This window comes from Dipodomys merriami, unplaced genomic scaffold (genome assembly GCF_024711535.1).
Source record: "Dipodomys merriami isolate MVZ:Mamm:240054 unplaced genomic scaffold, mDipMer1.0.p SCAF_66, whole genome shotgun sequence".
Taxonomy (NCBI): Eukaryota; Metazoa; Chordata; class Mammalia; order Rodentia; family Heteromyidae; genus Dipodomys; species Dipodomys merriami.
This window is the reverse complement of record NW_027206246.1, coordinates 537941-610029: the sequence shown is the minus strand read 5'-3', so window position 1 is coordinate 610029 and position 72089 is coordinate 537941.

Sequence of the window (72089 nt, the reverse complement as noted above, 5' to 3'; positions counted from 1 at the left end):
TAACCCTAACCCTCACGCTAATCCTAACCCTCAGCCTCATGCTCAGCCTAACACTAAGTCAAACTCTAATCGAACCCTAAACCTCACCCTAACCCTAACCCAAACACTAATCCTAACCCTAAGCCTCACTCTCAGCCTCACCCTAAACCTAAACCTAACTCTAACCCTCACCCTAACCATAACCCTCACCCTAACCCTAAACCGAACCCTTACCCTAAACCTAACCCTAATATTGACCCTAACCCTCACTTTAAACCTAACTCTAACCTTAACCCTAACACTCACCCAAAACATAACCCTAACCCTGACACTCCCCCTCTCCCTAACCCTCAAACTAAAGCCTCACTCTCAGCCTCACCCTAAACCTAAACCTAACTCTAACCCTCACCCTAACCATAACCCTCACCCTAACCCTAAACCTATCCCTTACCCTAAACCTAACCCTAACATTGACCCTAACCCTCACGCTAAACCTAACCCTAACCTTAACCCAAACCCTCACCCAAACCCTAACCCTAACACTAACACTCCCCCTCCCTCTAACCCTCAAACTAAACCTCACACTCACCCTAACCCTAACTCTAACTCTCACCCTAACCCTAACCCTCACCCTCACCCTAATTCTAAACCTCACCCTAACCCTCAACCTAACTCTTACTCCAACAGTAACCCTAAACCTAACCCTAAACTTTACCCTCACTCTAACGCTAACCCTCACAACAATCCTAACCTTCACCCGAACCCTAAATATACCCCTCACCCAAACCCTCACCCTAACACTAAAAGAAACGTAACCATCACCCTAACCCTAACCTTAACCCTCATCCTCACTCTAAGGCTCCCTGTCAATCTAACCCTCAAATTTACCCTAACCCTCACCAACAACCCAACCCTCACGCTCACCCAAACCCTCACCCTATCCATAACACTAAACCTAACCCACACCCTCAATTAGACCCTCACCATAACCCTAAACCTAACCCTCATCCTAACCCTAACCCAGACCCTAACCCTATCCCTAACCCTCACCCTCACACTCACCCTAACACTAACCCTAAAACTAAGTCTAATCCTAACCCTCAACCTCACCTTAAACCTCACCCTCACCCTCAAACATGCCCAAACACTCACCCTCACCCTAGCCCTGACCCTAATCCTAAATCTAACCCTAACACTCACCCAAAACCTAACAATAACAGTAACCCTAAACCTAACCCTCAAACTCATCGTCACCCTAATACACACCCTAACCCTAACCCTCACCCACACCCTAACCCTCACCCTCACTCTCACCCGAACCCTAACCCTAAACCTAGCCCTCATCCTAACACTCAACCTAAACCTAACCCTAACCCTAACTCTTAAGCTAACCCTAAACCTCACCCTCATGCTCAGCCTAACCCTAACCCAAAACCACAACCCTAAGCCTCACCCTCAACCTCACCCTAACCCAAACACTAATCCTAACCCTAAGCCTCACCCTCAGCCTCACCCTAACCCTAAACCTAACTCTAACCCTCACACTAACCCTTACCCTCACCCTCAACCTAACCATGACCCTCACCCTAACCCTAAACCTTACCCTAAACCTAACCCTAACATTAAATCTAAACCTCACCCTAAACTAACCCTAACCCTAACACTCCCCCTCACCCTAACCCTCAACCTAATCCTTACCCTTATCCTCACCCTAACCCTCACAATAAACCTAACCCTCACCCTAATCCTAACACTAACCCTCACCCTCACCCTCACGCTCACCCTCAGCCCAACCCTAACCCTCATCCTTACCCTCACCCTAACCCTAACCCTAACCCTAAACCTCCCCCTCCCCCTAACCCTCAACCTAAACCTTACCCTCATCCTCACCCTAACCATCACCCTAACCCTAACACTAAACCACACACTCACCCTCACCCTAACTCTAACCCTCAACCTAAAGGTAAAACTCACCCTAACCCTAACCCTATCTCTCACCCTTGCCCTAACTCTAAACTTCACCCTAACCCTCAACCTCACCCTAACCCTCACCCTCACCCTCAAACTCACCCAAACCCTCACCCTCACCCTAGCCCTGACCCTAATCCTAAATCTGACCCTAACACTCACCCAAAACCTAACAATAACAGTAACCCTAAACCTAACCCACAAACTCATCGTCACCCTAATACACACCCTAACACTAACCCTCACCCACACCATAACCCTCACCATCACCCTCACCCGAACCCTAAACCCCATGCTCACACTAAACATCACCTAACCTTAACCTGCACAGTAACTCTAGCTCTAACCCTCACACTTTCGCTAACCCTCACCCTCACCCTAACCATAAGCCTAAGCCTAAGCTTAACACTAAACCTAAACCTAACACTCACATTCACTCTACCCCTAACCCTATCAGTAAACCCCAACCTCACACTCACCCTAAACCCAACCCTAACATTAACCCTCATCCTCACCCTAACACTCACCCTCAACCTAACCCTATCCCTAACCCTCACCCTCATCCTAACACTCACACGTTCCCTTACCCTCACGGTAACCCTAATCATAACCCTAACCCTAACCTTCACAATAACACTAAGGCTCACACTAACCCTAACCCTACCCCTCACCCTAACCCTCAACCTAAACCTAACACTAACCCTAACCCTCACCCTAACCCTAACCCGCACCCTAACCCTCACCCTCACCCTCAACCTCACCGTCACCCTAACCCTAAACCTAGCCCTCATCCTAACAATCAACCTAAACCTAACCCTAACCCTAACTCTTAAGCTAACCCTAAACCTCACCCTCATGCTCAGCCTAACCCTAACCCAAAACCACAACCCTAAGCCTCACCCTCAACCTCACCCTAACCCAAACACTAATCCTAACCCTAAGCCTCACCCTCAGCTTCACCCTAACCCTAAACCTAACCGCAACCCTCACACTAACCCTTACCCTCACCCTCAACCTAACCATGACCCTCACCCAAACCCTAAACCTTACCCTAAACCTAACCTTAACATTAAACCTAAACCTCACCCTGAACTAACCCTAAACCTAACCCTCCCCCTCACCCTAACCCTCAACCTAATCCTTACCCTTATCCTCACCCTAACCCTCACAATAAACCTAAACCTCACCCTAATCCTAACACTAAACCTCAGCCTCACCCTCACCCTCACCCTCAGCCCAACCCTAACCCTCATCCTTACCCTCACCCTAACACTAACCCTAACACTAAACCTCCCCCTCCTCCTAACCCTCAACCTAAACCATACCCTCATCCTCAACCGAACACTCACCCTAACCCTAACACTAACCCTCACACTCACCCTCACCCTAACTCTAACTCTCAACATAACCGTAAACCTCATCCTAACCCTAACCCTATCTCTCACCCTCGCGGTATCTCTAAACTTCACCCTAACCCTCAACCTAACCCTAACTCTAACACTAACCCTAAAACTAACCCTAAACCTCACCCTAACCCTTACCCACACTCTAACCCTAACACTAACCCTCACACTAATCCTAACCTTCACACTAACCCTGACTATACCCCTCACCCTACCACTCACCCTAACATAAATATGAACCCTTACCATCACCATAATTCTAACCTTAACCCTTGCCCTCACTCTAACCCTCCCCTTCAATCTAAGCCTCACCTTTACCTTAACCCTCACCCACAACCCAACCCTCACCCTCCCCCAAAACCTCACCTTATCCCTAACCCTAACCCTAAACCTAACCTTCACCCTCACCCTCATCCTCATAATCACCCTAATCCTCACCCTCACCCTAGCCCTCAGCCTAAACCTAACCCTATCATTAAACCTCACCCTCACCCTAACCCTAACCCTAAACCTACCCCTCACACTAACCATAACCTTCAAACTAAACCTAACCCTACCCCTCACACTACCCCTCATCCTAAACCTAAACCTAACACTCACCCTCAACCACACCCTCACCCTAACCCTCACCCTCACCCTCACCCTTAGCCTAACACTAACCCTCATCCTAACCTTTACCCTGATCCTTCCCTAATCCTAAACCTAACCCTCACCCTAAACCTCACCCTCACGCGAACCCTAACCCTACCCCTCAGCCTAACCCTCACACTAACGCTAAGCCTCACCATCACTCTAACCCTCACCCTAACCCTTACCCTCACTCTAAGCCTAAAACCAACCCTAACCCTAAACCTCACACTAACCCTCACCCTACCCTAACCATAACAATAACACTAACCCTCACCCTACCCCAAACCCTAACCCTAACCCTCACCCTAAACATCACCCTCACCCAAACCCTATCCATAACCCAAACCCTCACCCTACCCCTAACCTTGACCCTAAGCCTAACCCTAACCCTAACACTAATCCTAAACCAAACCCTACACTGCCCCTAACCCTAACCCTAACCCTAACCCTAACCCTAAGACTTACCCTAACCCTAACACTCACGCTCACACTAACCCTCATGGTCACCCTAACCCTCAACCAACCCTAACCCTCACTGACACCCTAACCCTCACCCTCACTCTCACACTCACCCTAACCCTCACCCTCACCCTAGCCCTCAGCCTAACCCTAACTCTAACCCTAACTCTCACCCTAACCCTAACCATATCCCTAACCCTCACACTAAGCCTAACCCTCAAACTAATCCTAACCCTACCCATCACCCTAACCCTCATCCTAAAACTAACCCTAACACTCACCCTCACCCTAACCCTAACCGTAATCCTCACCCTAACCCTAAACCTCACCCTCACCCTCACCCTCAAATTAACCCTAACCCTACCCCTTAACCTAAACCTCATCCTAAACCTAACCCTAACCGTAACATTCACACAAATCCTAAACCTAACCTTAAACCTCAACCTCAGGCTCACCTTCAGACTAACACTAACCCTCAACCTAAACCTCAATCTACCTTAACCCACACCGACACCCTAACCCTCACCCTCACCCTCACCCACAACCTAACCCTCACACTCACCCTAGCCCCCAGCCTAACCCAAACCCTTACCCTAACACTAAACCTAACCCTCACCTTAACCCTCACACTCACCCTAATCCTAACCATAACCCAAACCCTCACCCTAACACTCAACGAAACCCTAACCCTAATACTAAACCTAACCCTCACCCTAACACTAACGTTAAGCCTAACCCTCACCCTCACCCTACCCTAACTATAACCCTAACCTTAACCCTCACCCTACCCCTCACCCTAACCCTAACCCTAATCTTAACCCTCACCCTCATCCTAACCCTCACCATTAAACTTACCCTCACGGTAACCCTAACCCTAACCCTAACCCTAACACTAACCCTAAACCTAACCCTTAACCCTCACCCTCACCCTAACACTAACGCTAACCCTTACAGTAAACCTAAAGATCAAACTCACCGTCAACCTAACACTCACCATCACCCTAACACTCACACACACACTAAACCTCACCCTCACCCGAACAGTCACCCTTACCTTAAAACTCAGCCTCACACGAAAGATCACACTAACCCTAACCCGCACCCTAACACTTAACCCTAACCCTCATCCTAACCCTAACTCTCACCCTTACCCTAACCCTAAGCCTAAGCCTAACCCTAACACTAATCCTAAACCTAACACTCACCCTCACCATAACCCTAAACCTATCCCTAAAACTCACCCTCACACTCACCCTAACCCTAACCCTAACCCTCACACTCACCCTACCCTAAACAAAACCCTAATCCTAACCCTCACCCTACCCCTCACCGTAAAACTTAACCTAAACCTAACCCTCACCCTTACCCAAACCCTAAACCTAACCCTAAACCTCAACCTACAACTAACCCTCACCGTGACCCTAATCATAAACCTCATGCTCACCCTAACACTGAGCCTCACCCTAACCCTACACCTAAACCTCACCATTATCCTAACCCTCACCCTTACCCTTACCCACACGGTAACCCTATCCCTAACCCTAACCCAAACACTAAACCTCACACTAACACTAAGGATCACACTAAACCTAATGCTATCTCTCATCCTTACCATCAACCTAACCCACACCCTCACCCTCACCCTCACCTTAACCCTAAACCAAGCCCTCACCCTAACCCTCAACCTAAACCTTACCGTAACCCTAACCCTCACGCTAAACCTAACCCTCACCCTCACCCTCAGCGTAATCCTAACCCAAACCCTAATCCTAACCCTAAGCCTCAATCTCAACATCAGCCTAACCCAAACACTAAACCTAAACCTAAGCCTAACCCTCACCCTCACACTAACCATAACCCTAACCCTAACCCTCACCCTCACCCTAACCCTTACCCTAAACCTAACCCTAACATTAACCCTAATCCTCAACCTAAACCTAACCCTAAATTTAACCCTAACCCTAATCCTTCCCCACACACTAACCCTCAACCTAATTCTTACCCTCATACTCACCCTAACCCTCACAATAAACCTAAACCTCACCATAACCCTAACACTAACCCTTACCCTCACCCTCACGCTCACCCTCAGCCTAACCCTAACACTCACCCTAACCCTCACCCTAAATCAACCCTAACCCTACCCCTCCCCCTCTCCCTAACCCTCAAACTAAAACTTCGCATCATCCTCATCCGAACCCTCACTCTAACCCTAAGCCTCACCCTCACCCTAACGCTAACCCTCACCCTAACCCTCACCCTCACGCGAACCTTAACCCTACCCCTCCGCCTAAAGGTCACACTAACTTTAACCCTCACCCTAACTCTTACCCTCATCCTAAGCCTAAACATAACCCTAACCCTAAACCTCACACTAACCCTAACACTCACCCTAACCCTAAACCTAACACTAAGCTTAAACCTCACCATAACCCTCACCCTAACCTAACCATAACCCTAACACTAACCGTCACCCTACCCATAAACCTAACCCTAACACTCACCATAATCATCACCCTATCCATAAAGCAAACACTCACCCTACCCCTCACCCTCACCCTAAGCCTAACCCTAACCCTAAAACTAATCCTAAACCAAACCCTCCCCCTCCCCCTAATCCTAAACATAATCCTCAAGCTAACCGTAAACCTAACCCTCACCCTCACACTAAACCTCACCATCACCCAAATCTTCACCCTACCCTAACCCTCACTGACACCCTAAACCTCACCCTGACCCTCACCCTCACCCTCACTCTAGCCGTTAGCCTAACCCTAAGCCTCACCTAACCCTAACCCTAACCCTAACACTCACCCACACTCTAACCCTCACCATCACCTTAACCCTCAATGTACCCTAACCCTCACTGAAAAACTAACCCTCACCCACACCCTATCCCTCACACTCACCCTAGCCCTCAGCCTAACCCAAAGCCTAACCCTACCACTCAACAAAACACTAACCCAAACACTAACACTAACCCTCACCCTAACACTAACCTTAAGCCTAACCCTACCCTCACCCTTCCCTAACCATAAACCTAACCCTAACCCTGACCCTACCCCTAACCCTAACCCTTACACTTACCCTCACGGTAACCCTATCCCTAATCCTAACATTAATACTAAACCTAACCCTAACCCTCACCCTCACCCTATCACTCACCTTAACCCTTACAGTAAACCTAAATCTCAAACTCACCGTCACCCTAACACTCACCCTAAACCTGACCCTCACACGCACCCTAACCCTCACCCTCACCCGAACACCTACCCTCACCCTAAACTTCACCCTCACACTAAACATCACCCTTACCCTATCCCGCACCCTAACCCTAACCCTAACCCTCATCCTAACCCTAAACCTCATCCTCACCCTAACCCTAAGCCTAAGCCTAACCCTAACACTAACCCTAAACCAAACACTCACCCTTACCCTAACCTTAAACCTATCCCCAAAACACATCCTCACACTCACCCTAATCATAATCCTAACCCTCACCCTCACCCTACCATAACCAAAACCCTAACCCTAAACCTCACCCTACCCCTCACCCTAACCCTTAACCTAACCCTCACCTTCACCCTAACCCTCACCCTAAACTAAATCCTAACCCTGACCCTAACCGTCACCCTCATCGTCACCCTAACACTGACCCTCACTCTAACCCTATCCCGAAATCTCAGCCTCATCTTAACCCTTATCCTTACGCTTACCCACACGTTAACCCTAACCTTAACCCTAAACCAACACTCACACTAATACTAAGGCTCACACTAAACCTAACCCTACCCCTCACCTTACCCTCAACCTAAACCTAACCCTAAAACTAACCCTAACCCGCACCCGCACCCTCAACCTAAACCTAAGCCTAGCCATCACCATAACCCTCAACCTAAACCTAACCCTAACCCTAACACTCACGCTAACCCTAACCCTAAACCTAACACTCAGCCTCATCCTAAACCTCACCCTAACCCAAACCCTAATCCTAACCCTAAGCCTCACCTAACCCTCACCCTAACCCTAAACCTAAGCCTAACCTTCACCCTAACCCTAACCGTAACCATAAACCTAAACGTAACCCGACCCTAACCCTAACATTAACCCTAACCCTAACCCTTACCCTAAACCTAACCCTAACACTAACCCTCACCCTCACACTAATGCGCACCCTTAGCCTAACCCTAACCCTCACCCTAATCCTTACCCTAAACCTAACCCTAACCCTAACCCTCACCCTCACCCTAAACTTCAACCTAAACCTTACCCTCATCCTCACCCTAAACCTCACCCTAACACTAACACTAACCCTCACCCTCACCCTAACCCTAACTCAAACTCTCAACCTTACCCTAACCATCACCCTAACACTAACCCTAAACCTCACCCTCACCCTAAATCTAAACCTCACCCTAAACCTCAACCTAAATTTAACCATAACTTTAACCCTAATCCTCACCCTCAACCTCACGCTCAACTTAACCCTAACCCTAACCCTCACGCTAACCCTAACCCTGACCCTAATCCTAACCCTAATGCACACCCTAAACCTCACCCTCACCCTAGCCCTCACCCTGATCTTAACTCTAACCTTAACCCTTACCCTAAACCTAACACTCAACCTAACCCTCAGCCTCATCCTAACCCTCACCCTAAACCTTACCCTCTTCCTAACCCTAACCCTCACCCTAATCCTAAAACTACCCCTCACCTTAAGCCTCATCCTAACCCTAAGCCTAACCCTAACACTAACCCTAACCCTAACACTGACCCTGACCCTCAGCCTAACCCTAACCCTAACACTAATTCTAACCCAATTAATAAACCTCACACTCACTCTAATTCAAACCTTAACCCTAATCTTAACTATACCCCTCACCCTAACCCACACCCTAACCCTAAACCTAACCCTAAACCTCACCCTCAGCCTCACCCTCAGCCTAAACCTAACCCTCACCCTAAAACTTACCCTCACCCTACCCTAACCCTAACCCTAAGCCTAACTCTCACCCAAACGCTAACACTAACACTAACCAAAAACCTAACACTAACTCTCACCCTCACCCTAACACTCACCCTAATCCTTACCCTAAACCTAACCATCAAATTCACTGTCACCCTAACACTCACCCTAACCCTAACCCTCACACACACTCTAACGCTCACCCTCACCCTAACCCTCACTCTCAAACTAAACATCACCCTACCCCTAACCCGCACCCTAACCCAAACCCTAACCCTCACCCTAATCCTTACCCTAACCCTAACCCTTAACCTAACCCTTACACTCACCGTAACCCTTACCCTCACACTCACACTCACCCTCACCTTAACCCTCTAACTACCCTTCAACCTAATCCTTAACCTAAACCTAACCCTAACCCTATTTCTCACGCTAACCCTAACCTTCACCCTCTCCCTCAGCCTAACCCTAACCTAAGCCCTAATCTTAACCCTCAGCGTCACACTCACCCTAACTCTAACCCCAACCCTAACACTCTACTTCACCCTCACCCTAACGCTAAACCTAACCGTAAACATCACCCTAACCCCAACCCTCACACTAAACGTCAGCCTCACCCTAACCCTCACCCTAACCATTACCCTCACCCTAACCCTAACACTCACACTAACACTAACCTTCACCCTAACCCTAACTCTACCCCTCACCTTAACCCTCACCCTAACCCTAAGCCTAACCCTAACAATCACCCTAACCCTTACCCGAACCTTAACACTCACCTTCAACCTCAGCCTATCCCTAACCCTAACCCTAATCCTATCCCTATTCCTCACCCTCTCCTTCACCCTAATTCTAACCCTAACCCTAACCCTCACCCTCACCATAAACCTAACTCTACCTCTCACCCTAACACTCACCCTCACCCTAACCCTAACCCTCACACTCACCCTAACTCTAAACCTCACCATAACCATCAACCTAAACCTAACTCTAACCCTAACCCTTAACCTCACCCTAAACCTCACCCTAACCCTTACCCTCACTCTAACCCAAACCCTCACACTAATCCTAAACCTCTCCTGAACCCTAACAATACACCTCACCTTAACCCTCACCCTAACACTAATACGAACCCTAGCCATCACACTAACCCTATCCTTAAACCTTGCCATCACTCTAACCCTCCCCATCAACCTAACCCTCACTGTACCCAACCCTCACCCACAATCCGACCCTGACCCTCACCCAACCCTCACCATATCCCTAAACCTAAACCTAACCCTCAAACTGACACTCATGCTAACCTTAAAATTCAAGGTCACCCTAACCTTATTGTAACCCTTACCCTCACCCTAGCCCTATCCCTAACCATAACCCTCACACTAAACCTAACCCTCAACCTAACCCTAAACCTACACCTCACAAAAACCCTAACCGTAACCCTAATCTGCACCCTCAACTTAACCATTAACCTCACCCTAAACCTCACAATCACCCTAACCCTAACACTAACCCTAACCTAAACTTTAAACATAACCCTAACCCTAAACATCACCCTCATCCTAACCCTCACCCTAACAATTACCCTCACCCTAAACCTAAACCTAACCCTAACCCTCACCCTCACCCTGACCTTACCCTCACCCTAACCCTAACCCTAACCCTAAAACCTACTCCTCACCTTAACCCACATCCTAACCCTAACCGTAACCCTAATCGTCAACCCAACCTAACCCTAACCCTAACCATAACCCTAACCCTCACCCTCACCCTAACCCTAGCGTCCCCCGACCCCTCACCCTACGCTAACCCTCACCGACAGCCTAACCCTCACCCTCCCCTCACCCTCAGCCTAACCTTAACCCTAACCCTAGCCCTCAACCTAAACCTAACCATAACCCTAACCCTAACCCTCACACTAACCCTATCCCTCACCGTAACCCTCATCCTAAACCTAACCCTAAACCTCTCCCTCACCCTCACCCTCACCCTAACCCTCACCCTCACACTAAAAATCATCCTAACCCTAACCCACTCCCTAACCCCAACCCTAACCCTCACCCTAACCCTAACCCTCACCCTCAACCTAACGCTAAGCCTAACCCTAACCCTAACACTAATCCTAAACCTAACACTCACCCTCACCATAACACTAAACCAATTAGTAAACGTCACCCTCACACTCACCCTAACCCTAACCCTAACCCTCACCCTCACCCTAACCCTAATCAAAACCCTACCCCTTCACCCTAATGCTAAACCTAACCCTAACCCTCACCCTAACCCTAAGCCTTACCCTAACCCTAACCTTCAACCTCATCCTCACCCTAACACTCACCCTCACCCTAACCTTATCCCTAACCCTCACCCTCATCCTAACCCTCACACTTACCCTTACCCTCACGGTAACCCTAAATCTTAACCTAACCCTAAACCTAACCCTCAAAATAACACTAAGGGTAACACTAACCCTAAGCAAATCCCTCACCCTAACCCTCAACCTAAACCTAACCCTAACCCTAAACCCCACCCTAACCCTTACCCTCACCCTAACTCTCACCCTCACCATCACCCTCACCCTCAACCTAACCATAAACCTACCCCTCACAGTACAACTCAACCTAAACCTAACTCTAAACCTATCCCTCACGCTAACCCTAACCCTCACCCTCACCCTCAGTCTCGGCGTCAGCCTAACCCAAAACCTAATACGAAACCTAAGCCTAACCCTCACCCTAACCCTAACGCCAACCCTAACCCTCACCCTCACCTTCAGCCTCAGCTTCAGCCTAACCCTAACTCAAACCCTAATCCGAACCCTAAGCCTCAGCCTAACACTAACCCTAAACCTAACCCTCACTCTAAACTTAACCCTCACTTTAAATCTAACCGTAACCCTCACACTAACTAACCCTTGCCCTAAACCTAACCCTTACACTAAACCTAACCCTAATATAAACCCTAACCCACACCCTAAATCTCACCATAAACTTAACCCAAAACCTCACCTAATCCTCACCCTCATCCTCACCCTAACGCTCATAATTAACCTAACCCTCTTTCTAACCCTAACACTAACCCTCACCCTCACCCTCAAGCTCACCCTCTGCCCAACCATAACCCTCACCCTCACTCTATCCCTAACTCTAACTCTCACCCTAACCCTAACCCTCACCCTAAACCTAACCCTCACCCTCACCCTCACCCTCACCCTAACTCTAAACCTCACCCTAAACCTCAACCTAACCCTAACTCTAACCCTAACCCTAATCCTCACCCTAAACCTCACCCTAACCCTCACCCTCACCCTAAGCCTAACCCTAACCCTAACACTAATCCAAAACCTAAACCTCACCCTCACAATAACCCTAAACCTAACGCTCACCCTAACCCTAACCCTAATCATCACCATCACCCTAACCCTCACAGTCACCCTAACCCTCAACCTCACCCTCACCCTCACCCTAACCGTAACCCTTACCCTACCCTCAGCCTAATCCTAACCCTAACCCTAACCCTCACTCTAACCCTAAGCCTAACCCTAACCCTCACACTAACCCTAACTCTCACACTAACCCAAACACTACCCCTCAAACTAACCTTCATTCTAAACCTAACCCTAACCCTCACCCTCACCCTAACCCTAGCCCTAACCTTCACCATAACCACTCACTCTCACCCTCAACCTAACCCTAACCCTATCCCTCACCCTAAATTTCATCCTAACCCTAACCCTAACCTTAACGCTCACACTAATCCTAAACCTTACACTAAACCATACCCTCACCCTCACCCTCAGCCTAACACTAACTCTCACCCTATCACTCACCCTACCCTAACCCTCACCGACACCCTAAACCTCACCCTCACCGTCACCCTAAACCTCATATTCACCCTAGCCCTTAGCCTAACCCAAGCCCTAACCCTAACCAAACACTAAACCTCACCCTAACCCTCACCCTCATGTAACCCTACCCCTAACCCAAACACTCAACCTAACATTCAAACAAACCCTAACCCTAACACTAACCCTAACACTCACTATAACACTAACCTTAAGCCTAAACCTACCCCTTATCCTACCCTTAAAATAACCCTAAACCTAACCCTAACCCTGTCCCTCACCCTAACCCTAATCCTAATCCTAACCCTAACCCTCAACCTCCTCCTAAACCTCACGGCTACACTTACCCTCACGGTTAACCCTAACCCTAACCCTATCACTCACACTAACCCTAAACCTCACACTATCCCTAACCCTACACCTCACCCTACCCCTCATCCTAAACCTAACACTAACCCTAACACTCACCCTAACCCGAAGCCTAACCCTCACCCTAACCCTAACCCTCACCCTCACCCTCACCCTAACCCTAATACTAAACCTCGCCCTAACGCTCATCCTAACGCTAACTGTAACCCTTACACTCACCCTAACCCTAACCCTCACCCTAACCCTCACCTTCAACCTCACCCTCACCCTAACCCTCAAACTAGCCCTCAACTTAAACCTGAACCTAATCCTAACCCTAACCCTAACCCTCACGCTAACCCTAAACCTCACCCTCACCCTCAACCTAAACATAACTCAAACCCTAATCCTAACACTAAGCCTCAACATAACCCTAACCCTCACCCTAAACCTAACTGTAACCCTCACCTTAAGCGTAACCCTTACCCTAACCCTAACCCATAACCTAAACCTAACCCTACCATTAATTCTAACCCTCACCCTAAACCTAACCCTAAACTTAACCCTAACCCCCACCCTAACCCTCACCCTAACCCTAACCCAACACCTTAACCTCCCCCTCACCCTAACCCTCAATCTAATCCTTATCCTCATCCTCACCCTAACCCTCACCCTAACCCTAACACTAACTCTCACCCTCACCCTAACCCTAATTCTAACTCTCACACAACCCTAACCTCACCCTAACCCTAACCCTCATCCTCAGCCTCACCCTAACTCTAAACCTCACGTTAAACCTCAACCTAACCCTAACTCTAACCCTAACCTTAAACCTCACCCTAAACCTCACCCTAAACCATACCCTCACTCTAACCCTAACCCTAACCCTAACCCTCACACTAATCCTAATCCTCACATTAACCCTAACTATACATCTCACCCTCAACCTCACCCTATCAGTAATACGAACCTTAACCATCACCCTAACACTTACCTTAACCCTCGCCCTCACTCTAACCCTCCCAGTCAACCTAAACCTCACCTTTACCCAAACCCTCCCACAGCACCCAACCCTCACCCTCACTCAATCCGCACCCTATCCCTAAACCTAACCCTAACCCTCACCCTAACACTCATGCTAACCCTAAACCTTACTCTCACCCTACCCTCATCCTAACCCTTACACTCAACCTAACCCTATCCCTAACCATAACCCTCACACTAAACCTAAGCCTCACCCTTACCGTAACCCTACCGCTCACACTAACCCTAACCGTAACCCTAATTCCGCACCATCAACCTAACCCTTACCCTCACCCCAAATCTCAACCTCACACTAACCATAACCTTAAACTTAAACATCACCCTAACCCTAACCCTCACCCTCATCCTAACGCTCACCCTAGCAATTACCCTCACCCTAACCCTAAACCTAACCCTAACCCTCACCCTCACCCTAACCCTTAACCTCACCCTAACCCTAACACTAACCATAACCTTAACCCTCAACCTCACCCTAACCCTCACCTCCCCCTAACCCTCACCCTACCCTAACACTCACCGACACCCTAACCCTCACCATCACCATCACCCTCACCCTAACCCTCATCCTAAACCTAGCCCTTAGCCTAACCCTTACCCTAACCCTAAACCTCACCCTAACCCTAACCCTAATCCTCGCCCTCACTCTAACCCTCCCAGTCAACCTAAACCTCACCTTTACCCAAACCCTCCCACAACACCCAACCCTCACCCTCACTCAATCCGCACCCTATCCCTAAACCTAACCCTAACCCTCACCCTAACACTCATGCTAACCCTAAACCTTACTCTCACCCTACCCTCATCCTAACCCTTACCCTCAACCTAACCCTATCCCTAACCTTAACCCTCACACTAAACCTAACCCTCACCCTTACCGTAACCCTACCGCTCAAACTAACCCTAACCGTAACCCTAATTCCGCACCATCAACCTAACCCTTACCCTCACCCTAAATCTCACCCTCACCCTAACCCTAAACTTAACCTTAAACATCACCCTAACCCTAACCCTCACCCTCATCCTAACCCTCACCCTAGCAATTACCCTCACCCTAACCCTAACCCTAACCCTAACCCTCACCCTCACCCTAACCCTTAACCTCACCCTAACCCTAACACTAACCATAACCTTAACCCTCACCCTCACCCTAACCCTCACCTCCCCCTAACCCTCACCCTACCCTAACTCTCACCGACACCCTAACCCTCACCATCACCATCACCCTCACCCTAACCCTCACTCTCATCCTAGCCCTTAGCCTAACCCTTACCCTAACCCTAAACCTCACACTAAACCTAACCATAACCCTCACACTAACCCTAACCCTCACACTCAACCTAAGCTACCCCTTGACATACCCCTCATCCTAAACCTAACCCTAACCCTCACCATCACACTAAACCTAACCCTCACCCTCACCCTAAACCTAAACCTCACCCTCATCCTCAGTCTCTACCTAACCCTAAACCTACCCCACACTCTAACCCTCATGCTAAAGCTAACCCTAACCCTATCACTCACACTAATGCTTAACCTAACCCTAAACCTCAACCTCACCCTACCCTCAGTTTAACCCTAAAACTAACCCTAACCCTCACCCTAACCCTAAGCCTAACCCTAACCCTAAACATAATCCTAAACCTAACCCTCAACCTCACCCTCACCATCAACGTCACCCTAACACTAAAGCTACCCTTCACCCTAACCTTCAACCTAAACCTAAGCATAAACCTAACCCTCACGCTAAACCTAACCCTCACCCTCACCCTCACCCTAAACCTAACCCAAACCCTAATCCTACCCTAACCTCACCATCACCCTAACCCTAATCCCAACCCTCAACCTCACCTTCACAAAACCCTAAACCTAACCTTAACCCTCACCCTAAACCTAACCGTAACCCTCATCTTAACCCTAACCCTAACCCTAACCCTTACCCTAAACCTAACCCTAACATTAACCCTAACCCTGACCCTAAAAGTAACCCTAAATGTAACCCTAAACCTCACCCTACCGTCACGCTATCCCTAACCCTAACCCTAACCCTCTCCGTCACCCTAAGCCTCAACCTAACCCTTACCCTCATCCTCACCCTAACACTCACAATAAACCTAACCCTCACCCTAAACCTAACACTAACCCTCACCCTCAACCTCATGCTCACCCTCAACCTAACCCAACCCTAACACTAATCCAAAAACTAACCCTCACCCTCAACGTAACCCTGACCCGAATCCTAACCCTCACCCTCACACTCACCCTGACTCTCACCTTAAAACTCAGCCTCAGCTTCAATCTCATCCTAACCCTAACCCTAACCCTCACCCTAATCATAACTCTGACCAAAACCCTAACCCTGACCCACAATCTAACAGTCACCCTCACCCTAACCCTCACTGTCAACTTGCCCTCTGGCTAACGTTAACACTAACCCTAACCCTCTCACCCTCACCCTCAGCCTAACCCTAACACTAGGCCTAATCCTAACCCTATTCCTCCCCCTCCCCCTCACCCTAATTCTAACCCTAACCCTAACCCTAACCCTCACCCTCACCTTCACGATAAACCTCTTCCTAACCCTAACCTTCACCCATACCCTAAACCTAAGCCTCACCCTCAACCTCAGTCTAACCTTAACCATCACCCTAGTCCACACCCCAAACCTAAACCTAAACCTAACACTAATCCTCACCCTCAACCTAACACTTAACCTCACCCTAACATTCACCCTGACCCTAACCCTAACCGAAGCCCTAAACATAACCTTAAACATCAGCCTAACCCTCACCCTAACCATCACCCTCACCGTCATCCTAACCCTCACGCTAACAATTACCCTCAACCTAACCCTAAACCTAACTCTAACCCTCATACTAACCCTTAACGTCACCCTAACCCTAACCCTACCCATCACCCTAACACTCATCCTAACCCTAACCGTAACCCTAATCCTCACCCTGAACCTAACACTAACCCTCCTAACACTAACCCTCACTCTCACCCTAACCCTCACTGTCACCCTAACCCTCACCCTCACCCTCACCCTCGCCCTCACCCTTACCCTATACCTACTCCTCACCTTACCCCTCAACCTAAACCTAACCCTAAACCTATCCCTCACGCTACCCCTAACCCTCACACTCGGCCTCAGCCTAAATCTAACCCAAACCCTAATCCTAAACCTAACCCAAACCCTAATCCTAACCCTAAGCCTAACCCTTACCCTCACCTTAACCCTCACCCTCACCATCAACCTCACCCTCAACCTAACCATAAACCTACCCCTCACCCTACAATTCAACCTAAACCTAACCCTAAACCTATCCCTCACGCTAACCGTAACCCTCACCCTCACCCTCAGCCTCAGCCTCAGCGAAACCCATACCCTAATCCTAAAACTAAGCCTAATCCTCACCCTAACCCTAACCCCAACCCTAACCCTCACCCTCACCCTCAGCCTCAGCCTAACCCTAACTCAAACCCTAATCCTACTCTAAGCCTCAGCCTCAACATCACCCTAACTCAAACCCTAATCTTAACCCTAAGCCTCACCGTAACCCTCAACCTAAACCTAAACCTAAACCTAACACTCACCCTAAATCTAACCGAAACCCTCACCCTAATTCTAACCCTTGCCCTAAACCTAACACTTACCCTAAATCTAACCCTAATGTTAACCCTAAACCTCACCCTAAATCTAACCCGAAATTAACCCTAACCCTCAACTAATCCTTACCCTCATCGTCACACTAACCCTCACAATAAACCTAACCCTCTCTAACCCTAACACTAACCCTCACCCTCACCCTCAAGCTCACCCTCAGCCTAACCATAACCCTCACCCTAAACCTCAACCTAACCCTAACACTAACCCTCAACCTCACCCTAACTCTAAACCTCACCCTAAACCTCAACCTAACCCTAACTCTAACGCTAACCCTAATCCTCACCCTAAATCTCACCCTAACCCTCACCCTCACCCTAACCCTGACCCTAAACCAAACCCTCACCCTACCCCTCCGCCTCACCCTAAGCCTAACCCTAACCCTAATCCTAAACATCACCCTAACACTCAATGTCACCCTAACCCTCACCCTCACCCTTACCCTCACCCTAACCGTCACCCTCACCTTAACCTCAGCATAACCCTACAACTAACCCCAACCCTTACCCTAATCCTAAGCCTAACCCTAACCCTCACACTAACCCTAACACTCACACTAACCCTAACCCTACCCCTCACACTAACCCTCATCCTAAACCTAACCCTAAAACTAACCCTCAACCTAACCTTAACCCTAAACCTCACCATAATCCTAAACATCACCCTCACCCTCACCCTCAACCTAACCCTAAACCTACCCCTCACCCTAAACCTCATCCTAACCCTAACCCTATCCCTAACGCTCACACTAATCCTAAACCTAACCCTAAACCTCACCCTCACCCTCACCCTCAGCCTAACACTAACCCTCACCCTAACCTTCACCCTACCCTAACCCTAACCGACACCCTAAACCTCACCCTCACCCTCACCCTCACCCTAAACCTCACCCTCATCTTAGCCCTCAGCCCAACCCAAACCCTAACCCTAACCTAACACTAACCGTCACCCTAACCCTCACCCTTTCCTTACCCTACCCCTAAACCAAACCCTCACCCAAACACTGAAACAAACTCTAACCCTAACATTCACCCTAAAACTACCCTTAAGCCTAACCCTAACCCTCATCCTACCCTTACAATAACCCTAAACCTAACCCTCACCCTAACCCTAACCCTAACCCTAACTCTCAGCCTCATCCTAACCCTCACGGTTACACTTACCCTCACGGTAACCTTAACCCTAACCCTATCACTCACAATAACCCTCACACTATCCCTAATACGACACCAAACCCTAACCCTCATCCTAAACCTAACACTAACACTAACAGTCACCCTAACCCTTAGCCTAAACCTCACCTTAACCCTAACCCTCACCCTCACCCTCACCATAACCCTAATCTTACACCTCACCCTAACCCTCAACCTAAAGCTAACCCTAACCCTAACCCTCACCGTAAACATAACCCTCACCATAACCCTCACCCTCACCCTCACCCTCAACCTAAAATTAGCCCTCACCTAACCGTCAACCTAAACCTAACCCTGAGCCTAACCCTCATGCTAACTCAAATGCTCACCCTCACCCTCAGCCTAACCCTAACTCAAACACTACTCCTAACCTAAGGCTCACCCTCAACCTCACCCTAACCCAAACCCTAATCCTAAACCTAAGCCTAACCCTCACCCTCACCCTAACCCTAAACATAACCCTAACCCTCACCGAAAACATAACACTCCCCCTAAACCTAACCCTCCCCCTAAACCTAACCGTAACCCTCACCCTAATCCTAACACTTACCCTAATCCTAACCCTTACCCTAAACCTAACATTAACCCTAACACTCACAATTAACCTAACCCTAAACTTAACACTAACCCTCAACCTAAACCTCACCATAAACCTAACCCAACCTTAAACCTCTCCCTCACCCTAACCCTCAACCTAATCCTTACCCTCATCCTCACGCTAACCCTCACAATAAACCTAACCCTCACCCTAACCCTAACACTAACCCTCAGCCTCACCCTCATGCTCACCCTCAGCCTATCCGTAACCGTCACCCTAACACTCACCCCAAACCTAAACCTAAACCTAACCCTTACCCTCACCCTAATCCTCAACCTAAACCTTACCCTCATCCTCAACCTAACCCTCACCCTAAACCTAACCCTAACCCTCACCCTCACCCTAACTCTAAACCTCAACCTAACCCTCAGCCTATTCCTAACTCTAACCCTAACCCTAAACCTCACCATAAACCTCACCCTAAATCTTACCCTCTCTCTAACCCTAACCCTAAACCTAACCCTCACAATAATCCTAACCCTCACCCTAACCCTAACTATACCCCTCACCCTCACCCTCACCCTAACACTAATACAAAACCTAACCATCACCCTAAAACTTACCTTAACCCTCGCCCTCACTCTAACCCTCCCCGTCAACCTAACCCTCACCTTTACCCTAACCCTCACCAACTACCAAACCCTAACCCTAACCCAAACCTCACGCTATCCCTAAACCTAACCCTAACACTCACCATAACACACATGATAACCCTAAAACTTAATCTCACCCTACCCTTATCCAAACCCTTACCCTCACCCTAACCCTATCCCTAACCATAACCCTCACAGTAAACCTAACCCTTACCCTAACCCTAACCCTAACCCTCACACTAACCCTAACCGTAACCCTAATCCGCAACTTCAAACTAACCCATACCCTCACCCTAACCCTCTCCCTCACCCTAACAATAAACTAAACCTTAAACATCACCCTAACACCAACCCTCACTCTCATCCTAACCCTCACCCTAAAAATTACCCTCACCCTTACCCTAACCGTAACCCTAACGCTTACCTTCACCCTAACATTTACCCTTAACCTAACCCTACCCCTAACCCTAAACTTACCCCTAAACCTCACCCTCACCCTAACCCTCACTGTTGCCCTTACCCTCACCCTCCCCTAACTCTCACCGACACCCTAAACCTCAACCTTACCCTCACAATCACCCTAATCCTCACCCTCACAATAACCCTCAGCCGAACCCTAACCCTAAACCAAACCCTCACCCTAACCCTAACCCTAAGACTCACACTAACCCTAAACCTCACACTAAACCTAACCCTACCGCTCACCATAACCCACATCCTATACCTAACACTAATTCTCACCCTCACCCTAACCCTAACAATAACCCTCACCCTAACCCTAAACCTCGCCCTCACCCTCACCATCAACCTAACCCTAAGCCTACCTCTCAGCTTAACCCTTATCCTAACCCTAACAGAAACCGGAACACTCACACTAATCCTAAACCTAACTCTAATCCTCACCCTCAACCTCACACTCATCGTAACACTAACCCTCACCCTAACCCTTACCCTCAATCTTCCTAACCCTAACCCTTACCCTCACCTTAACACTCACCAAAACCCTAACCCTAACACTAACCCTAACCCTCACCATATCCCTAACCCTAACCCTAACCCAAACCCTCACCCTACCCCTCACCCTCACACTAAGCCTAACCCTAACACTAACACTAATCCTAAAGCTAAAGCTCACCCTCACCCTATCCCTAAACCTAACCCTCACCCTAAGCCTAACCCTAACCCTAAACATCACCCTAACCCTAACCCTCACCCTCATCCTAACCCTCACCCTCATCCAAACCCTCACCCTAACCCTTACCCTCACCCTTTTTCTAACCCTAAACCTAACCCCCACCCTAACCTTAACCATACCACTCAACCTCAACCTAATCCTAATCATAACCCTAAAAGTAATCCTCACCCTAACCCTAACACTAACACTAACCCTCACCCTAATCCTAACCATCATTTTCAGGGTAACCCTCACACTAACCCTAACCCTCACCCTAACACTAACCCTACCCCTCACGCTAACCCTCATCCTATCCCTAAACCTAACCATAACCCTAACCCTAAACCTAACCCTTACCTAAGGAAAATCCTCACCCTCAGCTTCACCCTAACCCTAACCCTCAACAAAACCCTAACATTTACCCTCACCCTAACCCACGCCCAAACCATAATCCTCTCCCAAACCCTAAACCTAACCCTTACAAAACTCAACCTCTCACCCTCACCCTCACCTAACCCTAACCATACCCTTCAGACTAACCCTCACACTAACCCTAACCCTCACCCTTACCCTGACCCTAATCCTAAAACTAAACCTTACCCTAACCCTCACACTAACTTTAACCCTCACCCTAAACCTTACCCTCACCCTAACACTAGCCCTAAACCTAAACCTAACCCTAAACGTCAACACTAACCCTAACACTCAACCTAACCCTAACCCTAACACGAACCTTAAACCTCACCCTAACCTTCACCCTATCCTAATCATAAAACTAACACTAAACCTCACCCTACCCAACACCCTAACCCTAACCCTCACACTAACCCTCAACCTCACACTAATCCTAACCCTAACCCAAACCCTCACCCTTCCGCTCACCCTCACCCTAAGCCTAACCCTATCCCTAACACTAATCCTAAACCTAACCCTCACCCTAACCCTAAATCTAACTCTCACGCTAACCCTAACCCTCACTGTACCATAACCCTCAACGACACCCTAACCCTCACCCTCACCATCATCCTCACCCTAACCCTCAGCCTCACCCTACCCTCAGCCTATCACTAACCCTAACCCTAAACGTCACCCTTAGCCTAATCCTAACTCTAACCCTCACAATAACCATAAACCTCACACTAAACCTAACCCTAACCCTCACCCTAACCCTCATCCTAAACCTAACCCTAACCCTCACCCTCACATTAAACCTAAACCTACCCCTCACCCTAAACCTCATCCTAACCCTAAACCTAACCCTAACACTCACACTAATCCTAAACCTAAGCCTAAACCTCACCCTCACCCTCACCCTCACCCTTACCCTATACCTAATCCTACACCTCACCATAACCCTCATCCTAAAACTCACCCTAACCCTTACACTCAACTTAACCCTAAACATAACTCTAACCCTCACCCTCACCCTCACCTTCAGACTAAACCTAACCCTAACCCTAAACTTTACCCTCACCCTACCATAAACCTCACCCTAACCCTAACACTCACACAAACCCTAACCCTAACACTAAAGCTAAACATAACCATAACCCTCATGCTCACCCTAACACTCACCCTAACCCTCACCCGAACCCTCACCCGAACCCTCACCCTCACCCGAACCCTCACCCTCACCCTAAACCTCAACCTAAAACTAAACATCACCGTAAACCTAACCCCCACCCTAACCCTAACCCTAACCCTCACCCTAACCCTAAGCCTATCCCTAAAACACCCTCACACTCACCCTAAACCTCAACCTCACCCTAACCCTAAACCTAACCCTAACACACACCCTAACCCTAACCCTCAACCTAACACTAATCCTAACCCTCATCCTAACCCTAACACTCATCCTCATCCTAACCCTCATCCTTATCCTTAGCCTCACGGTAAACCTAACCCTACCCCTCACCCTAACCCTCAACCTAAACCTAACCCTAACCCTAACCCTCACCCTAACCCTAACCCTCACCCTAACACTCAAGCTCACCCTCACGCTAACCCTAAACCTAGCCCTCACCCTAACCATCAACGTAAACTTAACCCTAACCCTAACCTTCACGCTAACCATAAACCTCACCCTCACCCTCAGCCTAACCCTAACTCAAACCCTAATCCTAACTCTAAGCCTCACCCTCACCCACACCTTAACTCAAACGCTAATCTTGACCCTAGCCTCACCCTCACCCTCACCCAAAACCCAAACCTAAATCTAGCCCTCACCCTAAACCCAACACTCACCCTAACACTAACCCTTACCCTAAACCTAAAACTTATCCTAAAACTAACACTAATATTAACCCTAACCTTCACCCTAATTCTAACCCTAAACTTAACCCTAACCCTGGCCTAATCCTTACCCTCATCAAAACCCTAATCCTCACAATAAACATAACCCTAACCCTAACCCTAACCCTAACCCTCCCCCTCCCCCTAACTTCAACATAAACCTTACCCTCATCCTCACCCTAACCCTTACCCTAACACTAACACTAACCCTCACCCTCACCCTATCCCTAAATCTAACTCTCACCCTAACCCTAACACTCACCCTCACCGTAACCCTAACCCTCACCCTAACCCTAAACCTCACCCTAATCCTCACCCCAACCCTTACCCTCACTCTAACCCTAACCTTAACCCTCACACTAATCCTAACCCTCACACTAACCCTAAATATACCACTCACCCTCACCCTCACACTAACACTAATACGAACCCTAACCATCACCCTAACATGTACCTTAACCCTCGCCCTCACTCTAACCCTCCCCGTCAACCTAACCCTCACCCTTACCCAAACCTTCACCCACAACCCAACCCTCTCCCTCATCCAACCCTCAACCTATCCCTAAACCTAACCCTATCCCTAACTCTAACACTAATGCTAACCCTAAACCTGACTCTCACCCTACCCTCATCCAAACCCTTACCCTCACCCTAACCCAGTCGCTAACCATAACCCACAAACTAAACCTAACCCTCAGACTAAGCCTAACGCTACCCCTCACACTAACCCTAATTGTAACCCTAATCTGCACCCTCAACTTAAACCTTACCCTCACCCTAACCCTCACCGTCACCGTCACCCTAACCCTAACCATAACCATAACCTTAAACATCACCCTAAACCTAAACCTCACACTCATCCTAACCCTCACCTTAACGCTAACCGTAACCCTAACCCTCACCTTCACCCTAACCCTAACCCTAAACCTACCCCTAACCCTAACCCTCATCCTAATCCTAACAGTAACCCTAATCCTCAACCTGACTCTAACCCTAATCCTAACCATAACCCTAACCCTCACTCTCACCCTAAACCTAACCGTCGCCTTTAACCTCACCCTACCCTAAACCTCACCAACACCGTAACCATCACCCTCACCCTCACAGTCACCCTAACCCTCACCCTCACCCTAGCCCTCAGCCTAATACTAACCATAACACTAACCCTCACCCTAACCCTAAGCCTATCCCTAAAACAACCTCACACTCACCCTAACCCTAACCCTCACCCTCACCCTACCCTAACCAAAACCCTAACCGTAACCCTCACCCTACCCCTCACCATAACACTTAACCTAACCCTAACCCTCACACTCACCCTAACCCTAAACCTAACCCTAACCCTCACACTAACCTTAAACCTCACCCTAACCCTAACCATAAACCTCATCCTCTCCCTAACACTCACCCTCACCCTAACCCTATCCCTAACCCTCAGCCTCATCCTAACCCTCACGCTTTCCCTTACCCTCATGGAAAACCTAACCCTAACCCTAGCCCTAACCCTCACTCTAACACGAAGGCTCACACTAACCCTAACCTTACCGCTCACCGAAAACCTAAACCTAAACCTAACCCTAACCCTAACCCTCACCCTCACCCTCACCCTCACCCTCACCCTAACACTAAACCTAGCCCCCACCCTAAACCTCAACCTAAAACGAACCCTAACCCTAACCCTAATGCTAACCCTAAGGCTCACCCTCACTCTCAGCCTAACCCTAACTAAAACCCTAATCCTCACCCTAAGCCTCACCCTCACCCAAACCCTAACCCCAAACCTAACCCTAAACCTTACCCTAAACCTAACCCACATCCTAAACCTAACAGTAACATTTACCCTAACCCTAACCCTTACACTAAACCTAACTCTAACATTAACCCTAACCCTCACCCTCACCCTAACCCTTTCCCTAAACCTAATCCTAACAATAACCCTAACCCACACCCTAACCCTAACCCTAACACTAAACCTCCCCCTCACCCTAATCCTCAACCTAATCCTTTCCCTCATCCTCAACCTAAACCTCACAATAAACCTATCCCTCACCCTAACCCTAACACTAACCCTCACCCTCACCCTCAGGCTCACCCTCAGCCTAACCCTAAACCTCATCCTAACACTAACCCTAAACCTAACCGTAACCCTAAACCTCCCCCCATCCTAACCCTCAACCTAAACCTTACGATCATCCTCACCTAACCCTCACCCTAACCCTAACCCTAACCTCACCCTCAGCCTAACCCTAACTCTAACTCTCACCCTAACCCTAACCCTCACTCTAACCCTATCCCTAACCCTCACACTCACCCTAACTCTAAACCTCACCCTAACACTCAACCTAACCCTAACTCTAACCCTAACCCTAAATCTCAACATAAACCTCATCCTAACCCTTAACCTCACTCCAACGCTAACCCTAACCCTAACCCTCACACTAATCCTAACCCTCACCCTAACCCTAATCTTAACCTTAAACATCACCCTAACCCTCGCCCTAACCTTCATCCTAAACCTAACACTATTCCTAACACTCACCCTAACCCTAAGCCTAATCCTCACCCTAACCATAAAACTCACCCTCACACTCACCCTAAACCTAATCCTACACCTCACCCTAACCCTCATCCTAAACCTAAACCTCACCCTTACACTCACCTTAACCCTAAACCTAAACCCTCATCCTCAGCCTCATTCTCAGCCTAACCCTAACACTCACCCTAAACTTTACCCTCACCCTACCCGAACCCTAACCCTATCCCTAACCCTAACACTCACCCAAACCCTAACCCTAACAAAAACCCTAAACCTAACACTAAACCTCTCCCTTAACCTAACACTCACCCTAAACCTAGCCCTCACCCACACCCTAACCCGAACCGGAACCTGAAACCTTGCCTCACGCTAAAATTCACCCTCACACTAAACATCACCCTAACCCTAACCCTAACCCTCACGCTAACCCTAATCCTCACACTCATGCTAACCCTAAGCCTAAGCCTAACCCTAACACCAATCCTAAACCTGACACTCACCCTCACCCTAAACCTATCCCTAAAACACCCTCACACTCACCCTAACCCTAAACTAACCCTCACCATCACCCTACCCTAACCAAAACCCTAACCCTAACCCTCACCCTACCCCTCACCCTAACACTTAACCTAACCAAAACTTTCACACACACCATAACAGTAAACCTAACCCTAAACCTCACCCTAACACTAACACTCACCCTAACCCTAACCCTAACCCTCATCCTCACCCTAACACTCACCCTCACCCTAACGAAATCCCTAACCCTCAACCTCATCCTAACCATCACCCTTATTCTTACCCTCACGGTAACCCTAAACCTAACCATAACACTCACACTAACATTAACACTCACACTAATCCTAACCCTACCATCACACTAACCCTAAACCGAAACCTAACAATTACCCTAAACCTAACCCTAACATTAACCCTAACTCTCACCCTATAGCTAACCCTAAATTTAACTGTAAACCTAACCCTCACTTTAACCCTCACCCTAACCCTAAACTTCCCACTCATCCTAACCCTGAACGTAATACTTACGGTCATCCTCACCCTAACCCTCACAATATACCTAACCCTCACCCTAACCCTAACACTAACCCTCAGCCTCACCTTCACGCTAACCCTCAGACTAACCCTAACCCTCACACTAAACCCCAATCTAACCTTAACCCTAACCCTAAACCTCCCCCTCACCCTAACCCTCAACCTAAACCTTACCCTCATCCTCACACTAACCCTAACACTAACCCCTACTCTAAACCTAACCCGAACTCTAACTCTCACGCTAAGCCTAACCCTCACCCTAACACTAATCCTAACCCTCACCCTCAGCCTAACTCTAAACCTCACCCTAACCCTCAACCTAACCCTAACTCTAACCCTAACCCTAAACCTCACCCTAAACCTCAACCTAACCCTTACCCTCACTCTAAAACTAACCCTAACCCTATCCCTCACACTAATTCTAACCCTCACCCTAACCCTAACTATACCCCTCACCCTCAACCTAACACTAATATGAACCCTAACCATCAATGTAAACTTTACCTTAAACCTCGCCCTCATTCTAACCTTCCCCGTCGAAATAACCCTCACCTATAACCTAACCCTCAACCACAACCCAACACTCACCCTCACCCAAACCCTAACCCTATCCCTAACCCAAACCCTAACCCTTAGCCTCACCCTCAACCTCACCCTCACCCTAACTGTAACAATAACCCTCACCTTAACCCTAACCCAGACCGTGAACCTAACCCTAAACCTCACCCTCACAGTCACACTAACCATAACCCTAACCCTTACCCTCACACTCAACCTCACCCTAACCATAACCATAACCCACACCCTAACCCTAACCCAGACCCTAAACCTAACCCTAACACTCACCCTCACCCTCACCCTAACCCTGATCCTAAGGCTAACACTCACCCTAATCCAAACCCTAACGCTCACCCTAACCCTAAATCTCACCCAAAACCTAACCCTCCCCTCACCCTAACCCTTACCCTAAACATAAACCTAACATTAACCGTAACTCTCAGCCTAAACCTAACCCTTAAATTAACCCTAACCCTAACCCTAACCCTAACCCTAACCACAAACCTAACCCTCACCCTCACCCTAATCCTCAACCTAACCCTTACCCTCATCCTCAACCTAACCCTACCCTGAAACCTAACCCTCACCCTAACACTAACAGTAACCCTCCCCCTCCCCCTCACGCTCACCCTCAGCCTAACCCTAACCCTAATCCAAACACTAACCCTCACCCCCACCCTCAACCTAACCATAACCCGAACCCTAACCCTCACCCTCACACTCACACTCACCCTCACCTTAAAATTCAGCCTCAGCCTGAACCTCACCCTAACCCTAAACCTAACCTTAACCCTCACCCTATCCGAAACCTTGACCCTAACCTTGACCCTAACACACACCCTAAACCTCAGCCTCACCCTGACCCTCACACTAACTCTCACCCTCACCCTAGCCCTCACCCTAATCCTAACTCTAACCCTAACCCTAACCCTCACCCTAAACCTAAACCTATCAGTAAACCTCACCCTCACACTCACACTAACCCTAACCCTAACACTCACCCTCACCCTAACCCTAAACAAAACCCAACCCTAAACCTCACCTTAACCCTTAACCTAAGCCAAAACCTCAACCTCAACCTAACTCTAAATCTAACCCTAATCCACACCCTAATCAAAACCCTCACCCTCACCCTAACCCTAACCCTCATCCTCACCCTAACACTCACCCTCACACAAACCTTATCCCTAACCTTCACCCTCATCCTAACCCTCACCGTTACCCTTACCCTCACGGTAACCCTAACCCTAACCCTAACCCTCACACTAACACTTAGGCTCACACTAACCCTAATGCTACCACTCACCCTAACCAAAAACCTAAACCTAACCCTAAACCTAACCCTCACCCTAACCCCTAACCTCACCCTCACCCTGACCCTCATCTTCACCCTCACCCTAACCATAAACCTACCCCTCACCCTAACCCTCAACCTAAACCTAAACCTAACCCTAAGCCTCACGCTAAACTTAACCCTCAACTCACCCTCAGCCTAACCCTAACCCAAACCCTAATCGTAAACCTAAGCCTCACCCTCAACCTAACCCTAAACCTACCCATCACCCTAATGCTCACCCTAAACCTAACCGTAACCCTCATCCTAACCCTAACCCTAACCTTAACCCTTACCCTAAACCTAACCCTAACATTAACCCTAAACCTCACACTAAAACTAACCCTAAACTTAACGCTAAACCTCACCCTAACCCTCATCCTAACCCTAAGCCTCCCCCTCACCCTAACCCTCAACCTACACCTTACCCTCATGCTCACCCAAACCCTCACAATAAACCTAACCCTCACCCTCACCCTCATGCTCAACCTCAGCCTACCCTAACCCTAACAATAATCCAAACACTAACCCTCACCCTCACCCTCAAACTAACACTAATCCGAACCCTAAACCTTACCCTCACACTCACCCTCACCCTCAATTTAAACCTCAGCCTCAGCCTCAACCTCACCCTAAACCTAACCATAAGCCTCACCCTACTGTAACCCTGACCCTAACCCGAACCCTAACTCACACCCTAACTTTCACCCTCACCCTCATCCTCACCCTAAGCCTCACCCTCACATTAACCCTTACCCTAACCCTCACCATAACCCTAACCCTCACCCTAAATCTTACCCTCGACCTAATCCTCAGCCTCATCTTAACCCTCACCCGAACCCTTACCCGAACCCTAACCCTAACCCTCACCCTAACCTTAACCTTCAACCTAACCCTAACCCTACGCCTCACCTTAACCCTCATCCTAACCCTAAGCTTAACACTAACATTCACCCTAACCCTAAACCTAACCCTAACACTCACCCTCACCCTCAGCCTAATCCTAACCCTAACACTAATCCTAAACCTATTCCTCACCCTCACCCTCACCCTAATTCTAATCTTAACCCTCACCCTTACCCTCACCCTAACTGTAACCCTGAACTTAAACCTAACCCAAACCAACACCCTAACCCTCACCCTCACCCTCACCCTCACACTAACCCTCACCCTCTCCCTAGCCCTCACCCTAATCCTAACTCTAACCCTAACCCTCACCCTAACTGTAACCCTCACCATAACAGTCACCCTCCTCGTAACCCTCACCCTAACCCTTACCCTCAGCTTAACCCTAACCCTCACCCTAACCCTAACCCTAACCCTCAACTTAACCCTCATGCTAACCCTCAGCCTAACCCTAACACTCAACCTAAACATAACACTAACCCTAGCAATCACCCTGACCCTAAGCCAAACCTTAACCCTAACCCTAACCCTGTTCTTCACCCTCACACTCAACCTAATTCTAAACCTAACCCTACCCTAACTATAACCCTCATCATATCCCTCACCCTAACCCTGAACCAAACCCTAACCATCACCCTGACCCTCACCCTCAGCCTAACCCTAACCCTCACCCTAAACCTTAACCTAACCATACCCTAACCCCAACCCTAACCCTAAAACTCTCCCAAACCCTATCTTTAACACTAAACCTAAACCTAACCCTAACCCTAACACTAATCCTAAACCTAACACTCACACTCACCCTAAGCCTAATCCCAACAGTAAACCTCACCCTCACACTCACCCTAACCCTAACCACAACCCTCACCCTCACCCTAACCCTATACAAAACCCTAACCCTAAACCTCACCCTACCACTCACCCTAACCCTTAACCTAACCCTAACCCTCACCATCACCCTAACCCTAAACCTAACCCTAACCCTCACATTAATCCTAAACCTCATCCTAACCCTAACCCTAACCCTCATCCTTACCCTAACACTCACCCTCAGCCAGACCCTATACCTAACCCTCACCCTCATCGTAACCCTCACCCTTACCCATAACCTCACGGTAACCCTAACCCTAACCCTAACCCTCACACTAACGCTAAGGCTCACACTAACCCGGACCCTACCCCTCACCATAACCCTCAATCTAAACCTAACCATAACGCTAACCCTCACCCTAACCGTTAGCCTCACCCTAACCCTCACTCTCACCATCAGCCTCTCCCTCAACCTAACGCTAAACCTACCCCTCAACTTAACCCTCAAATTAAACCTGTCCCTAACCCTAACCCTCACTCTAACTTTAACCCTCAACCTCACCCTCAGCCTAACCCTAACCCAAACCCTAATCCTAACTCTAAGGCTCACCCTCACCCTCACCCTAACCCTAAACCTTCCCCTCACCTTAGCCCTCACCCTAAACCTAAACATAACCCTCACACTAACCGTAACCATAACCCTTACCCTAAACTTATCCCTAACTTTGTCCCTAACCCTCACCCTAAATTAACTCTAAACTTAAACCTAAACCTCACCCTAAACCTCACCCTCACTCTCTCCCTAACACTCACCCTAACCCTAAACCTACCCTTCACCATAAACCTAATCCTAACCCTAAACCTTACCCTAACACTCAAGCTAACCCTAACCCTAACCTTAACACTCATCCTCACCCTCAGCCTAACACTAACCCTAACCCTAATCCTAACCCTATTCCTCACCCTCACCCTCACACTAATTCTAACCCTAACCCTAATCCTAAACCTCCCCCTCACCCTAACCCTAACTGTAACTCTCACCCTAACCCTAACCCTCAACCTAACCCTAGCCTTAACCCTCTCCCTCTCCCTAACTTTAAACCTCACCCTAACCCTCAACCTAACCATAAATCTAAACCTAACCCTAAACCTCACCATAAACCTCAGCCTACCCCTTACCTTCATTCTAACCCTGACCCTAATCCTAACCATCACACAAATCCTAACCATCACCCTAACCCTAACTATACCCCTCAATCTAACCCTCACCCTAACACTAACCCTCACCCACACCCTAACACTCACCCAAACTCTAACACTTACCATCACCCTACCCCTCACCCCAAACCTAATCCTCTCCCTAACCCTAAACCTAACCCTTATGTAACCGAAACCCTCACTCTCACCCTCACCCTAAACCTAACCCCACCCTCAGCCTAACCCTCACACTAACCCTAAGCCTCACCCTCACTCTGACCCTAATCCTAAACTTAAAACTTACCCTAACCCTCACCCTCAGTCTAACCCTCAACCTAACTCTTACCCTACCCCTACCCCTAAACCTAACCCTTACCCTAATACTAACTCTAACCCTAACACAAACCCTAACCCTAACCCTAACACTAACCTTTAACCTCACCCTAACCCTCACCCTACCCTAACCATAACCCTAAACCTAACCCTAACCCTACACCTCACCCTAACCCTAACTCTCACACTAATCGTAACCGCCACCTGCCGCGGACCGGGTTCTGTCGGGACGACGGAGGATACCTAGGGGAGGAACCTGGAATAGGACGGGGAGATGGCAAACAGACAACTCACACACATTAGGAGTGGATGCTGAGTGCTGAGTGCGATTTAATGCAGAGGATAACAAACTTTTATAGCAAAAAGTCTCCATAAGAAAGGGCAAAAGGTTACATAATCTTGCTGCAGGGCTTCATTCTTGGGCGGTCACCAGCTGGTTGCCTGATAGGCACTTGTTTCCGGCTTTACCTCTATTTTTAAGAAATACAATTGGTTTCAATGATTGTCACCAATTAACTACTACTTTTTTCTATAGAGGCCTTAACTGTCCCATTAAGATCTTTCCTGTTTCTTCTTTAATAGTAAGCACCAAGGAGACTTAGATTTAGCAAGTCTTTTAGTAAATGAGGAAGTTCTTTCTCCTAAGTAGTTATCTCAGCAATTGCCATACATTCTTTCTGTTCTAGCTGCGCCTACAACTTTTTGTAAATTTCTTACAATTCCTTCTGCTGGAGTGACTTTGTGAAAACCCCAATACTTTTATATTTACTTATAACTTGTCTACTAGCCTCCATAAGAGGGGTTTCAGGGTAGCACTTAACTCTGGTGAGTTAAGACACTCATCAGATATTGGAGTCGTCAAACACTCTTAAGAGCTTTGAATAAGGGAACGTTGACAATGAGTAAGTACAATGAGCAGTAGAAACAGTAAAAGATTAATAGGCACTCTTTATGAGGAGAAGAAAGACAGAAACACATCTTTTCCCAGGGGTTTTTCCAGCCTTTTCCCAGGAGTAGGCCTCTTAGAAGCCCTATTCTCCGAGGTAGACTTCGGTGAAGTCCCAAAACTTGGAGATAGGTTTCTGTAAAGCCCCATTCTCTGAGGTAGACTTCGGTGAAGTCCCAAAACTCAGAGATAGGTCTCGAGGCCCCTATCATGGTCTGATAGATGGTTTCCCATGCTAAGCAGATTCTACTGGGGTCGGCGTGTCATACTCCTCACCCTACCCCTCACCCTAACACTAATACGAACCCTAACCATCACCCTAACCCTAATCTTAACCCTCGTCCTCACTCTAACCCTCCCCGTGAACCTAACCCTCACCTTTACCCTAACCCTCACCCACAACCCAAAACTCACCCTCACCCAAACCTTCACCCTATCCCTAAACCTAAACCTAAACCTCATCCTAACCCTCTTGCTAACCCTAAACCTCATTCTTACCCTACCCTCATCCTAATCCTTACCCTCACCCTAACCCTATCGGTAACCATAACCCTCACACTAAACCTAAGCCTCACCCTAACCCTAACCCTACCCCTCAGACTAACCCTAAACCGCACCCTCAACCTAACCCTTACCCTCACCCTAACCCTCACCCTCACCCTAACCGTAACACTAACCCTAACCTTAGCCTTAAACATCACCCTAACCCTAACCCTTACCCTCACCCTAACTCTAACCCTACCCCTCAGACTAACCCTAAACCGCACCCTCAACCTAACCCTTACCCTCACCCTAACCGTAACACTAACCCTAACCTTAACCGTAAACATCACCCTAACCCTAACCCTTACCCTCATCCTAACCCTCACACTAACAAAACCCTAACCCTAACCCTAACCCTAACCATCACACTCACCCTAACACTTAATCTCACATAAACCTTAACCCTAACCCTATAACTACCCCTTATCCTAACTCACATCTTAACCCTAATGGTAATCCTAAACCTCAACCTGACCCTAACCCTAACCATAACCATAACCATAACGCTCACCCTCACCCTAACCCTCACCCTCACTGTCCCCCTAACCCTCACCCTACCCTAACCCTCACTGACACCCGACCCCTCATCCTCACACTCACGCTCACCCTAAACCTCACCCTCACCCTAGTCCTCAGCCTAAACCTAACCCTAAACCTCACCCTAACCCTAACCTTAACCCTAACCCTCACCCTAACCCTAAACCCTTACACTAACCCCAACCCTACCCCTCACCTTAACTCTAACCCTAACCCAACCCCTAAGCCTAAACCTCAATGTCACCTTAAACCTCACCCTACACTAACCCTCACTGTCACCCTAACCCTCACACTTACACTCACCCTAACTCTAACGATACCTCTAAACCTCACCCTCACCCAAAAACTAACCCTAACACTAACCCTAACGCTAAACTTCACCCTCACCCTCACACTAAGCCTAACCCTAACCCTCACCCTAAACAAAACACTAACACGCACGCTAACCCTTAACCTCACTCTCATCCTAACCCTCACCCTAACCCGTAATCTCACCCTAACCCTAATCCTATCCCTAAATCTAACCCTCTAAACTTAACCCTCACGAAAAACCTCACCCTATCCCTCAACCTAACCCTAACCCTAGCCCTAATCCTAACCCTAACCTAATAAAACCCTTGCCCTCAGCTCCACTCTAACCCTAACACTTACCCTCACCCTAACCCTCACACAAAACGTAAGCTTCTCCCTAACCCTAAACCTAAACCTCACGTAACCAAAACCCTCACCCCTACCCTCACTCTAACCGTAACCCTACACCTCAGCCTAACCCGCACACTAACATGAACCCTCACCCTCAACATGACCCTAATCTTAAACCTAAACCTTACCCTAACCCTCACCTTCACTCTAAACCTCACCCTAACCCTTACCCTCACCCTAACCCTAAACCTAATCGTAACCTTTACTCTCACATTAACCTTCACCCTAACCCTAACTCTAACCCTAACCCTAACTCTAATCCTAAACCTAATACTCACCCTCACTATAACCCTAAACCTATCCCTAAAACTCACCCTCACACTCACCCTAACCATAAACCTATCCCTCACCCTAACACTCAACCTAAACCTAACCCTAATCCTAACCCTCACACTCACCCTCAGCCTAACCCTAACCCAAAACCTAATCCTAACTTTAAGCCTCACCCTCACCCTCACCCTAATCCAAACCCCAACCCTAACCCTCAACCTCACCCCAACCCTAAACCTAAACTTAACCCTCACCTTAACCCTAACCCTTACCCTAAACCTAACCCTAAACTTAACCCTAAAACTCACCCTCAGCCTAACCCTAACCCTAACACTAATCGTAACCCTATTCCTCACCCTCACCATCACCCTAACTCTAAACCTCACGCTAACCTTCAACCTAACCCTAACTGTATCCCTAAACCTAAACCTCACCCTAAACCTCACCCTAACCCTTACCCTCACTCTACCTGTAAGCCTAACCTAAACTTTCACAGTAATCCTAACCTTCACCCTAACCATAACTATACCCCTCACCCTAACCCTCACCCTAACACTAATACGAACCCTAAACATCACCCTAACCCTAACCTTAACCCTCACCCTAACCCTCAACCTAACACTCATGCTAACCCTAAACCTCACTCTCACCCTACCCTCATCCTAACCCTTAACCTCACCCTAACCTATCCCTAACTAACTCTGACACTAAACCTAAACCTCACTCTAACCCTCACCCTACCCCTCACCTAAACCTAAACCTAACCCTGGACATCACTCTAAACCTAAGCCTAATCCTAACCCTTACCCATACCCTAGCCCACACCCTAACCCCAATCCTAACCGTAACCCTAACCCTCACCCTAACCCTAAAGCTCACCCTAACCCTAACCCTCACCCTCATCTTAGCCCTTACCCTAAACCTAACCCTAACATTAACCTTAACTCCTAACCTAAACCTAACCCTAAACATAACCCTAACCCTCAACCAAACCCTTACCCTAACCCTAACCCTAACACTCACCCTCACCCTAACCCTCAACCTAACCCTTACCCAAATCCTCACGCTCACCCTCAACCTAACCATAGCCCTAATCCTAATCCAAACACTAACCCTCACCCTCAACCTCACCCTAACCCTAACACAAAACCTCACGTTAAACCTCACCCTAACAAAACCCTAACCTTAACCCTCACCATAACCCTAACCCTAACCGTGACCCACACCCTAAACCTAACCCTCACCCTAAACATAACCCTAACCCTCACCCTCACCTTAGCACTCAAACTCACCCTAAGCCTAACCCTAACCCTAACAGTAATCCTAAACTTAACCCTCACGCTCACCCTCACCCTAACCCTAACCATCACCCTAAACTTAACTATAAACCTAACCCTCATCCTAACCCTAACCATCACCCTTACCTAACCCATCCCTCACACTAATGCTCACAATAACCCTTACGCTCACCCTCACCCTCATCCTCACCCTAACTCTAACCCTAACCCGAATCCTAACCCTAGCCCTTACCCTAAACTTAAGCCTAACCCTATCCGTAACCCTCAACCTCACCATCACCCTAATCCTAGTCCTATCCCTACGCCTCACACTCACCCACACCCTCACCCTAACCCTAACCATAACCCTAACCCACACCCTAAACCTAAACTTCACCCTTACCCTAACCCTCACCCTCACCCACACACTAATCCTAACCCTAACCCTAAACCTAACCCTCCCCCTCACACAAACCCTCACCCTAACCCTTACCCTCACCCTAACCCTAACCCTAAACCTAACCCTAAGCCTCACCCTACCCTTGCCCTCACCCTAACCCTAACTCTAATACTAAATCTCACCCTATCCCTAATCCTAACCCTAACCCTCACGCTCACCCTAGCCCTCACCATAACTCTAACCCTAACCCTAAACCGCACCCTCATGCTCACCCTCAGCCTAACTCTAACTCTAACCCTAACACTAATCCTAACACTAATCCTCACCCTCAGCCTCACCATAATCCTAAAACTAACCCTAACACTCACACTCACCCACGCCCTCACCCTAACTCTATCCCTAACCCTAACCCTCACCCTAACCCTAAACCTCAAAATAACCCTAACCCTCACTCTCACCAACACACTAATCCTAACCCAAACCTTAAGCCTAACACTCACACTTACCCTAAACCTCACGCTAAATTTTTCCCTCACCCAAACCCTAAACCCTAACACTCACACTACCCCAAACCCACACCCTCACCCTAACACTCACCTTAAACTTTTCCCTCAACCTAAACCTAAACCTAACACTCACACGAACCCGAACCCACACCCTCACCCTAACCCTAACCCTAAACCTAACCCTCCCCCTCCCCTTCCCCCTCAACATCAGCCTAAACTTAACCCTAATCCTAATCCTAAACCTAACAATCACTCTCACCCTCAAACTAAACCTAACCCTAACCCTAAACCTGCCTCTCCCTCTCCCGCTCCCCCTCCCCATACACCGCACCTTAACACTAAAAATAACGCGAACCCTAACCCTCATCCTAACCCCAACACTAATCCTAACCCTAACCCTAACCCTCCTCATCACCCTCACTACCCACACCCTAAACCTAACCGTAACCCTAAACCTCACCCTAACCCTCACTCACCCTCACCTTCACCCACAACCTAACCCTAACAATAGGTATAACGCTAACCCTAACACTAAACCTCACCCTAAAACTAACATTAAACCTAACCCTAACTCTCACACTAAACCTAACCCTCAACCTAACCCTAAACCTACCCCACCCTAACCCTCAACCTAACCCTCAACATAACCCTTACCCTCACCCTCACACTAACTGTCACACTAACCCTAACCCTCACCCTAACCCTAACCCTCACCCACACCCTCACGCTCACCCTCAGCCTAAACCTAACCCTAACCATAAACCTAACCATAACCCTCACCCTCACCCTCACACTAACCCTAACCCTAATCCACTGCCTTACCCTAAAACTCACCCTAACCCTCAGCCTCACCCTCAGCCTCACCCTCACCCCAACCCTAATCCTAAGACTACCCTCAACCCTAACCCTAACCATCAACCTAACCCTAACCCTAAACTTCAAACTCATCCTCACCCTAACCCTAACAATAACACTAACTCCCACCCTAAACATCACCCTAACCCTAATGCTAACCCTAACACTCAACCTCACCCTAACCCTCACCCTAATCATTATCCTCATCTTAACCCTAAATATAACCCTCATTCTCACCGTAGCCCTAACCCTTACCCTAAACCTTACCCTCTCCCTAACCCTCACCCTAACCCTAACTCTCACCCACACCCTCACGCTCACCCTCAACCTAAACCTAAACCTAACCATAATCCTAACCATAACCCTCACCCTCACCCTCACCTGAACCCTAACCCTAATCCACTGCCTCACCCTAAAACTCACCGTAACCCTCAGCCTCACCCTCAGCCTCACCCTCACCCAAACCATAACCCTAAGCCTACCCTCAACCCTAACCCTAACCCTCAACCTAACCCTAACCCTAAACTTCAACCTCACCCTCACCCTAACCCTAACACTAACACTAACTCTCACCCTAAACATCACCCTAACGCTAATGCTAACCCTAACACTCAACTTCCCCCTAACCCTCACCCTAATCATTATCCTCAGCTTAACCCTAGATATAACCCTTATTCTCACCCTATCCCTAACCCTTACCCTAAACCTTACCCTCTCCCTAGCACTCACCCTAACTCTAACCCTAACCCTAACCATCACCCGAACCCTTACCTTCACCCTAAAACTCACCCTGATCCTAAACATCACCATGACCCTAGATTTCGCCATAACCCTATCCCTAAACCTCACCCTAACCCTAACCCTCACCCTAATCCTCACCCACATCCTAATCTCACACTAACCCTAAAGCTAACCCTAACCTAACCGAAAACCTCACCCTCACCCTCACCCTCACCCTAACCATCAGCTTCACAGTCAGCCTAAACTTAAACATAACCCTAATCATAACCCTAACCCTCACCCGCACCCTCACCCTAAGATTAAACCTCACCCTCACCCACACCCTCACCCTAACTCTAACCCTTAACCTAAGCCTCAGGCAAACCCAAAACCTCACCGGAACCCCAACCCTCACCTTCACCCAAACACTATTCCTAACCCTAACCCTAAGCCTAACCCTCACACTCACCCTAACCCACAACCTAACCCTTACCCTCACCCCAAACCTAACCCTCACCGTAACCCTCACACTAACCCTAACCCTCACCCTAACCCTTACCCTAGACGAAACCCTAACCCTAACCCTCACCCTATCCCTAAACCTCACACCCACCCTGAACCTCACCCTAACCCTCACGCTCACCCTAGCCCTCACAATAATCTTAAACCAAAACCTAACCCTCAACCTCACCCTCACCCTCAGACCAACCCTAACCCTAACCTTAATCCTAAATATAAAGCTCACCCTAAATATAAACCTCACACTCACCCACACAATATTCCTAATCCTAACCCTAAGACTAACATTCACACTCACCCTAAACCTCCCCCTAAACTTTTCCCTCACCCTAAACCTAAGCCGAACCCTAAACCTAACACTAACACTAACCATCAACCTCACCCGAACACTAAACTTAACCCTAACCCCCCCTCCCCCTCAGCCTAACCCTAACCCTAATCCTAATCCTAAACCTAACCCTCACTTTCACTCTCACCCTAAACTTAACCCTAAACCTAAACCTCCACCTCCCTCTCCCCCTATGCCTCCCCATCTCCCTCACCCTAACACTAAAAATAACCCTAAACCTAACCCTCACATTAAACCTAACACTCCCGCTGAACCTCACTCTCATCCTCAGCCTAACCCTCAACCTAATACTAATCCTAACCCTAACCCTCAGTCTCACCCTCACACTAAACCTAAACCTAACCCTAAATCTCACCCTCAACCTCACTCTCACCCTCGAACTCACATTCACCCTAACCCTAACCCTCACCCTAACCCTACCCCTCACCCTAACACTAACCCTAACACTAACCCTAACTCTCACACTAAACCTAACCCTCACCTTAACCCTAACCCTACCTCTCAGCCTAACTCTCATCCTAACCATAACCCTAAACCTAATCCTCACCCTATCCCTAATAGTAACCCTAACCATAAACCTCACTCTCACCCTAGCCCTCACCCTAACCGTAACCCTAAACCTAACCCTCCCCTAAACCTAACCCTCACCCTAACCCTAACGCTCACCCTGAACCTAACCATCACCCTAACCCTAACCCTAACCCACAACTTAATGCTCACCCTCACCCTAACCCTAACCCTCACACTATGCTTCACGCTAAACCTAACCATAACCCTCACACTCAACCTAAACCTCACGTTAACACTTACTCTCACCCTTACCCTCACCCTAACCCTATCCCTAAACATAACCCTCACCATAAACCTCAACCTAACCCTAAATCTAATCCTCACAGGAAAACTAACCGGAACACTAACCCTAACCCTCACACTCACCCTCAGCCTAAACCTAACCATAACCCTAATCCTAACCCTAACCCTCACTCTCATCCTCACCCTAATTCTAACCCTAATCCTAACCCTCACCCTCACCCTCACCCTAACCCTAACCCCAACCCTCACCCTAACCCTCAACCTCACCCTCAGTCTAACCCTAACCCTAACCCTAACCCTCAACCTCACCCTCAGTCTAACCCTAACCCGTACCAAACCCTAACTCTCACCCTAAATCTAACCCTCACCCTAACCCAAACCCACACCCTCACCCTCACCCTCACCCTAAGTCTAACCCTAACCCTAAACCTAATCTTAATCCTAACCCTCACCCTCACCTCAACCTAACTCTAACCATAACCCAACCCTAACCCTCACCCTAACTCTAAATTTCAACCAACCCTAACCTTCAGCCTCACCCTCAACCTAACCCTAACCCTAACCCTAACGCTAACGATCACCCTAACCCTCACCAGAACCCTAATCCTAAACTTCCCACTTACCCTAACCGTAACCCTAAACCTAACACTTTCCCTAACACTCACCCTAACCCTAACGTTAACCCTAAACCTCACCCTCACCCTAAACCTCTCTCTAAACCTTACCCTCACCCTAACCCTAACCCTAACCCTAACACTAACCCTAACTCTAACCCTAACCCTAACACTAAACCTAACCCTAAACTCACCCTAACCCTAACTATAACCCTAACCCAAAGCCTTACACTAACCCTAACACTAACCCTAACCCTCACTCTCAACTTCACCCTCAATGTCACCCTAACCCTCCCCCTTCCCCTCACCCTAAGCCTAACACTAACCCTAATACTAATCCTAACACTAACCCTCACTCTCAACCTCACCATAAACCTAACTCTAACCTTAAACATCCCCCTCCCCCTCCCCCTCAACCTAACCCTAACAATAACCCTAACCCTAAACCTAACCCTAACCCTAACCCTCCCCCTCCCTCTCCCCCTCCCTCTCCCCCTTAGCCTAATCCTAAACTTAATACTTATCCTAAACCTAATCCTCATTCTCAACCTCACCCTAAAACTAACCCTAACACTACACCTCAGCCTAAACCTCACCCTAACCCTAACACTCACACTAATCCTCAACCTATCCCTAACCCTCACACTAACCCTCACATTCACCCTAGCTCTCACTCTAACCCTCCAACCTAACTCTAACACTCACCCAAACCCTAGCACTCACCCTGATCCTGAACCTCACCCTAAACCTTACCCTCACCCTAGCCTAACCCTAACCCTAACCATTAACCTAACCCTCACCCTTAACCTTACCCTCAGCCTCACCCTAAACATAACCCTAATTCTAACCCTCACCCTAATCCTAAACCTAACCCTCACCCTAATGCTAACCCTCACCCTAAATTTCACCCACACTCTAACTCTCACACTAACCCTAACCCTAAATCTTACCCTATCCCTAATCCTCACCCTCAACCTCACCCTCAGCTTAACAAAAACCCTAACCCTCATCCTAACCCTAACCCTAACACTCACCCTCATCCTAAACTTCACCCTAAACATTACCCTCAGCCTAACCCTAACCCTAACCCTAACCCTCATCCTGACCCTAATACTCACCCTAAACCTAACCCTCAGCCTCACCATAATCATCAGCGTCACTCCAACCCTCACCCCAACCCTAATCCTCACACACACCCTAACCCTCAACCTCACCCTCACTCTCACCCAAAACCTCACCCTTAACCTAGCCCTCACCATAACCCTAACCCTAAACCTTACCTAACCGAAACCCTCACCCTCACCCTCACCCTAACCCTCACCCGAACCCTAACCCTAACCCATACCCAAACCCTAACCCTCACGCTAACACTAACCCTCACCCTCATCCACACCCTCACGGTCACCCTCACCCTAAACCTAGCCTCACCCTCACCCTAAGCCTTAAAACCCTAACCTTCAGCCTCACCTGAACACGCAACTCAGGGTAACACTCACCCTCAGCCAAAACATCACCCTAACCCTAACCTTCACCCTAACCCTTACCCTAAACCTCACCCTAACCCTCACACACACTCGAACCCTCACCTCATGGTAAACCTCACCCTCAACCAAAACATCACCCTAAACCTATCCCTCACCCTAAGCCTAACCCTAACCCTATCCCTAAGGATAACCCACCTTCAAACCCACAAACTCACCCTAATCCTCAACCTAAACATAACCCTAACACTTAACTAACCCAAACTCGCACCCTCACCCTCACTCTCACCCTAAACCTCACCCTCACTGTAGCCCTCAGCCTAACCCTAACCCTCACCCTCACACTCACCCTCACCCTGAAACAATTCCTAACCCTAAAACTAATCCTAACCCTAAACTTTATCCTTACCCTGACCCTCACCCTAACCCTAACCCTCACCCTCACCCTAACCCTAACCCTAACCCTAATCCTCACCCTAACCCTAATCCTCACCCTAAAGCTTACCTGAACCCTAACTGTAAACCTAACCTTCACCCTACACCTTACCCTAACCCTAACTCTAACCATCACCCTCACCATAACCTTCACCCTAACCCTCATCCTAAACCTATCCTTAACACTAACCCTAACCCTCACCATAACCCTCACCCTAACCCTAATCCAACCTTAAACATCACCCTAACCCTAACACTCACCGCATCCTAACCCTCAACCTAAGCCTTACCCTCTACCTAACTCTAACCCTAAACCTATCCCTCAACATCAACCTAACCCTAACTCTAACTCTCACACTGACCCTAACGCTCACCATAAACCTGACCCTATCCCAAACCCTCACCCTAAGTCTAAACCTCACCCAAACCCTAATCCAAACCCTAAACCTCACCCTCAACCTAATCTTCACCCTAACCTTTACCCTCACCCTAACCCTCACACTAATCCTAACTCTAACCCTAACCCAAACCTTCACAGTAACCCTAACCCTAACCCTAACCCTAAACATCACCCTAACCCTCACCCTCACCCTAACCCTAAAACTCACCCTCATCCTAACCCTCACCCTAACACTTACACTCACACTAACCCTTACCCTCACCCTAACCCTATCCCTAACACTCTACCTAACCCTCACCCTCCTTTTAACCCTCAAACTCAACCTAACCCTCACCCTAACCCTTATCCTCACCCTAAACCTCATGCTAAGTCTAACCCTAACACTAACGCTACCCCTAAACTTAAACATTACCCTAAGCCTAATCCTCACCCTCATAATAACCCTCAGCCTAACAATTACCCTAACACTAACCCTAACCGTAACCCTAACCCTCACGCTCAACTAACACTTACCCTCACTCTAAACCTAACCCTAACCCAAACCCTCACCCTAACCCTCATGCTAACCCTACATTTAACAGTAATTCTCACCCTGACACTAAACCTAACCCTAAATCTAACCCTCATCATCAACCTAACACTCTAACCCTCACCCTACCCTAATCCTCACCGACACCCTAACCCTCACCCTCACCCTCACCCTAACTCACACCCTCACAGTAGCCATCAACCTAACCCTAACCATAACCCTAATACTCACCATAATCCTAACCCTCACCCAAACTCTCAACTTTATCCTAACCCTCACAATAACCCTTACCCTCAACCTAAACCTATCCCTAAAACTAACCCTCACACTAAACCTTTCCCCAAACCTAACCCTCACCCTCACACTCACCATAACCCTAACCCTCACCCTAAGCCTCACCCTAAACCTAACCCTAACCCTAACCCTCATCCACATCCTAACCCTCCCCCTTACCCTTACCCTCACGTTCACCCTAACCCTAACGCTAAACCTAAGCCTCACACTAACTCTAACCCTCACACTAACACTCACCCTCAGTCTAACCCTAAACCTTACCCTCACCCTACCCTAACACTAACCCTAAACCTAACACTCACCAAAACCCTAACACTAACACTAACCTTTTTTTTTAATTTAATTTTATTTTATTTGTGAACATACTGTACAGAGGAGTTAAAATTACATGGACAGGATAACACTAATCTTAAACCAAACGCTAACACTCACCCTCACCCTAACACTAACCCTAAACCTTACCCTAAACTTAACCCTCAAACTCACTGTCACCTTAACACTCACCCTAACCCTAACCCTCACTCACACCCTAAACCTCACCCGAACACTCACCCTCACCCTAAACCTCACCCTCACACTAAATATCACTCTAACCCTAACTCGCACCCTAAACCTAACACTAAACCTCATCTTCACCCTAACCCTAACTCTAACCCTCAACCTCACCCTAACTCTATGCCTAACCCTAATCCTAACACTAATACTAAACATAACACTCACACTCACACTAAACCTATAACTAAAACTCACCCACACACTCACCCTAAATCTAACACTAACCCTCACCCTAATGCTAACCCTAAAAAAAACCCTAACCCTAACCCTCATCCTTCCCCTCACCCTAACACTTAACCTAACCCTAAACCTCAACCTCACCCTAAATCTAAACCTAACCGTAAACTTCACCCTAACCCTAATCCTCACACTAATCCTAACCTTAACCGTCACCCTCACCCTAAATCTTACCCTTGCCCTCACGTTAACCCTAATCCTAACACTAACCCTAATCCTCACACTAACAATAAGCCTCACACTAACCCTAACAATACACCTCACCATAACATTCAACTTAAACCTAACTCTAACCCTTACCCTCATCCTAAACTTAAACCTCACCCTAACCCTCAACGTCCCATTCACTCTCACCCTTACCCTAACCCTAAACCTACTCCCCACCCTAACTCTCAACCTAAACCTAACCCTGAAACTAACCCTCACACTAACCCTAACCCTCAAGCTCACCATCAGCCTATCCTTAACCCAAAACCTAATCCTAACCCTAAGCCTCACCCTCACCCTCACCCTAACCCTAACCTCAACCATAAACCTCCCACTCCCCCTCACCCTAACCATAAACCTAACCCTAACCTCACAATAACCTAACCATTACCCTCACCCTAATCCTAACCCTAACCCTAATCCTAACACTAACCCTAAACCTAACCCTAACCCTCACCCTAACACTCACCCTAACACTTACCCTAAACGTAACACTCAAACTCACCCTCCCTCTGACACTCACCCTAACCCTAACCCTCACCCTCACCCGAACCCGAACGCTCAATCGAACCCTCACCCTCACACTAAATATCAACCTAACCCTAACCCGCACCCTAACCCTAACCCTCACCCTCACCCTCACCCTAAAGCTTACCCTCACCCTACCCTAACCCTAAACCTAACCCTAACACTAACACTCACCCAAACACTAATCCTAACACTAACCCTAAACCTAACCCTAACTCTCACACTCACCCTAACACTAACCCTAATCCTGACCCTAAACGTAACACTCAAACTCAACGTCACTCTAACACTCACCCTAACCGTAACCCGAACCCAAACCTGAACCCTCAACCTAACCCTCACTCTCACACTAAACATCACCCTAACCCTAACCTGCAACCTAACCCTAAACCTCAAACTCACCCTAAACCTAACCCTCACCCTAAACCTTACCCTAAACCTAACACTCACCCTCACCCTAACTCTCATCCTTAGCCTTACCTTCACCTTCACCCTCACCCTAAACCTAATCCTAAACCTAACCCTCACACTAAGCCCCATCCTAACCCTAAACCAAACCCTATCCCTAACCCTAACCCTAACCCTCACCCTCATCCTAACACACGAACACTTACCTTCACCTAACCCTAACATTAACCTTCATATTAACCTTAACCCTCACCCTAACCTAACCCTACCACTCACCCTAACCCTCATCCTAACCCTAACCCTAACATTAAACTTCTTATTAACCCTAACCCTCACCCTAACCTAAACCTACCCCTCACCCTAACCCTCATCCTAACCCTAACCCTAACCATCACCCTCACCCTAAACCTAACCCTAACCCTGAACCTAAACCAAACCCTCACCCTCACCCTCAGTCTAACCCTAACCCTAACCGTAATTCTAACCCTAACCCTCACCCTCACCGTCACCCTAACCCTCAACTTTAACCAAACCCTAAACCTAACCCTAACCCTAACCCTAACCGTCACCCTAACCCTAAACCTAACCCTAACCCTCAACCTACCCCAAAACCCTCTCCCTCACCCTCAGTCTAACCCTATCCCTAACTGTAATCCTAACCCTAACCCTCACCCTCACAGTCACCCTAATCCTCAACCTAAACCAAACACTAAACCTAACCCTCACCCTAAACCTAACCTTCACACTAACCCTTAACACTAACCCTAAACCTAACCCTCACCTTCACCCTAACCCTAAACAAAAACCTAACCCTAAATCTCACCCTACTCCTCAACCTAACCCTTAACCTCCCCTAATCCTCAACCTCACCCTAACCCTAAAACTAACCCTCACCCTCACCGTAACCCTAACCCTCACCCTAACCCTAACCCTAACCCTAATCCTCACCCTAACACACACCCTCACCGTAAACCTATCCCGAACCCTCACCCTCATCCTAAGCCTAAACCTTACCCTTTCCCTCACGGTAACCCTAAACCGAACCCCAATCTTAACCCTCACACTAACACTAAGGCTCACACTAACCCTAAACCTACCCCTCACCCTAACCCTCAACCTAAACCTAACCCTAAACCTAACCCTCACGCTACCCTCATCCTCACCCTCAGCCTAAACCTAACCCAAACCCTAATCCTAACCCTCAGCCTCACCATCAACCTCACCCTCACCCTAAACTTAACCCCAAACCTAAACCTCACCCTCACCCTCACCCTAACCCTAAACCTAGCCCTAAACTTCACCCTTAACCTAACCCTCACCTAAACCTAACCTTAACTCTCACCCTAACCATAACCATAACTCTTACTCTAAACCTAACCCTAACATTAACCCTAACCCTCACCCTAAACCTAAACCTTAACTTAACCCTAACTCTCACCCTAAACCTCACCCTAACCCTTACCCTCATCCTCAACCTAACCCTCACAAGAAACCTAACCCTCACCCTAACCCTCACACTAAACCTCACCCTCACCCTGATGCTCACCCTCAGCCTAACCCTAAACCTAACACTAATCCTAACACTAACCCTCACCCTCACCCTCAAGCTAACCCTAAACCAAACCCTAATCCTGACCCTCACACTTACCCTCACCCTCAAATTAAAGCTCAGCTTCAGCCTAAAATTAACCATAACCCTTCCCCTCACCCTAACACTTAACCTAAGCCTAAACCTCACCCTCACCCTAACTCTAAACCTAACCCTAACCCTCAACGTAACCATAACCCTGACCCTAACACTAACCATAACCCACACCCGAACCCTCACCCAAATCCTAAACCTAGCCCTCCCCTTAAACCTTATCCTAAACCTAAGCCTAACCCTAACACTCACCCTAACCCTAACCTAACCCTAACACTCTCCCTCAACCTCAGCCTAACCCTAACCTTAACTCTAATAATAAACCTATACCTGACCCTCACCCTCACCCTAATTCTAACCCTAAAGCTAACCCTAAACCTCACCCTCAATCTAACCCTAACTCTAACTCTCACCCTAACCCTAATCCTCACACTAACCCTAACCTTAACCGTCACCCTCACCCTAAATCTAAACCTCACCCTAACCCTCAACCTAACCCTAACTCTAACCCTAATTCTAAACCTCACCCTAACCCTTACCCTCACTCTAACCCAAACCCAACCCTAACCCTCACACTAATCATAACCCTCATTTCAACCCTAACTATAATCCTCACCCTAACCCTCACCATAACACTCGCCCTAACATTAATTCGAACCATAGCTTTCACACTAACCCTCACCTTAAACCTCGCTCTCACTCTAACCCTCTCTGTCAACCTAACCCTCACATTTACCCTAACCCTCATGCACAATACAACCCTCCCGGTCACCCAAACCCTCACCCTATACCTAACCCTAAGCCTAACCCTAACCCTCACCCTCAAACTCACCCTCAACCTAACCCTAACCCTAAACCTCAAAATAACCCTCACCCTAACACTCATGCTAACCCTAAACCTCACTCTCACCCTACCCTCATCCTAACCCTTACCCTCACCCTAACCCTATCCCTAACCATAACACTCACACTAAACCTAACGCTGACCTTACCCCTCACTCTAACCCTAATCGTAACCCTAACCCTCACCCTAACCCTAAACCTGACCCTAATCCTAACCCTCACCCCCACCCTAACTCTTACCCTAAACCTAACCCTAATATTAACCCTAACTCTCACCCTAAACCTAACCCTTAACTTAACCCTAACCCTCACCCTAACCCTCACCCTAACCCTAACCCTAACCCTAACCCTGCCCCTCACCCTAACCCTAAACCTAACGCTTACACTCATCCTCACCCTAAACCTCACCATAAACCTCTCCCTCACCCTAACCCTAACACTAACCATAACCCTCACATTCACCATCACCCTCAGCCTAACCCAACCCTAACCCTAATCCAAACACTAACCCTCACGCACATCCTCAACCTAACCCTAACCCAAAACCTAAACCTCCCCTCACACTCACCCTCACCCTAACCTTAAACCTCAGCCTTAGCCTCACCCTTAACTTAACCCTAAACTTAACCATAACACGCACACTAACCGTAACCCTGACCCTAACCCTAAACTACACCCTAACCCTCACCCTCACCCTCAACCTCACACTAACCCTCAACCTCACTCTAGCTCTCACCCTAATGCTAAATCTAACCCTAACCCTCACCCTAACCCTAATCTTCACCCTAACCCTCACCCTCATCCTAACCCTCACCCTAAACCTTACCCTCACCCTAACCCTAAACTTCACACTAACCCTAAACCTCACCCTAACCCTAAACCTACCCCTCAACTTAACCCTCATCCTAACCCTAAGCCTAACCCTAACACGCACCCTAAACCTAACCATAAAACTTACACTCATTTTGACCCTCAGCCTAAACCTAACCTTCATCCTAATCCTAACCCTATTCCTCACCCTCACAATCGCCCTAATTCTAACCCTAACCATAACCCTAGCTATACCCCTCACCCTAACCCCTACCCTAACCCTAAACCTAACCCTCACCCTCACCCTCAGCCTAAGCCTAACCCTCACCCTAAATCTTACCTTCACCCTACACTAACCCTAACCCTAACCCTAACCCTAACACTCACCCAAACCCTAATCGTAATACTAACACTAAACCTAACCCTAACCATCACCCTCAACCTAACACTCACCCTAACACTTACCCTAAACCTAACACTCAAACTCACCGTCACTCTAACACTCACCCTAACCCTAACTCTAACTCTCACCCTAATCCTAACCCTCACCCTAACCCTAACCCTAACCATCACCCTCACCCTAAATCTAAACCTCACCCTAACCATCAACCTAAAACTAACTTTACGCCTAACCGTAAACTTCACAATAAACCTCACCCTAACCCTTACCCTCACTCTAACACTAACCCTAACCATCACCCTCACAATAATCCTAACCCTCACCTCAACCCTAACTATACCCTTCACACTAACCCACATCCTAATATTAATACGAACCCTAACCTTCACCCTAACCCTAACCTTAAAACTCGCCCTCACTCTAACCCTCCCTGCCAACCTAACCTTCACCTTTACCTTAACCGTCACCCAAACCCAAACTTCACCCTCACCCAAACCCTCACCCTAGCCCTAACCCTAACCATAACCCTAACCCTCACCCTCAATCTCACCCTCAACCTAACCCTCACAGTAACCCTCACCTTAACACTCAAGCTAACCCTAAACCTCACTCTCACCCTACCCTCATCCTAACCCTTACCCTCACCCTCAACCTATCCCTAAAAATAACACTCACAGTAAACCTAACCCTCACCCTAAACCTAACCCTACCACTCACTCTGACCCTAAACCTAGACCCTAGCCCTAAACCTCACCCTAACCCTAAGCCTAATCCTAACCTTCACCCTCACCCTAACCCTAACCCTAAACTTAACTGTAACCCTAACCCTCATGCTAACTCTCACCCTAATCTTAAACCTAAACCTAACCCTCACCCAAACCCTCACCTTAACCCTGAACCTAATATTAACCCTCACCCTCACCCTAACCCTAACCCAAACCTTACCCTAAACCTAACCTGAACATTAACCCTAACCCTCACCCTAAACCTAAACCTAAACTTAACCCTAACTCTCACCCTAAACCTAACCCTTAACTTAACCCTAACCCTCACCCTAACCCTAACCCTAACCCTATCCCTCACCCTGACACTAAACCTCACCCACACCATCATCCTCACCCTAACCCTCACAGTAAACCTATCCCTCACCCTAAACCTAACACTAACCATCACCCTCACACTCACGCTCACCCTCAGCCTAACACTAACTCTAAACCTAATCCAAACACGAACCCTCAACCTCACCCTCAACCTAACCCTAACCCGAACCCTAAACCTCACCCTCACACTCACCCTCACCCTCAACTTAAACCTCAGCCTCAGCCTCACCCTCAACCTAACCCGAAACCGAACCCTAAATGTAACCCAGACCCTAACCATAAACCTAACCCACAACGTAATCCTCACCCTCACTCTCACCCTCACCCTAAATCTCACCCTCACCCTAGCCCTCACCGTAATCCTAAATCGAGAACTAACCCCCACCCTAACACTAACCCTCACGCTCATACTAGCCCTCAGCCTAAACACTACCCTCACCCTAACCCTAACACTCAAACTAACCCTAACCCTCAACCTAACCCTAACCCTACCCCTCACCTTAACCCTCATCCTAACCCTAAGCCTAACCCTAACATTCACCCTAAGCCTAACCCTAACCCTAACACTCACCCTGATCCTCAGCCTAACCCTAACCCTAACCCTTACCCATACCTAAAACTAAACCTCACCCTCACACTCACCCTAATTGTAACCCTAACCCTAACCCTAATTATACCCCTCACCTGAAACCTCAGCCTAACCCTAAACCTAACCCTAAGCCTCACCCTCACCCTCAGCCTAACCCTAACCCTCACCCTAAACCTTACCCGCACCCTACCCTAACCCTAACACTAAACCTAACCCTAAATTTCACCCAAAACCTAAAACTCACATTAACCTTAAATCTAAGCCTAAACCTCACCCTCACCCTAACACTCACCCTAACCCTTACCCTAAACCTAACCCTCAAACTCACCGTCACACTAACACTCACCCTAACCCTAACCCTCACTCACACCCTAACCTTAACCCTATACTCACCCTCACCCTAACCCTCACAGTAACCTTTAGCCTCACCTTTACCCTAACACTAAACCTCACACTAACCCTAACCCTCACACTAACCATAACCCTACACCTCACCCTACCCCTCATCCTAACCATAACCCTAACCATAACCTTCACCCTCAACCTCACCCTAAACCTAACCCTAAACCTAACCCTCCCCCTATCCCAAACCCTCACACTCACCCTCACCCTCACCCTCAATCTAACCCTAACCCTAACCCTAAACCTACCCCTAAACCTAATCCTAACCCTCATCCTCACACTAACCCTCACCCTCACCCTAAACCTATCCCTAACTCTCACCCTCATCCTAACGCTCATCCTTACCCTTTCCCTCACGGTAACCCTAACCCTAACACTAATCCTAACCTCAAAATAACACTAAGGTTCACACTAGGCCTAACCCTACCTCTCACCATAACCCTCAACCTAAAACTAACCCTAACCCTAAACCTCAACCTAACCCTAAACCTCAGCCCAACCCTCACCCTAAACCTAAACCTAACCCTCACCTTACCCCTTAACCTAAACTTAACCCTAACCCTAACACTCATGCTAACTCTCAACCTCACCCGCAGCCTAAACCTAACCGAAACACTAATCCTAACCCTAAACCTCATCCTCACCCTCACCCTCACCCTAACCCTAATCCCAAACCTAACCCTCACTCTCACTCCCACCCTAACCCTAAACCTAACCCTAAATCTCACCCTAACCCTTACCCTCACTGTAAGCCTAACCGTAACCCTCACCCTAAAAATAACCCTAACCCTAACCCTTACCCTAAACCTAACCATAACATTAACCCTAACCCTCACCCTAAACCTAAACCTAAACTTAACACTAACCCTCACCCTAACCCTAATCCTAACCCTCACCCTCACCCTCACCCTAACCCTCAACCTAACCCTTACCCTCATCTTCACCTTAACCCTCACAATAAACCTAACCCTCGACCTCACCCTCACCCTCATCCTCAGCCTAACCCTAAACCTAACACCAATCCAAATACTAACCCTCACCCTCACCCTCAAGTTAATCCTATTCCAAACCCTAACCTTCACCCTCACATGCACCGTCACACTCACCTTAAACCTCAGCCTCAGCCTCAACCTCACCCTAACCCCAACCCTAACCCTTACCCTAACCGAAACCCTGATCCTAAATCTAACCCAAAACCCACACCCTAACCCTCACCCTCACCCTCAACCTCACCCTAAGACTCACCCTCACCCTACCCCTCAACCTAACCCTAAACCTAACTATAACTCTCACGCTAACCCTAACCCCATACCTAACACTCACCCTCACCCTAACTCTAAACCTCACCCTAACCCTCAACCTAACCCTCACTCTAACCATAAACCTAAACCTCACGCTAACATTCATGCTCACCCTAAACCTAACTCTCACCTTACCCTCATCCTAACCCTTACCCTCACCCTAACCCTATCCCTAACCATAACCCTCACACTAAACCTAACCCTCACCCTAACCCTAAGCGTAACCCTCACACTAATCCTAACCCTAAACCTAATCCGCACTCTCAAGTTAACCCTTACCCTCACTCGAACCCTCACCCGAACCCTATCCCTAATCCAAACCCTAACCTTAACCTTAAACATCACACTAACCCTTAACCTAACCCTAACCCTCATCCTCATCCTAACCCTCACCCTAACAATTACCCTCACCATAACCCTAAAACTAACCCTCACCCTCACCCTAATCCTTACCCTCACCGTAACCCTAACCCCAAACATAAAACTACCCCTCACCCTAACCCTCATCCTAACCCTAATCCTCACCCTGACCCTAACCCAACCCGAACCCTTACCCTCACCATCAATCTAACACTCACTGTCAACCTAATCCTCATCCTACCCTAAACCTCACCGACACCCTAAACCGCACCCTCACCCTCACCCTCACCCTAACCCTCACCCTCACCCTAGCCCTCGGCCTAACAGTAAACCTAACCCTAACCATTACCCTAACCCTAAGCCTAACCCTAACCCTCACACTAACCCTAACGTTAACAATAACCCTAACCCTAACCCTCACACTAACCCTCATCTTAAACCTAACCCTAACCCTCACGCTCACCCTAACCCTAACCCTAATCCTCACCCTAACCCTAAACCTCACCATCACCCTCACCCTCACCCTCAACCTAAACCTACCCCTCAACCTAAACCTCATCCTAACACTAACCCTAACCCTAACACGCACACTAATCCTAAACCTAACACTAAACCTCACACTCACCCTCATCCTCACCCTAACCTAACCGTACACCTCACACTAACTCTCATCCTAACCTTAAACCTAACCCTAGCCATAACCGTCACCCTCACCCTAAACCTAACCCTAACCCTTACCCTCAACCTAAACCAAACCCTCACCCTCATCCTCACCCTCACCCTCAGTCTAACCCTAACCCTAACCGTAATCCTATCCCTAACCCTCACCCTCACCCTCACCCTATCCTCACCCTAAACCTAACCCTCACCCTAACCCTAACCCTCACCCTAACCCTCATGCTAACCCTAACCCTAACCCTCACCTTCACCCTAAACCTAAACAAAACCCTAACCCTAAACCTCACCCTACCCCTCACACTAACCCTTAACCTAACCCTAATCCTAACCCTCACCCTATCCCTAAAAACTAAACCTCACCATCATCCTAACCCTAACCCTGACCTTAACCCTAACCCTAACCCTCAATCTCACCCCAACACTCACCCTCACCCTAAACCTATCCCTAACCCTCACACTCATCCTAACCCTCACCCTTACCCTTACCCTCACGGTAACCCAAACCCTAAACCTAATCCTAACCCTCACACTTACACTAAGGCTCAAATTAACCCTAATCCCACACCTCACCCTAACTTCAACCTAAACCTAACCCTAACCCTAACCCTCACGCTAACTCTCACCATCCCCCTCAGCCTAAACCTAACGCAAACTCTAATTCTAACCCTCAGCCTCACCCTCACCCTCACCCTCACCTTAACCCTAACCCCAAACCTAAACCTCACCCTCAACCATATCCTAACCCTAAACCTAAACCTAACGCTCACCCTAACACTAACCCTCAACCTAACCCTACCCCTAACCCTAACCCTTACCCTAAACCTAACCTGAACATTAACCCTAACCCTCACCCTAAACCTAAACTTAAACTAAACCCTAACTTTTACCCTAAACCTCACCCTAACCCTAACCCTCCCCCTCAACCTAAACCTCAACCTAAACCTTACCCTCATCCTTACCCTAAATCTCACAAGAAACCTAACCCTCACCCTAATCCTAACACTGAATCTCACCCTCACCCTCACGCTCACCCTCAGACTAACCCTAACCCAAACACTAATCTAAATACTAACCCTCAACCTCACCCTCAAGCTAATCCTAACCTGAAAACTAACCCTGACCCTCAACCTCACCCTCACCCTCACGTTAAACCTCAGCCTCAGCCTCTACCTCATCCTAACTCGAACCCTAACGTGAACCCTCATGCTAACTCTAAACCTCAAATTAACCCTCAACCTAACCCTAACTCTAACCCTAACCCTCACCCTCACCCTGGCCTTCACCCTCACCCTAACCCTCACCCTAACTCTAACTCTCACCCTAACCCTTACCCTCACACTAACACTATCCCTCACAATAACAGTAACCCTAACCCTCTCCTTAACCCTTATCCTAACCCTAACACTCACCTTAACCCTAAACCTAACCGTAACCCTCACCCTCACCCTAACCCTATCCCTAAACATAACACTCACACTAAACCTAACCCTCACCCTAACTACAACCCTACCCCTCACACTAACTCTAAACCTAATCCTAACCCTGAACCTCACCCTAACCCTAAGCCTAAACCTAACCTTCACCCTCACCCTAGCCCTCACCCTAACCCTAACCCTAACCTGAACCCTCATCCTAAAGCTAAACCTCACCCTAACCCTAACCTTCACCCTCAACCTAACCCTTACCCTAAACCTAATCCTAACATTAACCCTAAATCTCACCCTAAACCTAACCCTTAACTTACCCCTAAATCTCACCCTAACCCTCACCCTTACCCTAACCCTAACCATAACACTATTCCTCACCCTAACTCTCAACCTAACCCTTACCCTCATCCTCACCCTAACCCTCACAATAAACCTATCCCTCACCCTAACCTTAACACTAACCATCACCCTCACACTCACGCTCACCCTCAGCCTAACACTAACCCTAACCCTAATCCAAACACGAACTTTCACCCTCACTCTCAACCTAACCCTAACACGAACCCTAAACCTCACCCTCACCCTCAATTTAAAGCTCAGCCTCAGCCTCACCCTCAACCTAACCCTAACCCGAACCATAACCGTAATCCTGACCCTAACCCTAAACCAAACCCACAACGTAATCTCACCCTCACTCTAACTCTCACCCTAACCCTCACCCTCAACCTAGCCCTTACCATAATCCTAACTCGAAACCTAACCCTCACCCTAACCCTAACCCTCACCCTAAACCTCACGCTCATACTAACCCTCACCCTAAACACTAACCTCACCCTAACCCTAACACTCACCCTGACCCTCAGCCTAACCCTAACCATTACCCTAATCCTAAACCTATCCTTCACCCTCACATTCACCCTAATTCTAACCGTAAACATAACCCTAACTATACCCCTCACCCAAACCCTCATCCTCACCCTAAACCTAACCCTAAGCCTCACCCTCACTCTCACCTTCAGCCTAACCGTAAACCTCACCCAAAACCTTACCCACACCCTACCCTAACCCTAACAGTAACCCTATCCCTAACACTCACCCAAACCCTAAACCTCACACTAACCTCAAATCTAACCCTAAACCTCACCCTCACCCTAACACTCACCCTAACCCTTACCCTAAACCAAACCCTCGAACTCACCGTCACTCTAACTCTCTCCCTAGCCCTAACCCTCACCCACACCCTAACCCTAACCCTACCCTCACCCTCACACTAACCCTTACCCTCACCTTAACCCTAACACTAAACCTCACACTATCCCTAACCCTCACCCTTACCATAACCCTACCCCTCACCCTACCCCTGATCCTAACCATAACCCTAACTATAACCTAACCCTCTAACTCACCCTAAACCTAACCCTCCCCCTATCCCAAACCCTCACCCTCACCCTCACCCTCAGTCTAAACCTAACCCTAACTATAAAACTAAACCTATCCCTAATCCTAACCCTCATCCTCACCCTAACCCTCACCCTCACCCTAAACCTATCGCTAACCCTCAACCTCATCCTAACCCTCATCCTTACCCTTACCCTCAAGGTAACCCTAACCCTAACACTAATCCTAACCTCCCACTAACATTAAGGTTCACATTAAGCCTAAACCTACCCCTCACCATAACCCTAAACCTAAACCTAACCCTAAGCCTAACCCTCAACATACCCATAAACCTCTGTCTAACCCTCACCCTCACCCTCAGCCTAAACCTAACCGAAACACTACTCCGAACCCTAAGCCTCACCCTCACTCTCACCCTCACCCTAACCCTAACCCTAAACCTAACCCTCACTCTCACCCCCACCCTAACACTAAACCTATACCTAACCCTCACCCTAACCCTAACCCTTACCGTAAACCTAACTGTAACCCTCACCCTAACCATAACCCTAACCCTAACCCTTACCCTAAACCTAACCCTAACCCTCACTCTAAACCTAAACCTAAACCTAAACTTAAACCTAACCTTCACCCTAACCCTAACCCCAACCCTCCCCCTCCCCCTAACCCTCAACCTAACCCTTACACTCATCCTCACCTTAACTATCACAAAAAACCTAACCCTCACCCTCACGCTCACGCTCACCCACAGCCTAACCCTAACCCTAACACCAATCCAAACACTAACCCTCAAGCTCACCCTCAAGTTAACCCTATCCCGAACCCTATCCCTCATCCTCACACTCACCCTCACCCTCACCTTAGACCTCAGCCTCAGCCTCAACCTCACCCTATCCCAAACTATAACCCTTACCCTAAACAAAACCCTGACCCGAACTCGAACCCAAACCCACACCCTAACACTCACCCTCACCCTCACCCTTACCCTAACTCTCATCCTCACCCTAGCCCTCAACCTAACCCTAACCCTAACTCTAACTCTCACCCTAATCCTAACCCTCACCCTAACCCTAACCCTAACACTCACCCTCACCCTAACTCTAAACCTCACCCTAACACTCAACCTAACCCTAACTCTAACCCTAACCATAAACCTCACCCTAAACCTCACCTTAACATTAATGCTAACCCTAAACCTAACTCTCACCCTACCCTGATCCTAACCCTTATCCTCACCCTTACCCTATCCCTAACCATAACCCTCACACTAAACGTAACCCTCACCCTAACCTTAAACCTAACCCTCACACTAACCCTAACCCTAAACCTAATCCGCACGCTCGAGTTAAACCTTACCCTCACCCTAACCCTAACCCTAACCAAACCCTAACCTTAAACTTAAACATCACCCTAAACCTTACCCAAACGCTAACCCTCATCCTAACCCTCACCCTAACAATTACCCTCACCATAACCCTAAACCTAACCCTCACCCTCAAACTAATCCTTACCCTCACGGTAAACCTAACCCCAAACCTAAACCTACCCTTCACCCTAACCTTCATCCTAACCCTAACAGTAACCTTAATCCACACCCTGAACCTAACCCTAACACTAACCCATATGCTCAACCTTAATCTAACACTCAACATCATCCTAATCCTCACACTACCCTAACCCTCACCCTCACCCTCACCCTCAACCTAACCCTCACCCTCACCCTAGCCCTCGGCATAACCGTAAGCCTAACGCTAACCATTACCCTAACCCTAACCCTCACACTAACCCTAACGCTAACCCTAACCCTAACCCTAACCCTCATCCTAAAACTGACCCTAACCCTCACGCTCAACGTAACCCTAACCCTAACCCTCACCCTAGCCCTAAACCTCACCATCACCCCCTCCTCAACCTAACCCTACCCCTACCCCTCATCCTAAACCTCATCCTAACACTAACCCTAACCCTAACACGCACACTAATCTTAAACCTAAACCTAAACCTTACCCTCACCCTCATCCTCACCCTAACCTAACACTACACCTCACCCTAATCCTCATCTGAACCCTAACACTAACACTAACCCTAACCGTCACCCTCACCCTAAACCTAACCCTAACCCTGAACCTCAAACTAAACAAACCCTCACCCTCACCCTCACCCTCACCCTCACCTTCATTCTAACCCTAACCCTAACCATAATCCTAACCCTAACCCTCACCCTCACCCTCACCATAACCTCACCCTAATCCTAACCCTAAACCTAACCCTCACCCTAACCCTAACCCTCACCTAAACCTCACACTAACCCTAACCCTAACCCTCACCTTCACCCTAACCCTAAACAAATCCCTAACACTAAACCTCACCCTACCCCTCACCCTAACCCTTAACCTAACCCTAATCCTAACCCTCACCCTAACGCTAAAACTAACCCTCACCCTCACCCTAACCCTAAACCTCACCCTAACCCTAACCCTAACCTTCATTCTCACCCTAACATTCACCCTCACCCTAAAACTATCCCTAACCCTCACCCTCATCCTAACACTCACACTTACACTTACCCTCACGGTAACCCTAACCCTAAACCTAATCCTAACCCTCATACTTACACTAAGGCTCACACTAACCCTAAGCCTAACCCTCACCCTTACCCTTAACCTAAACATAAACATGACCCTAACCCTCACCGTCACCAAAACCCTCACCCTACCCTTAACCTCAGCAACAACCTCACCCTCACCTTCACGCTCACCCTCACCATAAACCTCACCCTCACCCTAGCCCTCAGCCTAACCCTAAATCTAACCCTATCCCTAACCCTCACACTAACCATCATCCTAAACCTAAACCTAACCCTCACCCTAACCCCAACCCTAACCATAACACTCAACCTAACCTTAAACCTCATACTCACCCTCACCCTCAAACTAACCCTAACCCCACCCCTTACCCTAAACCTCATCCTAACCCTAACCCTAACCCTAACACTGACACTAATCCTAAAACTAACCCTAAACCTCACCCTCATGCTCATTATCAGCCTATCATGAACCCTCACTCTAACCCACACCCTAGCCTATATCTCACCTACTCCCTAAACCTCACCCTCACCTTCAACCTCACCCTAACCCTCACCCTAAATTTAGCCCTCAGCCTAACCCATATGCTAACCCTAACACTCCCCCTAACCCTCCCCCTCCCCCTAAAACTAACCTAACCCAAACACTCACCCTAACACTCAAGCAAACCCTAACCCTAACACTAACCCTAACCCTCACCCTAACACTAACCTTTAGCCTAACCCTAACCCTCACCCTACCCTAACCATAGCCCGAACACAAACCCAACCCCTAAGCCTCACCCTCACCCTCACCCTAACCCAAACACTAATTCTAACCCTAAGCCTCACCCTCAGCTTCACCCTAAACCTAAACCAAAATCTAACCCTCAGCCTAACCATAACCCTCACCCTAAACCTAACTGTGACACTCACCCTAACCCTAACCCTAACCCTTACTCTAAACCTAACCCTAATATTAACCCTAACATGCACCCTAAACCTAAATCTAAACTTAACCCTAATCTTCACCCAAACCCTAACCCTCCCCCTCCCTCTAACCCTCCACCTAAACCTGACCCTCACCCTATCCCTCACCCTAACCCTCACCCTCACCCTAACCCTAACTCTAACTCTCACCCTAACCCTAACACTCACCCTTACCCTAACCCTGACCCTCACCCTCACCCTAAATCTAAAACTCACCCTAACCTTCAAGCTAATCCTAACTCTAACACAAACACTAAAGCTCACCCTAAACCTTACCCTAATCCTTACCCTCACTCTAACCCTAAACCTAACCCTAACCCTCACACCAATCCTAACCCTCAACCTAACCCTAATTATACCCCTCAACCTAACCCTCACCCTAACACTAATATGAACCCTAACCATCACCCTAAACCTAACCTTAACCCTCGCCCTCATTCTAACCCTCCCCGTCAATCTAACCCTCACCCTTACCCTAATCCTCACCCACAACCCAACCCTCACCCTCACCCAAAAACTCAACCTACCCCTAACCGTAACCCTAAACCTAACCCACAACCTCAACCTCACCCTCACAATAACCCTAACCCTAACCCTCATCCTAAACCTAACCAAGACCCTAACACTAACCCTAACCGTAACCCTCACCCTCACCCTAACACTTAACCTAACCCTAAGCCTAATCCTAACCCTGACCCTCACCCTAAAACTCACCCTCACCTCAAACTCACCCTAACCGTCAACCTCACACTACTCTTCACCCTAATCCCAACTTTGACCCTAACACTCACCCAAACCCTAACAATAACACTAACCCTAAACCTAACCCTCAAACTCACCATCACACTAACACTCACCTTAATCCTAATTCTCACACACGACCTAACCCTCACCCTCACCCGAACACGAACACTCACCCTACACCTCACGCTCACACTAAACGTCACCTAACCCTAACCCGCACACTAACCCTAAACTTAACACTCACTCTATCCCTAACCCTCAACCTCACCCTAACCCTAAGCCTCAGCCTAACCCTAACCCTCACCCTCATCCTAACCCTCACCATTGCACTTAACCTCACGGTAAGCCTAAACCTAACTCTAACCCTCACACTAACCATACCTCTCACACTAAGCCTAAACCTACCCCTCACCCTAACCCTCATACTAAACCTAACACTAACACTAACACTCACCCTAACACTAATCCTAACCCTAACTCTCACCCTCACCCTCACCCTCACCTTCAGGTTAAAACTCAGCCTCAGCCTCAACCTCAACCTAACCCTAACCCTAAGAGTAACCCTCACCCTAACGGTAACCCTGAGCCTAACCCTAACCCTAACCCACACCCTTACTCTCACCCTCACCCTCACCCTCAAACTAACCCTTATCCTCTACCTAGGCCTCACCCCAACCCTAACTCTAACCCTAACACTCACCCAAACCCTAAATCTAACACTCACCCTAACCCTAATCCTCACACACACCCTAACCCTCACCCTCACCCGAACCCTCGTCCTAAACCTAACCCTAAACCTAAACCTCATGCTAACATTAACCCTCACCCTCATGCTCAGCCTAAGCCTAAGCCAAACTCTAATCGGACCCTAAGCCTCACCCTCACCCTCACCCTAACCCAAACACTAATCCTAAACCTAAGCATCACCCTCAGCCTCACAATAATCCTAAACCTAAATCTAACCCTCACCCTAAACATTACCCTCTCCCTAAACCTAACTGTGACCCTCACAATAACCCTAAGCCTAACCCTAACACTCACCCTAACCCTAAACCTAACACACACTCTGACCCTCAGCCTAATCCTAACCCTAATCCAGATCTGAGCCCTATTCCTCAGGCTCACATTCACCCTAATTCTAACCCTAACTCTAACCCTAACTATAACCCTCACCCTAACAATCACCCTAACCCTAAATCTACCCTAAACCTCACCCTCACCCTCACCCTCAACAAAACCCTAACCCTCACCCTAAAACTTACCCCACTTTACCCTAACCCTAACCCTAATACTAACACTCATGCAAACCCTAACACTCAAACTCACGGTCACCCTAACACTCACCCTAAAACTAACCCTCACCCACACCCTAACCCTTAGCCTCACCCGAACACTCACCCTCACCCTAAACCTCACCCTCACACTAAACATCACCCTAACCATAACCCCAACCCTAACCCTAACCCTAACCCTCAACCTAATCCTAATCCTCACACTCACCCTTACCCTAAGCCAAACCCTAAGTCTAACACTAATCCTAAACCTAACACTCACCCTCACCCTAAACCTAAACCTATCAGTAAACCTCACCTCACACTCACCCTAACCCTAATCCTAACCCTCACCCTCACCCTAACCCTAAGCAAAATCCTAACCCGAAACCTCACCCTAGCCCTCACCCTGACCCTTAACCTAACCCTAACCCTCACCCTCAAACTCACCTTCATGCTAACCCACACCCTCAGCCTAACCCTTACCATAATCCTAACTCTAACCCTAAACCTCACCCTAACCCTAACCCTCACCCTAACCCTACTCCTAGCCCTCACCTTAAGCCTCATCCTAACCGTAAGCCTACACCTAATACTCAACCTAACAATAAACCTAACCCTAACACCCAAACTGACCCTCAGCCTAACACTACTACGAACACTAAACACCACCCTAAACCTAACCTTAAACTTCGCCATCACTCTAACCCTCCCCTTCAACCTAACCCTCACCTTTATCCTAACCCTCACCCACAACCCAACCCTCAACCTATCCCTAACTCTAACCCTAAACCTAACCCTCACCGTCAAACTCACTCTCACCCTAACCCTAACCCTAACCCTACCCTAAACCTAACCCAGACACTAACCCTAACACTAACCCTCACCCTAACACTCACCCTAACCCTAACCCTAACCCTAAGCCTAATCCTAACCCTTACCTTCACCCTAGCCCTCACCCTAACACTAATCCTAACCCTATCCCTCACCCTAACCCTAAACCTCACCCTAACCCTAACCCTCACACTAACCCTAATCCTTACACTAAACATAACCCTAACTCTCACCGTAAACCTAAACTTTAACTTAACCATAACCCTAACCCTAACCCTCACCCTAACACTAACCCTAAACCTAACCCTCCCCCTCACCCTAACCCTGAACCTAACCTTTACCCTCATCTTCACCTTAACCCTCACAATAAACCTAACCCGCACCCTAACCCTAACACTAACATTCACACTCATTCTCACGCTCACCCTCAGCCTAACACTAACCCTAACATAATCCAAACACTAACCCTTCACGCTCACTCTCAGCCTAACCCTAAACCTAACCCTATTCCAAACACTAACCCTCACCCATAAGCTCAACCTAACCCTAACCCGAACTCTGACCCTCAACCTCACACCCACCCTCACCCTCACCTTAAACCTAATCCTCAGCCTAAACCTCATGCTAACCCTAACCCTAACCTAACCCTCACACTCAACATAACCCTGACCCTAACCCCAATCCTAACCCACCCCCTAAACCTCACCCTCACCCTCACCCTAACCCTCACCCTCATCCTAGCCATCACCCTAATTCTAACTCTAACCCTAACCCTAAACCTCACCCTAATCCTCACCCTCATCCTAACCCTCACCCTAACCCTTATCCTCATCCTAACAGTAACTCTCAACCTAACCCTAAATCTACCCCTCAACTTAACCCTCATCCTAACCCTAAGCCTAAACCTAACACTCACCCTAACCCTAACCCTAACCCTAACACTCACCCTGACCCTCAGCCTAACTCTAACCTAAACCTAATCCGAACCCTAATCCGAACCCTCACACTCACCCTAATTCTCACCCTAACCCTAACCCTATCTAAACCCCTTACCCTAACCCTCATCCTAAACCTTAACCAAACCCTACCTCTCACCCTCACCCTCACCCTAACCCTAACTCTAACTCTCACCCTAACCCTAACACTCACCCTAAACCTAACCCTAACCATCACTCACAACCTAACTCTAAACCTCACCCTAACCCTCAACCTAACTGTAACTCAAACCCTAACCCTAAACCTCACCCTAAACCTCAACCTAATCCGTACGCTCACTCTAACCCTAACCCTAACCATCACACTAATCCTAACCCTCAACTTAACCCAAACTATACACCTCACCCTAACCCTCACCGTAACACTAATACGAATACTATCCATCACCCTAACCCAACTTTAACCTCGCCCTCACTCTAACCCTTCCCTTCAAACTAACCCTTACCTTTACCCTAACCCACTCCCACAACCCAAACCTCATCATCAACCAAACCCTCACCCTAACACTAACGGTAACCCTAACCCTCACACTAACCCTAACCCAGATCCTAAGCCTAACCCTAACCCTCACCCTCAACCTAACCCTAACCCTAACACTCACAATAACCCTCAAATTAACACTCATGCTAACCCTGAACCTCAATCTCACTCTACCCTCATCCTAAACCTTACCGTCACCCTAACCCTATCTGTAACCATAACCCTCACACTAAACCTAACCGTCACTCTAACCCTAACCCTACCCCTCACACTAACCCTAACCCTAACCCTAATCCGCATCCTCAACCTAACCCTAAATTAACTCTAACCCTAACCCAAACCTTAAACTTAAACATCACCCTAACCCTTACCCTAACCCAAACCCTCACCCTCATCCTAACCCTCACCCTAACAATTACTGTCATCCTAACCCTAACACTAAACCTAAACCTCACCCTCATCTAAACCGTTACCCTCACAGTAACCCTATCACTAACCCTATAAATAAACCTCCCACTCATCCTAACCCTCAACCTAACTCTTATCCTCACCCTCACCCTAACCCTCACATTAACCCTAATCCTTACCCTAAAACTGACTAAACCTCACCCTCAGTTAACCCTCAATGACACCCTAACGCTCAACCTAACTTTAACCCTCACCCACACCCTACCTCTCACCCTAAACTGAAGAATCGCCCTCACCCTAACCCTCAACCTAAGACTAAACCTAACACTAACACTAATCCTAAACTTAATCCTCACCGTCACCCTCACCCTAACACTAACCCTAACCCTCATCCTAACCTTAAACCTCATCCTAACCCTAAGCCTAACCCTAACCCTCACGCTAAACCTAACCCTCACCTAACCCTAACCGTAACCCTCAGCCTAACCTAACCCTAACCCTAAACCTCACCCGCAGCCTAAACCTCAACCTAAACCTAACCCTCACCCTAAACCTAACCCTAACCCTCACACTAACCCTCACCCTCACCCTCACACTAAGCCTAACCCTAAACCTAACATTAATCCTAAACCTAACCCTCAACCTCACTCTCACCCTAAGGCTAAAACTAACCCTAACCATAACCCTAATTCTCACCCTCATCCTAGCCCTCTCCCTAACCCTAAGCCTAACCCTATCCCACACCCTAACCCTCACCCTAACCCTTAACCTCACCCTAACCCTTACCCTCACCCTCACCCTCACACGCACCGTAACCCTTACCCTCATCCTAACCCTAAACTGACCCTCACAGTAACCCTACATCTCATTCTAACCCTTACCCTACACCTCACCCTAACCCTAACCCTAACCCTCACACTAAACCTAAACTTCACCCTAACCCTAACAATAACACTAACCTTAATCCTAACCCTCACCTTCACACTCATCCTCAGCCTAACCCTAACCCTAATACTAATCCTAACCCTATCCCTCACTCTCACCCTCACTCTAACCCTAAACCTTACCCTAAACCTCAACCTCATCCTCACCTACACCCTCACCCTCAGCCTAACGCTAACCCTAACAATAACCCTAACCCTAACCCTAACACTAACCCTCACCCTAAACCAAACCCTAACCCTTAAACTCACCCTAACACTAAACCTAACCCTCACTCTCACCCTAACCGTAACACCCACCCTAACCCTCACCCTAACACTTACTCTATCCCTAACCCTCATTCTCAAGCTAAACCTCACCCTAACCCTTACCCTCACCCTAACCCTCACACTAAATCTAACCCTCACCCTAACCCTAAACCTATCCCTTACCGTAACCCTAAACCTCAACCTAAACCTAAAAATCACCCGAACCCTAAGCCTAACACTAACCCTCACCCTCACCCTACCCCTCACCCTAAACCTAATCCTAACCCTAACCCTCACCTTAACCCTAACTCTCACACTAACCATAACCCTCACCCTAACCCTTACCCTAAGCCTAACCCTAATATTAACGCTAACCCTAACCTTAAATTTAACCCTCATCCTAAAACTCACCCTAACCCTAACCCTAATCCTAACCCTCCCCCTCACTCTAAACTTCAATCTAAACCTTAACCTTACCCTAATCCTAACCCTCACACAAACCCTAACCCGATCCCTCAACCTCACCCTCAAGCTCATCCTCAGCCTAACCCTAATCCTAACCCTAGTCCTAACCCTAACCATCACCTCACCTTCACCATCAAGCTCACCCTCAGCCTAACCCTAATCCTAACCCAAATCCTTTCCCTAACCCTCACCCTCACCATCACCCTCACCCTAACCCTAACCCTCAAGCTCAACCTCACCCTTACCCTCAACCTAAGCCTCAGCCTCACCCTCACCCTCATCATAACCCTAACTCTCTCCCTCACCCTAAACCTAACCCTCACCCAACGCTCATCATAAACCTAAAACTAAACATCACCCTCACCCTAACCCTCACCCTAACCCTAAAACTACCCCTGAGCTTAATTCTCACACTAACCCTAACCCTAACCCTAATTCTCATCCTATACCTAACCATAACCCTAACCCTCACACTCACCCTAGCCCTCACCATAACTCTATCACTAACCCTAACCCTCACCTGATCCCTCAACCGAACCCTCACGCTCAACCTCACCCTAATCCTAACAATCACTTTAACCCTAACTCTTACCTTAACGCTAACCCTAAACCTACCCCTACCCCTCAACCTCCTCCTCCCTTTCCCACTCACCCTGAGCCTAACCCTAACACTAATCCCAATCTTAACCCTAACCCTCACTCCCACACTGACTCTAAACCTAACCCTAACGTAAACCTCAACCTCACCCTCAGCCTCACCCTCACCCTCACCATAAACCTATCAATAACCCCAACTCTAACCGTAACCCTAAGCATAACTCTCAAACTAACACTAACCCTAACCCTCATATTAAACCTAACCCTTACCCTAACCATAACCCTACCCCTCAGCCTAACCCTCACACTAAACAGAACCCTAACGCTAATCCTCACCCTATCTCTTAACCGTCCATAACCCTATATCTCACCCTGACCCTCACTGTCACCCTAACCCTAACGCTCACCCTTAAACTCACCCTCATCTTAAGCCTAACCATTATCCTAATTCTAACCCTCACCCTCACCCTCACCCTCATGCTAAACCAAACCCTAACCCTAAACCTCACCCTAAACCTAACCCTAACCCTAAACCTAACTTTAACCCTAACTCTAAACCTAACCCTCACCCTCACCGTAAACCTAACCTTAACCCTAACATTAACCCTCACCTTAACCCTCACCCTAACACTCACGCTAACCATAACCCTTACTCTCACCCTAAACCTCACCCATACCCTACCACTTACCCTCACCCTAAACCTAACTGTCACCCTAACACTCACACTAAACCTAACCATCACCCTAACCCTAAAACTACAACTCACACTAACCCAAAACCTAAACCAAACCCTAATCCTCAGCCTAACCCTAAGCCTAACCCTAACCCTCACCCTCACCCTAGCCCTCACCCTAACCATAATCCTTAGCGTAAACCTCACCCTAACCCTGACCTTCATTCTAACCCTAAACCACACCCTAAACCTAACCCTCACCCTAACCCTAATCCTCACCGTAACACTTACCCTAAACCTAACGCTAACATTAACCCTAACCCTCACCCTAACCTTAACCTAATATTAACCCTAAACCTCACCCTAACCCTGATCCTAACACTAACCCTATAACTAAACCTCCCACTCATACTAACCCTCAACCTAACCCTTATTCTTACCCTCACCCTAAGCCTCACATTAAAACTAAACTTCACCCTAAAACAAAGACCAACCCTCACCCTCACTTAACCCTCAATGTCACTCACCCTAACACTCACCCTAACCATAACCCTCACCCACACCCTACCTCTCAGCCTATACTGAAGAATCGCCCTCACCCTAACCCTCACCCTAAGAATAACCCTAACCCTAACACTAAAACTAAACTTAACCCTCACCCTCACCCTAAACCTAATACTAACCCTAACCCTCACCCTAACCGTAACCCTCATCCTAACCCTAACTCTAACTTTAACCCTCAGCCTAAACCTAACCCTCACCCTAACCCTAACCCTAACCCTAACCCTCACCCTAATCCTAACCCTGACCCTAATTCTCACCCTCACCCTAAACCTCAACCTAAACCTAACCCTCACCCTAACCCTAACCCTAACCTTCACACTAACCCTTACCCTCACCCTCATGCTCACACTAAGCCTAACCCTAATCCTAACCCAAATCCTTACTCTAACCCTCACCGTCACCCTCACCCTCACCCTAACCCGAACCCTCAAACACAACCTCACACTCACCCTCAACCTAACCCTCAGCCTCACCCTCACCCTCATCATAACCCTAACCCTAACCCTCACTCTAACCATAACCCTCATCCTAAACCTAAACCTAACTCTCTACCTCACCCTAACCCTCACCCAACCTTCACCGTAAACGTAAACCTAAACATCACTCTCACCCTAACCCTCAACCTAACCCTTACCATCACCATAACCGTAACCCTAACACTAATCCTAACTGTAACTCTCAGACTAGACCTAACCCTCACCCTAAACCTATCCCAAAACCTTGAGCCTAACTTTCACCCTAAAACTAACAGTACCCTAATTCTCACCCTATCCCTAACCATAACCCTAATCTTCACACTCAACCTAGCCCTCACCCTAACTCTATCCCTAAACCTAACCCTCACACGAACCCTCACCCATACCCTCACACTCACCCTCACCCTAATCCTAATAATCACTTTAACCCTAATTCTCACCTTAACACTAACCCTAAACCTACCCCTAATCCTAACCCTCCCCCTCGCTTTCCCACTCACCCTCAGCCTAACCCTAACAATAATCCTAATCCGAAACCTAACCCTCACTCCCACCCTCACTCTAAACCTAACCCTAACATAAACCTCACCCTCACCCTCACCCTAACCCTAACAATAACCTCAACTCTAACCCTAACCCTAACCCTAACCCTCACCCTAACACTAACCCTAACCCTAACCCTCACACTAAACCTAAACCTCACCCTAACCCGAACCCTACCCCTCAGAATAACCCTCACACTAAACCGAACCCTAACGCTAATCCTCAGCCTATACCTATCCCATCCCTAACATTAAATCTCACCGTGACCCTCACTGTCACCCTAACCCTAACTTTCACCCTAAACCTCACCCTCATATTAAGCCTAACCATAATCTTAATTCTAACCCTATCCCTCACCCTCACCCTCACACTAAACCTAACTCTAAACCTAAACCTCACCCTAACCCTAAACCTAACAGTTACTTTCACCCTAACCCTAACCCTAACCCTCACCCTCACCCTAACCCTAACCCTAACCCTTACCCTAACACTAACCCTCACCCTAGCCCTCACTCTAACCCTAACCCTCACCCTAACACTTACCCTAACCCTAGGCCTAACATTAACCCTAACTCTCACCCTAACCCTAACCTAACCTTAACCCTAACTCTCAAACTAACCCTCACCCTAAACAACCCACTCACCCTAACCCTAAACCTAACCCTTACCCTCACCCTCACCCTAACCCTCACATTAACCCTAAACCTCAAGCTAAACCTAAGCCAAACCCTCATCATCACCCTCATTCTCACCCTTATCCTAACCATAACCCTAACCCTAAACCTAACCCTTTCCCTCACCCTCACTCTTACCCTAACCCTAACCCTCACACTCACCCTCACCCTCACCCTAAATCTTAGCCTCAACCTCACTGTCACCCTATCCTTAACCCTAACCATAACACTCACACTAATCCTCACCCTAACTATAACCCTCACCCTAAACCTAACCCTAACCCTCACCCTCACCCTAACCCTCACCCTAACCCTTAAACTCACACTAACCCTAATCCTAAACTTAACACTCAGACTAAACTTAACCCTCACCCTAATCCTAACCATTCCCCTCAGCCTAACACTCACCCAAACCCTAAACCTAATCCTAATTCTCTCGCTATCCCTAACGCTAACCCTAACCCTGACCCTTACCCTAGCCCTAACCCTAACTATAACCTTAAACCTAAACAGCACCGGAAACCGAACCCTCAACCTAACCCTCACCCTCATCCTAAACATCACCCTAAACCTATCCCTGACCCTAACCGTAACACTAACACTCACTCTAACCCTAACCCTCACCCTCATCCTAATCCTCACCCTAACCCTAACACTAACCCTT